The sequence below is a fragment of the Ochotona princeps genome, chromosome 16 (assembly GCF_030435755.1).
Source record: "Ochotona princeps isolate mOchPri1 chromosome 16, mOchPri1.hap1, whole genome shotgun sequence".
NCBI classification, from domain to species: Eukaryota; Metazoa; Chordata; class Mammalia; order Lagomorpha; family Ochotonidae; genus Ochotona; species Ochotona princeps.
Genome location: NC_080847.1, coordinates 19,330,517 through 19,402,605, shown reverse-complemented (window position 1 = coordinate 19,402,605; position 72,089 = coordinate 19,330,517). Strand labels below are relative to the sequence as shown.

At 38.1% G+C, this 72,089-nt stretch overlaps 2 pseudogenes; both read left to right on the top strand.

Moving 5' to 3' along the window:
- The first annotated feature begins 16,856 nt into the window (after window positions 1–16,856).
- Window positions 16,857–16,975, top strand: LOC118757751 (U6 spliceosomal RNA; annotated as a pseudogene).
- A 16,248-nt stretch (window positions 16,976–33,223) lies between these two features.
- On the top strand, window positions 33,224–59,991 carry LOC101527459 (glyceraldehyde-3-phosphate dehydrogenase-like; annotated as a pseudogene).
- The last annotated feature ends 12,098 nt before the right edge of the window (window positions 59,992–72,089 follow it).

Below are 72,089 nucleotides of genomic sequence, written 5' to 3'. Positions count from 1 at the left end.
AAAGTTTACTGATTTTGCAAGTTATCTACATAATTCAAAATGCAAAATGTAAAATTTTAAAGGGTCAGTTTAGTCTTTTTCAGTCAACAAATTACATGAAGCATCTCCTCTGTGTGACCAAAGAGGTAATTAGGCTCTGGTTACACAGTGATGAAAACCATTTAATTCCAAAGGAGTGCTGAAAATTAGAAGCCCCATCAGAGTTGGGACCAGAGCGTGAAGTCCTCTGTATTGCCTAGATTCAGGCTGCTCAGGGAATGATACAGAAACACACACAATACACTTCCTGCGGATGGTTTATAGCTAAAGATTGCTTACCAGGAGCAGTGCCTGTAGCTAAGCAAATAATCCCTTCATCCCGAAGGGGGATCTGGGTGATGCATCCTAGCATTAACTCCATTCCACTTAATCTTTGTATATTTTTCAAATAAGATGGGCATTCAAATTCTGTCTCCGGCATACTTAATTTTCCATGTGCTAGATAGAATAAAAAGCCATCAAAGATGTTAATTTACATTTCAAAGGAATTTTTAAATGTGATTAAAATAAGGGTTTTTGAGATGTAGAAATTATCCTGGATAATAAGCAGAAAGATTTTTTAAGACTTATTTATATGAAATGTGGAGTGGCAGAGAGGGATATATCTATATGTGTGCATGTGTTCATGTATGTGTTTTTACTCTAAGTATATACAGGTATATATATGTATATACGGAGAGAGAGAGAGATAAGGAGGAAGATAGAAAGAGAAATTTCCTATCTTGTGGTTCACTCCCCAAATGCCTGCAGTGACCACTAGGGATGGGCCAGGCTGAAAGCAGGAACCTGGAACTTCATCAAATCCTCACATTTGGGTAGTAAGAGCGCAGGTGTTTGTGCTTTTGCTGTCTTCCCAGGCGCATTGGCAGAGAGCTGGATCAGAAGTGGAGCAGCCAGGAATGGAACTCACATGGAATGCTAACGTCAATGGGACAGCCTAGCATGCTTTGCCAAAGCACTGGCGGAAAGACACTTAGAAGAGTGAGACTGAATATTTGGAATGAGAGATGTAGCCTCAGTAACTGAGATCACAAGGACATGGTCTCTTGCTTGGAAGAAGAACAAGGCTCATGGTGACGATGTGCAGTCACTATGCAGAAGCAAAAAGATGCAAGGCAGGTAGTCATTTCCCAGACACTTCAGAAAAGAGGAAAGCCAAATTCACACCTTGACGCTAGCTCAGGGCCACCTACTTTGAACTTTAGAACTATATGACTATATATATAGATGCTATAAATACATATTAATATATTTATGTTACACATAAGTATAATATATATATAAAGCCACTAAGTAAGTAAATATTGTGATATTAAATATTGTGATTATTTGCTACAGAAATACTGGAAATTTGCTCTGTTGCCTGAACACAACTTTCCTCCTGTGGGAGCTCTTTCTGTCTGTCATCCCATTGCCAATGCTGTCATGATCAATTCTTTCAAGTCCAATCCAACTCAAAAACTATGCATGCATTTAAAATGTTTGTACTAAGATTGATTTGTATTTTAATTCCATTTTCCACAAAGTTCTGGGAGTATCGCCATATACCTCAAGGAGACACGAGTTTTCCCTTGATTCTGAAAATATTGAGAAGTGATGTGAACATCCTAAACTTACATCTACTTTTGAGAAACAGTGATTTTCCTACATACCACTTGCTGAATTCATTATGTAGTAGATGGTTAAGTTTGTGATTACACCAATAGAAAGCAAGCCATTGTAAAAAATAAAAAGAAAAACAATAAAAGGAGGAGAATGAGTACAGTGGAATGTATCACTATGTTCTTAAAGCTCTATGCTAAATACATGACATTTGTTAAATTAGATAGAAAAAAATGAACTTTGTTTTTTACAAAAACCATGAGAGCATAAAAATAATTGGTGATCAAGGGTGGATGTAGGTGATATAGCTTTGTGTACGTATTGGGGAAAATGACAACAATGACTGTAAGATGAATTCATTCTCTATCTACATTGTATGCTAGGACCTCTACTCGGTGCAAAGAATGTGATACAAGGCCACAGTAAGACACACTTGCAATGTTAGCATCTTTTGAAGAAAACAGGACTCCTTTAGGCATTTATTATATCATACACACATTCATTGTACAGGTCGAAGTGGATCATACTGATATTAATATGAATAACAAGCATATCTGTCAGAAAGAGCAGAAAACCTTAGAAGAATATTGAACAAAGCTTTGAACAAAAATAAATTAGATAGGCATAATGAGAAAATAGGAGTATTCCAAGGAAGGGGCCTATTAAGGATTCTGATATCTACTTTGATGCTAATAGGACACTATCAGTGTTGTTTTTTTTTTTTTTTAACCGAGGAAGGGACAAAATTATTCAATCTGTTTTTTTTTTTTTTTAACACTCATTCTAGTTTAGCTGGAGGGACTGGAATAATAAGAGGAATCTAATGAGGAAAGAACTTCAAAGATCAAAAATTGCATTATGATAGCTAGACCAGTGTGGTAGTAGTAGTGTTCGAGAAATTGGAGAAACTGTGAGATTGATTGTAGATGTTTAACTGTTTGGTGGCAGAGAGATGGTGTCCAAAGCTAATGATTTCTTTCTGGTTGGCTGCTGGTTAGGTAGCTCATCGTGGCTCCCTCTCTGAAGCATCACCCACAACAGCTGTATCTTAACTAAACAAGTGCTTCTCTCCAGCCAGTAGGGCTACAAGATTTTCCTTCTGGATTCCACAAAATCCTCTGGTGCTACTAATGGCGAAGAGCCCACAGACATTCCACCCCGATCCTCTTTCTCAGTCTACCATAATTAATGTTTTTAAACTTTTTAGGCATAGAGTCTATTTCCTACTGGTATCTCGAGTTAAAGTGTTTTTTTTTTTTTTGAAAAAAGATATTTACTTGGGGGGGGGGGCGGAGAACAGGAATGAGAGCCAGAGCACAAGAGTGAGAGATCTACTCGTTCTCTTCGAAACCAGAAGTCAGGAATTCTCTCTGGTTCTTCCATGTGTAAGGCAGGGGCTAAAGTGTTTGAGCCATCCTTTCCTGATTTTCTGGTATACTGGCTCTGAGTTGGCTGGGAGGTGAAGCGGCTGAGACCCGCTCTAGTACAAGATTCCAACATCCCCAGTGACATCTGAATCTACTCTGCCATATTAGTAGACCCTGGTGGATTAAGTATCAGGAATAACTCAAGGGTTCCAGCCATGTAAGAGAACTGAGAACGGTGTAACTCACTAACATTTGAAATCCAGGAGGGATTGTATTGTAGAAAAAATTCATGACTGAATGAATCAAACTTGGGCATGCTGTATTTTGGCTTCCTTCAACAATCTAAGTGGATGTGTCTGGTTGAACACTGTGTAAGGCCAGGGATAGGAAACAAAACACCTAAGACCTTTACAAACTCTAAAAAAGCAATGGAGGCAGAATTCTAGAAGGAACCTGAACCATGGAGCCTGGTAAGACAGCTTCTATTTTTAACATGGTGGTTTTTCCTTCTAAGTAATGTTGCAGTTTCCTGAGTGATAGAAATATCCTGCTTCAACTTTGTCTTTCAACAGTATGCATTTGTTGTATTTGTATTGCTTATGGCACAAATGCATTCCCCTAACACCATGTTTAACACAAAGTAGTTGCTGTTTAGTGTTGCCTGAGTGAGTTTTGTATTATATGGGGATTTTGATTGTGCACAATGCAAGCAAATGTAAAAAGCACAGAGAAAGCATTCCAAATAACACCCAGCAGACTAAGAAAGAAAACTCAAAAGGTTGACCCACGTCACCATTCCAGTTGTAATAATTTCATCAAGTCACAGAATTCTAATTGTGAGTTTCAAATGTTTAAATTCCTTGATTTCACATAAAAAACTTCAATGACCCAGCCTTGGAGAAACTTTATTCACAGAAATATGTGTTAGCAGAATAGACAGCCTTAATAAAGCTAATCCTTATAAACCCAATCTTGGCAATTTTTTTGCATTTAAATGTAATCTTAATTTTGTTATTATGTAATGTAAGTAAAATATTTTTTAAGAAAAATTTTGAAAAGCACATACATTTTAAATTGCCTTTGAACACACAAGTAAATCTGACACATTAGGGGAGGCAGAATAAAGGCTTCCCAAAACTGTTCAAGCTTGACTGTTAAGGTCCCTTTATGCTAGTTACCAAACATGCGCAAAGGAACTTTCAAGAGCTATTATGGTTTAAGGGTCTTGTTATGGAGAGATATTACTGAGTTACCTTGATGTGCTCAATGTAATGATGAGGACCGTTTAAAATGAAATTAAGACGAAGAAGAGAAGTCAAACTAGCAAGAGATGTGAAGGTGATATATTAGTAGCTTTCTAAATTCTCCTTCCTGTGCCAGTAAACACAGAGCACACATGATCTCTATCAACTAGAAAAGCTAAGGACATAGATTCTCCCTTAGACTCATTCATTGAACCCATCCCAGTGAGACTAATTTTAAATATCTGACTCCCACAACAGAGAAGAAACAATTTTGTCTTTGTCATAATTTCTCATTTTTCATAGCAGGGAAAGGGTCTCTACTTTGAAAGATTCTTGTGAATATGTTAAACTGTGGCAAACGCTATTAGATTTCTATCGCTACCATAACAAATGGATGCAGATTCAGTGCCATATAATTACACAGACTTATTTTATTAATTTTACTTAATTATAAAATTGCTTATGTATATTTGATAATTTAATTTTTATCTGTTTATTTAAAAGGCAGAGAAATAGTTTCCATCCACTAATTCATTCCCAAAATGTTAGTCATGACCAAGGCTGGGCTAGATCAAATCAAGAAACCTGATCTACATCAGAGCCAGGATCCTGGAACCCAATTCAGGTGTCTCCCAGGGTTTGTAGTAATTCAACCACTTGAGCCACCATTTGTTTCTCCTAGTATACACATTAGCAGAAAGCTGGGTTAGAAACAGAACAGTCAGGGCTCAAACCAAACACTCAGCTCTGCATGTCCCAAGTGGTAATTCTGCACAAAATGTGTAGCTGTTTGAACATGTCACCAAACTTTATATTTCCCAAAGGTTATTAGACTAGATCTTCTTTGGGGGAATGGTATTGCAGTATAGTGCATTAAGTTACTACCTGTGATATCAACTCCCATATGGGTTCCAGTCCCACTTGCTCTTGCTCTTCTTCTTTTTTTTTTTTACATTTGTTAAAGTTTGAATTTTATGTTATAATTCCAAAGGGTTGGGGGTTCCACCCTCCCCCTGCCACGCAAGTTCCCACTCCAGCTGATTTTCCCCATATTGTTACAATAGTATAGTCTTTAATAATCAGTCATAAGTCCATCAGTCTGTTATTTAAGAGTGCCCCGACATCACAGGTACAGGCAATGCCAGGCAGTTCAGCATCGCATTGTCTAAAAATGTCCAACAGTTTCCTTGGGAGTCCATCTTTGATTTAGTGGTAGGGGTGCATACTGCATTGTATCTTCACATCTGAATATGATAGTCTTGATTATGACATCACTATATATTTCTTTAAATGAGAAGCCACAAAACAAAGTCAAAAACTGGTATGAAGTCAAAACAAAAATTTTACAGCACCATGGGGTCAAAAAATGCTCCACTGAATAATCAATGCATGGGTAAAATAAAGAAAACACAAAAGCCTCTTGGATAAAATGATGCCACTGTGCAATCCGTGAGCCAACGGTGAATTCAACAACAGAAAAGAAACTATTTGGAAGAAATGAAAATGAAAACAAAAACATCAAAACACATGGATGCAGCAAAAACAGTAAAGGAAGGGTTATTGATCTTACAGTTTGCATGAAGGCTGCCTTATGTCAGAAAGAACATATGATATTTATCCTTTTGGAATTGACTTATTTCACTGAGCATAATGAACTGTAGTTGGGACCATCTAGTTGCAAAAAACATGATTTCATTCTTTTTAATGGCTGAATAATATTCCATGGAGTAGATGTACAACAGTTTCTTTAACTACTCCTCTGGATGGGCATCTGGATTGTTTTCATGACTTTGCTATTGTAGACTGTACTGCTGTAAATATAGGATTACAGATCCCTTTCTCTTATGTAGTTACCACTTCCTTTATAGCTGGGTCATATAATAGGCCTATTTGCAATTCTCCAAACACTCTCTATACTGATTTCCATAGTGGTTGTACAAGTCTACACTCCCAGCAGCAGTGAAGGAGGGTACCTTTCTCCCCACATCCTCGCCAGCAGGTGTTATTAGTAGAGTTCTAAAGGTAGGCCAACCTCACTGGAGTTCAGTAGTACCTCAACGTGGTTTTCATTTGTATCTCTCTGATGGCTAGGGAGCCTGAACATCTTTTCATATGTCTATTAGCAATTTGAATCTGTTCTTTTGAAAATTGTCTGTTCATTTCCTTCACCCATTTCTTCACAGGTATTTGTTTTTGTTGTTTGTTTGCTTGCTTGTTTATTTATTTTACTGTCTCTGGGTTTCTGAAGTTCTTTGTAGATCCTAGACATTGGTCCCGTATCAGTTGTGTAGTGTGCAAAGATTTTCTCCATTCTGTTGGTTGCTTCTTTACTGTTAGTTGTCTCCTCTGCTGTACAGAAGCTTTTTAGTTTGATGTAGTTCCATCTGTGCTTTTGGCATCTTTTCCAAGAAGTGCTTCCCTATTCCAATATCTTGAAGAGTGCTTCCTATGTTTTCCTTTATTATTTCCATGTTTTCCGCATGTAGATTTAGGTCCTTGATTCATTTAGATCTGATTTTTGTATAATGTGACAGGTGTTACTAGGCAGAGCATCGTAAGCAGGCTTTCATCACTATTCCAAATCTTTATAGAGATATGTTCACACCCACCACTGAATCTCAGACAATTATTCTTGCTAGAACTGTGAACCTCCACCCCCAGTGTAAATAGGACCAAAATACCCTGGACTATACTGTGTGGCACAGATCACTTGTGTCAATGGAACATAATTTGTCAGAGACAAATACATGTTTGTTGTTTCACTTTTTGCTAAGATATTTTCAAGGTTACATGTTTTGGGTAGTAGAAATCATTTATAAATAAAATCAAGAGTTATATTTTTTAATGCTAGGCTCAAAGTAAAGGAAAATGTTGATTCATACAACATGATTTTGATTCACAGCCACAGATTTTTTTCTATTGATTCATTTTTCAGTACTCTGAGTTGCAATCAAACTTCATGCTTATGGAAGTCATAGGGAACAGAAGTAAGCAACAATTTTATTTCCAAATCTGATAAATGGCGCTGCATCTTTTGTCACCCCAGCAATCCTAGCATTTTTTTTTTTATTATTGAAAATGATACCAGTTTCCTCTAGCTGACATATGTAATAGCATAATCTCAATAAGGGAATTTATATGAAAGGACATTTTGTAGGTATGGGATGCTAAGTTACTTATCTTTTAGTTTCAATTGTTACAGTAGCATCTCAAGTGTCACTTTGTAATAAAGCTCACATAGCCTCACAGACCTAGATTATTTCATTCTCACAAACGTTTTTCATAGTTTCTTGACATGAATTACATGTGTGATCTGTGTTTACTTCTCATGCTACTTTGGTGGATTTGGAATGTCATAGCACATGCCACCACAACCCAGACTGTAGTGTACTATTTAACCACAGGTCACATCTTTTGTTTGTTATCACATATTGTTATTGATCAGTAGGGGGTGGGCTTGGAAGCAACAAAATGGTCAAAGGAAGACACCACTCTTCCTTCAACAGGCTAAGTTGCTTTATTTAAAACGTCACATACTGGTGTCATTACTATTTGGAATAACAGGAAGAGGATTACAGATTTCACATAGGCTGAGTGTCTTTCCTATTTCAACTATAGATGACGTGATGTTTTATATTCATAGTATATTTAACATAAAATACATGTAAGAGATTTAAATTTTTTATGAACATAAATTGATTTTCAAACATGTGTATGATACTTTGACATACATTTGCCTTTAAAGTATCATGAAGTGAACATAATTTTTATATGTACTCAACTCCCTTTTTTTCTCCTGTAAGTTGTCAATTTCACCACTGTGGTAGCTCTGAAGAACAGAGACAGGAATTTTTAATTACAGCTGTCAGTCATGGTTCCTATCCCAACGGAAGGCCAAATTGTGTACCACTGGTACATTTCTATAAACCATTGGCTGAATCAATGGCATGGAAGGAACAAATTCCCTAAAATAGTAGAGAAGTTCTGTTTGAATTTAAGTGTGTATTCATACATTAAACTATTATCATTTACTCTTCTGACTTCATGAAATTTTCCAAGAAATAGTTATTCTAACAAAATGGATGATCTTTTTTTTTCTAAGATTTTTTTTTATTGTAAAGTACATGATACAGAGAGGAGGAGAGACAGAGAGGAAGATCTTCCATCTATGAATCCTGGCCTGTGCAAGGAGAGGATTTCAGCTGCTAGGCTACTGCACAGGGACCCCTCCTGGATAATCTTATGGTGCTTGCTATATCCACATTGAATGTGGGTTTTGGCGATCCTATCTTTGCAATTCCTAACTTTGGCTGCTCTGGGACAGAGAATATTTTCCTTGGTGATGATTTTCAAACTAGTTGGTTAGTGTTTAAATGTAATCATCTCCTATGATACTTTTATGGACATATGTCAAGAGCCAGATATTTGCTTTCTAAAGGAGAAAGTGGACACACGTTTTGATTTCATTGATCACTTTGTATTTATTTCCTTCTGCTCTGTGCTCTTGACCTTGTGAGAGTAACACCCTTGTGTCCAGTAATGTTCACTTATAAAAACAGATTTTATGATACCAATTTTTTTTTCCCATTTTACTGCAGAGAGACAGGCAGAGAAAAGTTGTTATCCACAGTTTGGTTTCCAAAATGTGCTCGACAGCCCAGGCAGATTCAAGGCAGGAGAGGGGAAGTGAATTTTACCTCCCACAGTGTGGCATACGCCAGTCTTTGAGACACCACCTGCTGCCTCCAGAGTGTAGACTAGCATGATGAAACCGAAAACAGGTCTGGGACTCGAAGAGATGGAATGCAGGCAACCCCAGCAGCATCCTAACTGCTTCTTCAAATATTTGCCTCTAAATGATACTTTTAAAATATGCTGAACTCAGGACTTCCTTCTCCCCATTTCTACTCATTTTATATTTAATGTCTCCTATTAATGCTCAAATACGTCAGAGAGAGGAATAAAGGGAGAAGCATCCAGAATTTTGGTACATACCATAGGCAAATTCTTCAACATCTTTTTGTATTTCTTCTTATGATCTCATTTCTCTAAGTAGGACTGGTTTTCATTTGCCATCCTTCACTGGTCTAGTCAGAGGCTTGCAAACTAAATCTCTTTTCCTTTTCTTCTCTCTCATAGCTAGCTTCTCTGATTGGCCTCCTACCAAAGACAGAAGTGAAAGAGGTGCCTGGCAGCTAAATCCTCACCTTGCATGATCCAGGATCCCACGTAGGTATGGCTGTTATAGCCACTGAACCAGCAGACAGATCTTTCTCTCTGTCTCTTCTTATCTCTGTAAATCTGTCTTTTCAATAAAATGAATAAAGAAAGAAAAAGAAGGAAGTGAAAGAGAAGGGACTGATGCAGTGGCATAAAAATAAACAAAATGCATTGTAACAGATGCCTTATTACGAATTTAAAAAGAAATACAGAGGAAACAAAGAAAAATTCAAAAGTATTCTGATGTGGAAGAATATTATTTAGAAAATAAAATACATGGGTAATAATCCTACATTACTACTTCAATAGCTTTACAAAATTATCACCAAAATTTATTGTAGACTCACCCAAGAATATGAAGTTTTCTTGCTAGTAAATACAGTATTGAGAAACAAATAGATTAGCTTTTGAGAAATATTACAATTACTCAACTGTACAGCAAATGTGCTGCTTATGCTAATGTAACATCAGAGCTATTTTAGAACCACAGCAAGATCAAAAATATAGAACATAAATCTGCTTATACTTTCTAGTGTATTTTCTATGCATTTGCTACAATGACACTAGCAGTATTACAAAGAATACTAACACATATCTATTACAAATCTTGTTAGAACCCCATCTCTGTCACAATTTAGAGTAAGAAAAGGAATATTAATCCATGTAAATATGTCATGAGCTAGAGTGCTGGGTCCCGTGCAACAGGTGTGGATGACAAGAAGGTGTGAAGAGAACACCATGGTACCAGCACAATGTTTCTTGGATTGAATGTAGTTTTGAAGAAAATGGCAGAATGAGAAAGGTGGGTTTTGCTTAACAGTTATACATTAGATTTTAATTCAGAAAAAACTCTGGGAGGATATTAGTTATTATGCCGGTTGTTTCATGTGGACAAGTAATATTTTAAGACATTTCTCGGAAACTTTACTAAATTAGAAATTGCTAGTTTACATCCCTTACCACAACCACAAAATGTTTAAAGAATGTTTTTGATTCTTGTGTTGGCTCCTTCTCTTCTTAGACTGATTATTTTGAATTTTTGGCATACATTCTATTTCAAAGGTCTGTATACACTAGGGGGTTCATAAAAAAAAAAAGAAGCTGAGCTATTTGCAATGAAATGAAATAATATCAACTAAATTATAACTGTTCTCTTGAAACTTTAATGGCAAATACAGATTCCATGAAAAAGATAGGTACACACTAAAAGAGTTGATAGATTAGTAAGTAAACAGGATGGATAGAAAGCACATATATTGATTTGTAACATATGATTTGGGATAAAACAGAATTCCCTCAGTCCTTTTTTTTCTTTTGGTATCTTAATATGACCACCTGAGTAGTGACATTCTGATAACTTACACATTAATATAAATTCCTGACTTAAGATTTTATAAATGGCATATGTGTTTTCATTTTTAATAAAGTGGAACAACTCTGGGTGACAAATCTGGGGACAACATAATAGAAAAGCGTGGTTGCTACTATAAGAAATGTTGAGTTCAAACTTTAGGTCCTTTGTTTACTTATTGCATTGTGCTTGGTGAGACTGAATAAATTGCTCTAAATTAATTTCTGTCAACATAGGTAATTTAATGCAAAGATGCAGCTGCTTGCTTCTGTGTGTGGAGAGAGCTGATGCTCACTCTATATTAGCACCTGATTCCAAGGAATCCTTTGATCTCAGATTCATAGTCTTAATTCATGAGTATATGCCAACACTCAACAATGCAATTCAGTAAGATTTCCTTTAATGCCATTTATACACTTGTCAAAATTTCAAGGATTTTATCCTTTTAAGAGCTGGTAGTAGAAACACCCACAGTGAATGACACATCGTGTCACAATCACTTTATTAGCCCAGATTTGGGGACTTCGTCTTTGCAAAGGGTGTCAGTTCACTGACTATGTAGGTCATATTTACACTTCTTAACATTAATTGATAAGATAAAATTGATACCTGTTAAAGCAATTGAAATTCTACTTGCAAATCCCCTTTGCTTTCTACAGTTGTTTAACAAGAAATGATCCATGCTTTAAAAAATCCACCTTCTTATTTAATATCTAAATCCAAAGTAAGTTTATTGAAATTTTTATTAGAATTTCTATCCATCTTTTATAATTTCTGATATATTTCCAAAGCATGAATTATAGGTGTATAGCATCCATCAATGTATGCAATGCTTTAATATTGATCAATAATTTAAAGGTATAATGCAGTTTTTAATTGTTTGAATATGAGTGTATTTCATTCTTAGGAAAAACAAAGATGTTCAAAATTTCAGAAACAAAATTAACTGACCTATGTATCAATTTGACGAAAAGCTAAGGTGACAGTTCTTAAAAGCCTGTTTCAATTTTAGCCGATCTGGCAGTACAGGCACTTTTGGATGATTTTTTCTTAAAATATGTATCCAGTTAGAAAGAGTTAAAATTCAAATGTATTTCTCCATTTTCTGTGCTATGACCAGTACTGATAATTCTTGTCAGTTCCCTGCTAAAGACTAATTAAACTTGCTCTGATGTGCCTAGAGTACATCCAGTGAATTGCCTAGAATAAACCACTATTTTTATTGAACAGTTCAATTACTCTTTAAACATAGTTAATACTATCATAAGCACTTCTAAGATTTTGTTTAATGGTATTGTTTGCATAACAAAAATGTTTACATTACAAAGCTAAAAAATATTGTCTCCTGTGCTTATTCCTTTATGTGGGTTTAACTGTGAAGTCATGTTAGAAATATTTTGTGATAAGTGTATGGAAAAATGTCTTTGAGTACTGATTTTTTTTTACCAAAATGTCAATGTGATAATGATAGCACTAATAAAAATATGAAAAAGAAGAAGAGAATTTGGAAATATGGTAACTGATTTTAGATGTGGAATGCACATGTTTGATTTAGGAAGCACAAAATGCTTATTTTTACTACTGTTTATGGTGTAGGCTTGAACTCTGATATAGGCAATGTCATTTCTCTATTCTACCTATTTTTAAGCACATTAAAATACACAATCAGTAGAGAACTCCAAAATTCTATGTTAGTGTTTTATGATTGAGCAGTAACTACATTCATTGTATGTGAAAGTACATTGTTTTCCATTGGTCTGCACCCATTTGCTAAACAACTCAGTTGCATTAGTGTGGTTAGATTGATACTAACTGGAGATTGGTACCAAATCTAGCATATGGTCCACTAGTTATTTTTTGCATGAAGCACCTTTGTAATATTATGATTATTTATGGTTAATACTATCCTTATAGTAGCAAATAGTCTAATAAGGGAAGGATTACCCACAACTTTAAAACTATCTGGAAACATTGAATGATTCTGTCTACATATAAAGGGGATTATGCAAGCAGGAAATGTTGGACATACATTGTTTTCCTATCTACTTTCCAATTGAAATAGAAAGTCTAGGTTCACAACTTTGATGAGTTTAATTAGAAGTTGCTGTGTGAAACTAAAACATTCAGTTCCTCTATAGTACTTGCGTTTGGTTAGTACTTCAACATCCATTCACTCATAGATAGAAACTGAGAGCTACTTCCCAGGTCCATTCTAGCCTTCATGAAAGTCAATTAAAACTCGGCTTTACCTAGGTGAGCTACTGAACAAGCATTCAGTTTTCGTTTGAGCTAAGATTGGGTGGTCCTATTGCAGAAAGAGGAAGGGACAGGGGTGGCCTGCAGTAGAGGAGAGCGAGAACTCTTACTCAGTTTGTATCAAGAGTTCTGCCTTGTTCATCCAACCTCTAAAGTAATGACGATCGCCATGTGGTCACAATTTGGTGGCTTCAGAATTTATTGTTGACGGGCCCGGCGGCATGGCCTAGCGGCTAAAGTCCTCGCCTTGAAAGCCCCGGGATCCCATATGGGCGCCGGTTCTAATCCCGGCAGCTCCACTTCCCATCCAGCTCCCTGCTTGTGGCCTGGGAGAGCAGTCGAGGACGGCCCAAAGCATTGGGACACTGCACCCACGTTGGAGACCCGGAAGAGGTTCCAGGTTCCCGGCATCGGATCGGCGCGCATCGGCCCGTTGCGGCTCACTTGGGGAGTGAAGCATCGGATGAAAGATCTTCCTCTCTGTCTCTCCTCCTCTGTGTATATCTGGCTGTAACAAAATGAATAAATCTTAAAAAAAAAAAAGAATTTATTGTTGACATTTTTCAGTCAGTGACTCAACAACTACTTCCCTACACAACACCTAATATCTGATATACACAAAATGTCTTCTTATTTAAGCCAATGATAAATTGTTCCTTATAGGCCATGCAGAACCTACAGAAATGCTTCCAACATTCGCAGATAATGGGCTTAAAAGATACATCTACTTTGTTCAGAATATTCTGAAATTGGTGTACAGAAAGGTTGTTCAAAAGCTCATGAAAATGTATGTTATGGAAAAAAACTACACAATGATTTAAAAACTTTTTCACAAAAAGAAGCACATTTTTTAGTTCTATTTCCTACTAACTTTTTAGAAGTATCCTCATATTCTTAAATGATAGTTACATGTATACTTGTTCTATGAATCTGATGAGGAAATAGAAAAGTACAATATCTAAATCACTTAGGAAAATACAGGAAGTTATATATTCCGGCCTTGATTTTGAATGTGTTACAAACACTTTACAGACACAGAACTCTCAAGTCCAGGACAAAGAATAAGACAGGAAATCATCAGATGCCATTCTGTAGCACAAAATTATGTGCTTCAAAAGTTTTATTCTGCCATCAAATGTAAGGTGTTTTGAAAGAATTACAATAGAGAGGAAATAAGAACAAATTATACTTCATTACAATTCTGTTTCCCTGGCCCTGCTTTGGACTAGCACACAAAGACTGTGATCAACAACACGAAGTTCTGCCTAATTGGACGATAAATTTCTAACGGAATTAACACTCAAGGAAAGCCACAGACATTCACAGTCTTGTTTTTAGATCTTTATAGCAGGGGCAATACAGGACAAAGCTTTTAATGTCTATTTATTCAACAAATATTTTTCAAATCCTTAGCAATATTTGAGGTCCTTAAAATTTTAACTCATGTGTATCTTTCCAACTTGTTTCAGTGTTACATGAGAAATCCTGTGTCAGGTGAGCATGGCCACTGCAGGGTCTCTTTTGGTAGATTTGGAAATGTACCAGGTCAATGACCTCAAACTCTAGAATAATCCTGACTATTGAAGAACTAAAAGTTCACTTAAACTGAGAGTAGTGGTGACCAATGCTTGGAAGAGTTTGGGCAGATTGGTAGAGGAATGGGACAATAGATCTCAAACACATTCAGATAGCAGTAGCAAGGTTTAATGCTCCATGGCAGTGCAGTTACTACAATTCACAGTGAATGTATCATATATTGTTGAAAGAACTTGAGGAGAGGAGCTAGAAAGCTCCAAACACACACATTAAGAATCTGAAAAAGCTGAGTTCGCTCGTTTACTCTGAATAGCGGTGTTCAGATACGGTGCTGTAGCTCATGAAATGTGCAAATGTTACACATTGTGCCAAGCTTTTAAGAATTTAAAATTTAAGACAAGATCCAAATGGCTGGTTTAGACCTAGTGACTTACACTATCTGAACTTCGACTTTTATATTTTAAACACAATGTTAATGCCAGTTTCACAATATTGCTTTATGATGCAAATGGTCTAACATATTTTTTTTGAGAATGAATCGATGAACAGAAGGAATAGTAAGAGAAAACCCAAACGTGTTAATTTCTATTGAACACAACTAAGAACACCAAATACATTAACACTATTCCAGTGACCTGATTAAAGCATATTTTATAGTGCCTCTATATTCTGCTCATAAAACTTAATCAGAAGTATGAAAAACAACAAACAAGGAAAAAGATTCTAATTCTATTTTGAAAAAAAAACTAAAGTATCATGATAAATAAATACCATATGTGACCTGAGATAGGACACTACATTAAAAGAAATAAATATTGAAAAAGATATTTTGGAGGTAGTTCTGGAAAGCAAAATGTAGGCTGCATATTAGGCTGTACTACAAAATTACCATTAATGTGTTTGGATATTATAGAGTTGTAGATGAGAATATTAGATTATAGGATATGCATGACAAAGTATTTTGAAATTTTTCCATTTGACAACCTCAACTCAAATGATATAGTAAAAAGGAAGCCCATGCATATTTAATCATTTGTACACAGAAATAGTGAGAATTTGGCAAGATATTCATATTTACAGAAGCTAGGCAAGGTATATGTGGGTGTGATCTTATGATATAATTATCTTTTAGTTTTATCTATGGTTACTAATTCATAATTCCTTTCCAAAGGCAAGAAAGTAGAATTTCTCTGCCCCAAAGCTGATTATGGAAATTCCAGTCTTTCCTGAGATTATCTGGACTATGCAGTCTGTAACTCTCAACACTGCAGAATGGATATGTCCTCAGACCATCAACCAGCAGGTACCATACAGGGGGGATTAGGAGTAATCTGAAACACACAAGTCCTACTAGGTTTTTCACCCATTCTATCTGCAAGTATGTATGCATTGAAGCCTTGATTAAACCACAGGATACGAGGGTGTGGAGAGCTACCAGCTGGCTGAATAAATGGAGGCTCCTTGGAGAATGGACCTCCCAGATGGAACGTGGAAACCTGCAGCCTTCCCCCAAACCCCCCCCCCAAAAAAAGCTGTTCCATGCATCTCTCTTCACATGCATTCTTTGTAATGTCCTTTAAAATAAGCCATCAAGTGCCTCCATGAGTTTTGTGAGTTGCTCAAGAAAACGGATGCATACTGAGGTGGTGCTTGTGGAAGCCCCACATACAGCTATGTTCTCAGAAACACAGAGTAAGTGGTCTAGGATTCATCACTGGCACCTAAAATGGTGGTGATGAATGGGAGAAACATCCTAAACTCTCAACTGATGGACTCTGATGCCGACTGCCGTTATACAGATTCTGAACTGAACCAGATTAGAGGACACTCTACTGGTATCCACTACAGTCACCTACTCTCTGGGAGAGCAGATGTCCCCAGACTATCAGGGGATATAGAAATCCTCTTTATTGACTGGCATGAGAGCAAAAGGGATATGGTTTGTTTTTTCATAGTATAATGGGTATTTACTTTCTGTTTGTATAATCAATATTTTTCTTTAGTTTTCCTTAAAGAAATTCAGGAAAAATGTTTAACATGATACATACTTTATAAACGTCAATTCTATAGAGGGGTGTTGTAGACATGAAAGCAGTAAAGATGAGTGAAACAGATTATATCCCATGAAAATAATAGTCTACCAGTATCTTTTTCAAAATGAAATATTAATTAAAATATTGCTCATTGGTACTCCTGGAGAATTACATTTTGTGGACTCTTGTTGAAAATGCTAAATGAACAGTGCTCACTTTGGCAGGGCAGCACGTATACTAAAATTGGGATGATACAGAGATTAGCATGGTTCCTGCGCGAGGATGACACGCAAGTTCATGAAAATGCCAAGTGAGCAAAATACTAATCCTTGTGAATACTCTGTAACTTTGTTGTCTCATCACCCAAAACAGTGTTTGCTAATGCATACCGTGTTTTAACCAGATACACGGATAGAACTTTCATAGGCTTGTGTATCAGGGAGACTAAATTGTCTTCCACTTGCCCCATCCTGTCCTTCTCTCTTTCTACCTGTTTCCCTTCCCAGGAAATTGACTTCAATCAAAATTTCACTTTGCCCTCTCTCTTTCAGTTAGAGTTGGATGAACTATTCTCGTTGCAGATCTGTCGGAGGACACACAGGGTATTGATTTCCTCAGGTGCTTCTAAGAGTTGCAGTAACCTAACGTCACATGTTTTATCCAAAGTCTCTCCCAGTTTATTGCTCTTTGCTGATCCCTTCTCTTCTTTTTCTTAAGACCAGGCACCACGAAGGTTATTCAGAGTTCAATAACACAACTTGTAGGTTTCTTAAATCTCATTCAGACTTTCATGAATAGTCCTTTCCTTAAATCACAGCACCATGACTAATACGGAGATCATACTTAAGACTGTAGAAAGCATTCTTCTAAAACAAATTAAAATACTGAGAATAAATTTCTTTTTATTTTTTTGATTGACACCTACATCTGTTTTCATGTTGAACTGAAATCTTTATTTGTTAAAATCAGAAATACCTGAAATGTATATAATGGTTATTGGCAATTAAATATTTTTCTATCACTGTTTTATTAACTTCTAAAAAATTGTCCTAAAGGATTTCTAACAACTTAAATATCTATCTAAGATAACAGGATCCAGAGAAGTTCCCTGTATCAAGAGAATAACAGAATTACACCTTATGTCAACATCATTAATATGGAAATAAGATTATGATAATAGCAAAGTGAAGGGAATACAGCACATTAGGTCTCTTTAAAAATCATATATTTACAAGAACACAAAATCTCAATGCTATAGATCAAAGTATTAAAAGTACATATTTCTACATGCTAAAACTGCAATTCATATTTAAACTCTATTTTTCAACAATTCTGTATTTATCCTGTAAGTCATGCTTGTCCTGAAATTCACACCAAGCGTGTTTATACTTCATCTATGACTTGCTCTGTCTTCTTAATTCCAATAACGTATTGGATTCTCAATGCCAAAAAAAGTTAATGTTTCTTCTAATCTATCACTATGTTTCTTTCCATATTCTTGGAAAATGAAAATGATGGCTATAGAATCTTTGTGGAATATTGTCATTTGATTGCTTTTTGTTTTCCCCATAAAGAAGACACGCGACGTTTAAGAGGGGTGGCTTAAATGATAAGTCCAAGCCCAGATAGAGTCTGGATTCTTAAAACTGCAACAACAAAGCAACTGTGAACTGTTTATCTTTGTTCCTGACCATGATTTGCTAATTAGCTAAGAAGCAGTAATTTCTGGGCATGTAAATAGCCACCATGATACTACACTTATTCACATAGTGAAGGATCACTATTGCATTTTCATAACCCCAACTATTCATGTTTTGACCTTTGGTGAAGTTACAACCTCAGCATGTGTTGCCACTAAAGACAGAGGATCCACTACCCTTTTGGAAGGCGAGTGGTCCAGATGCCTTCAGTGGAGATGGAGATGCTATGATGACTGATGCACATTTCCTCTGAGCAGTTTGGATCTCACCAGTACTATCTCAGTTTGACAGGAGCACATCTGCAGAAAGTTGCAAGGAAGTGGGAGTAGCATACATACCAACTGAGCTCTGTCCTGAGGAGCCGTCTCGTATTCCTTATGGATTAGAGTCCCTGTCTCCCCTGAAAAACATGTCCATTCCTATTCTCCAAGTACATTTCATAAACGGTTGGTCTTTCTTCCTCTAATAGTCAGAAATGCAAAGCAAACAGGATTTCGGGATACAGCCCATTCTTTCTCTTGCCCAAATAAGTTAGAACCACAGATTATCCCCCATTGATGTTATTCTCTTTTTTAATGATTTATTTATATATGTATATATGAAACATTTTATATAAGTACATAAAATATTTATATTTCTAAATATAGATTCATATGAATTTATAAATATAAAATATATAGTATATCGATGTACATATAAAATATGTTAATGATATGTAATATATTTATAAAATTATATATATGTATATATGTGTGTGTATGTGTGTGTGTGTATATATATATATATATATATATATATATATATATGCAGATACAGAAAGATCTTTTATCCTTTGGTTCACTCCCCAAATGATCCCAACAGCCAGAGCTTAGCCAATCTGAAGCCAAGAGCCAGCAGCTTCTTCCGGGTCTTCCATGTGGGTGCAGGGTCCCAAGGCTTTGGACCTTCCTTATTGCTCTCCCAGGCCACAAACAGGGATCTGAATGGGAAGTTGAACAGTTGGGACATGAACCATCACCCCTATGCGATACCAGAACTTGCAAGACAAGCATTTAGTCGCTAAGCCATGGCACTGGACCCACTGATAATGCTCTTGTTTAAATTCTGTCACCATTTCTATCCCAGGCATTTTATTAGCACTTGTGGATTCAACTATCAGGCCTGCAAAAAGGTCTCTGATATTTGTTTTTCTGTTCTTAGTCTGTTTTTTATCTTCCAGGCTTGCTTGCCTTGTTTATCACACTTCTAATTCATTCCATTCAAACAAAAAACTATCTTTTCCTGACCAATCACCTTCCTCTTTTGAGCTAATGATTTTCTCATTAATAAGTTAATGGTTTTCTCAACATCTCTTGTTAATGGCTTTGCAATTCATAGTACTTTCTAAGATGGTAGCACTTACAAATTTAGTCAAACATCCATCAGAATTATTTTCCTATAGCAGCAGAACTAGAGGCTTCCATTGGGATTAATCTTTCCACAGCATGAAACAGCTCAATGCTTTTTCCTCCATCTTCTTCCCCATGTACTCCCTCACAGCTGTTCCTTTAAACAAATTATCTAGTCCCAAGTCTTTCCATTTTTGCTTTCAGAGGAATTTAACTGAGAAATCACACTTATTGATTTACTGAAGTTAGTTTCAACATATGCCAATTATTACAAAATAGTAAAAACAGAACTCAGGGCAGGTATTCACTCTATCAGTTAGGGTGATGTTTAAGATCCCAGGATCCCCCAGAAGAGCTCTTGGGCTTGATGTCAGTGATTGGAGGCAGCAGGTGCTGCCTAAAGTGGTTGGGTTGCTGCAACTCATGGGAGAGACCTGGATTGAATTTGTAGCTGCTAATGTTGCCTTTGGCTTGGCTCAGCTTTGGCTCCTGTGTGTATATGCGTGAACCAGTGAATGCGAGCGCCAATTACCTGTCTCTGTCCTGTGTGTCTCTCTATCAAATAAAACCATGTAATTCTCATTGTTTACTACTTAAATATTCCTAGTATGGACCAAGAATGATTAACTAAGTTTACCTAGCTTAGAGGACTTACTGAGTCAGAATATATGGTGAAGCATCTCAGACTCTGGTTGAATAGCCATATATTGTTCTTGCAATGTCCAATAAAAAGCCATTTAAAGCCATTGTCCCAAAACATACCTGTAATAGAACTTCCCAATTCATACAAATAAAGCATAAGATCTCACTTACAAATTACATCTGAAATTGCATCTAAATTAAAACAAGCATCAGTCTCCAGGCAGCCCTAAAGTCCTGGTCTGTTTTTATGCTTTAGCCATTTTCCTGATGGATAGAAGACTCACCAACATCAGACTAAACATCAGTATCCTGTTAGCAGGGCTTATTTGATAAAATTCCATCAATTCCTATTGAAACCTCCTTATACATTTCGCATATAAAAATACAACTTATATCATTTCAAATTGAATTCCATCTATTTATGACATATACTTTACTTCTAGAAAGTCAGATTATTTCTTTTTATTAATTTTCTTTCATGTTATTTTGTTAGTCACTATCTGTTGGTGTAAAAATTATGAGTCATTCATAATGTTTTTGTTTATAATTTCTCAAAAAATGTCACTTTTGATTTATCTGAATGACTTTCATAATTTTTCCTCTAATACCATAGACATATGTTTGCTAAATATTTTTTTCTTCTTACCTAATGAATGAATGATAGTTATGTGAAATGACCTATTTAGGTTAATGGTGCAATTAAACATCACAATTATTCAAGGGTAGATCCGAGCATGACTTATCTAAGTGACCATGTGATATTACTAGGGAGAAATGTTAATTTTATGTTTTTGCTCCTCTGTGTGTATGTATTAATTCAAAGGAAGAAAAAAAAGTGTGTGTGTGTTCCTATCCATTTTACTGTCCAACCATTTGCAATGGCCAGTGCTTGGCTGAGGCCAATCCCAAAACACTTCATTCTATTCAAATCTCGTAAGTGGGTGGCTGGGGTCCAACTACATGAGCCTTCGTAGCTGCTCCTCAGGGTCCACAATAGCAGAAAACTGGAATGAGGAACCAGAGCTAAGAATGCAATGCAAATATCCACTGTGGATATGGGATACTGCTACCTTTACTCATATCTTCATTATTAAGCTAAACTCTCACCCCTCTGGCGTTGAAATCTTTGTTATTTTTAGAAGATTTATTTATTTTTATTGAGAAGGATGTTTACAGAGAGAAGGCGAGACAGAAGAGACAAAAAGATTTCATTCGCTGTTTCGTACTCCAAAGGGATACAATAGGCAAAAATGAGTCAATCTGAAATCTTTGGGTCTTCTACATGAGTGCCTGGACCCAAGTACTTGACATCCACCGCTGCTCTAGTAGGTCATAAGGAAGCAGCTGGATTGGAAATGAAGCAGCCAGGGTTTGGATTGCAGTGCCCACATGGAAGCTGGTGCCACAGACAGAGGATTAGCTTGTTACACTACCACTCCGACCCGTGCCCCTCTTTGTCAGTTTCTAGGAGATGATATCAAAAAAACTTAGGTTTTCTCTGTAGACTTTGATAGTTGTAACAAAAATACATGTCCTTCCTTCTTAATAATTCTTATGCTACTCTAACAATATTTTCTTATCTAACCCAATCACTGTGGTCAGGAAAATGAGATAACCTTTTTGAACAAAAATGAGTTACATTAACTTCAAACCATAGGTGGAGAATTGAAGAGAGAAGTAAGGGGAATTCAGAATAAATAAATGCTGTGGTATTTAGCCTAGTGGTTGAGATGACCTTGTCACAAGCAGAGTGTCTGAGTTTGACTTCCGGCAACAGCTCCTAATTCCAGCTCACTGCTAATGCAGTCTGTAGGATGCAATCGGGATGACTCAGTCAGTTGGAAAATCCGGATTAAGATCCTGAATGCTGGCTTGAATTTCCCCATCCTCCCCGCCCCCCATACCTATATGTCGGCATCTCGTCAGGGACCCAGTGGATGAGAGCATGCTTTCTCTCTCACATCCTCTCAAATAAACAACTTGATTACCATCAGTAAGCAGCGAATTCTTAACAGGATATACATATTTATTCCAATTGAACATTACTCAATATATACAAAGCATAAAACACCACATGTGATGTTATTATATCCCTTACCAATATGTAAATAAAATTTTGCATATGTAATGAGTTTTTAAAATAAGAAAAGAGAAAAAAGCAATTAAAGTCTCTTAAACACAGACCAAAATAATAGACGTCTACTAAATTTGAACGATGAAGTTTTAGCTTAATGGGAAGGAATATCCTGGAAGGGGATGGCACATTCTTGCCTAGGAAAGAGTGCAAATTCTTTTGTTATTAAATAGTGGGAAATTCAAATGGCGAATAGCATAGTAGGAGTAAATGGTATATTTCAGAGAACATAAAATAAATGAGCGAAGAGAGCAAGGGATGAAGGAGACTTCTCACTTTACCCATAAGATGTATTTGTATTTATGTTTCTCTTGAGGTGTTGCATGTTTCAAATTGTGTGCAATAGTTTTCTGGATTATAGTTCTTAAAATCTCAGTGACTTCATGCAAAACAGTTATCATGATGTTTTTCTTGATTCATGAGAGTAAACATTGCCCAGGAGCCTTCTCTATTAGGTCTGTCAAAATGGAAATCTAGGTGTACCCCTGGCTGCATTTCATCCTGCAACACAAAGCACTCACTGGAGCGCCTCGGGATGTTGCTGGCATTCTGGCCCATCCTTGGAGTTGCAGAACTAAGGTTCCCATGTTGTGGTTGTCATTTGCTAGAGGCTACCTGGATTTCTTCATTACTTGGCCTTGCCAAATGTCTGCTGTACAATGTTTGCTAATGCTGGAAAATGCCTCTTTCGTGTATTTATCTGATTGGGTCAGGCCCACCCAGCATTACCTGCATCTGATTAGCTTACCAGTGAATTATGTGCCAGCAGCCTTCCCTATACTTAACAGCACCCCACCACCTTTGCTATTTTCTCTCGCTTCTGGAAGCATAATGCCACCTGTACTGAAGGGCAGGAGGTTGTGCAAGTGTTCACCTCACTGAAATTCACCCTAGTTCCATTATACTCTCCACACAGTGGAGTATCATAATGATAATACATGTTACTGACATTTCTTAGCAAACATTTTGTTCCCTAAACAATAAAATGACAGATTTTTGTGGACACATGTGGTCTTTTCCACTATCGTCTCCACTCTAAATTTTCCAGAGAAACCTTCCATAAGGGATAGATAGTAGGCAATCTCTCTCCAATCTGCACTGAGCTAAAAGATTCATTTCATGCTAAGTTCTCAGCTGCAAGCAGACACCATTGCTTTGGAAAGTATGGCCACACTCTGTCATGGCTGAAAACATCCATTTTAAACAAATTTGTCCTATTTTTGAAAGAATAGGAGAGAATAAATCAAATTATTTTATGAAAACATCCAGTTATTTTTATTCCAGTTATTCCAATCAACACATGATGTGTTGAATGTTTGATCCCACATTAATCCCTGGAGACAGTGATGAAGTGAAATTTATGTCTCAAAGATTATTTTATAGGAAAGTTAAAATTTCCCCAATTTTCATCCTATCTCTGCTGTGTACTTATGGCTATTAAAGGTCTGTTAGTAAGGAGAAAGAGGGAAGCCTTGTCCTGTTTGTTGGCGGTAGTGCCTTCACTGTAGACAATGGCCATTTCATAAACCTTCTCTTAAATATTTTCACTAAGTGTCTTCACTGAAGTCTAAGGCTGTTATCGTGAACTGATGTTTATTGGAATATTTTGAAAATTAAAAATAGTGGGCCCTCAATTTATCTTAAAAACATTGTGAAGATATCTTGTGAATTTGCTAAGGTATGAAATATAGAAAAGCCCTGAATTTAATGCCTATATTAAACTTGATGCAGTTGTGATTAGGACCAATTACAATCCTTAAGTGCTATAGAATTTTTTTTAATCACTGAAATTGCTCTTCATACAGAATGTGTGGCCAAATCTATGAAATTCTGAATATACCATTTTGAAACTATAGAGTAGACACAGCATATTTAATTAAATGAGATTTAACTAACTAGAATAAAATTGTAACTAGTGATTTAAAGTGATGATCATAGCTCATACATGATCATGGACTAAGTATTGATAATTTTGATCCTCGAGTCTGTATCCAAGGCACAAAATCAATAGAAAAGGCAAACAATTGAGTGGGATTCCAGTTGTTTGTGTTCTAACACAGAACAGAGCAATGACTCATTGACTTCAACCTGGTAATATGTTATCTAGTTATTTAACATCTTGCTTCTTACATTTTTTTCCCCTTGGCAATAGCTTTTCCAGGAAAGCACTTATGGAAACTTGCAAAACTAGCATCCGTTTTTTTTTAAAGACATTTATTACAATGGGAAGGAAGTCAGAGTTGCAAGTATTGAGCTGCCTGGTTCAACGCCCCTTACTGCCCACTGCCTTCATAATCTGGCAAGTTCTATAACCTGTCAGAACTCTGCTGTCTCATGTGTAGAATATAGGACACCATTCATGGAGGACAGCATATGAGAATTAGCTGAGCTGTTGTGAGATGTTTAACACACAACACTTCAACTTACAGCAGCAAGATAAATAAATGTTATTTATTTATGCCGTTGCTATTAACATTGATAGTAATGATGTTTAATCAAAAGGAAGGTTAATTGAATCATATTCTCTCTATAGATATTTTTTCAGATCCTAAAGATAACCTTTTTTATTCCTCAAGTAGTCTAATAGTTTTATGGAGACATTACCTCAAACTTTGTTAGAAATGTATTGTTTCTTTTAGAAAAGCAAAAGTTTTCCTTCACATTTTTAAAAGACTTTTTAATTTTTATTACAAAGTCAGATATACAGAGAGGAGGAGAGACAGAGAGGAAGATCTTACACACGATGATTCACTCCCCAAGTGACCACAACGGCCGATGCTGTGCCGATCCGAAGCCAGAAGCCAGGTGCCCCACGCGGGTGCAGGATCCCAAGTCTTTGGGCTGTCCTCGACTGCTTTCCTAGGCTACAATCAGGAAGCTGGATGGGAAGTGGAGCTGCCGGGATTAGAACCGGTGCCCATATGGGATCCCTGCGAGTTAAAGCAAGGACTTTAGCCACTAGGCCATGGCGCCGGGCTCCTCCTGTCACTTTTGTCTCAAACTTTTCCCCCTTCAAATAATGCTTTTTGAGGCAGCAGATAGTGTCTATTTGCTAGTAACTTTCTATTAATTTCCAAGACAGATTTTCTAAAATTCATTCATATACCTGCTGGAAGAACAGCTCAAACATCAAATTTCAATTCAGTGAAAGTCATTCAGTTCAGTTAAAGGTGTGCATGTTCTGAAGAAGCAGTGTGCATTGTATGATGAAAAATATATCAGCCTGTAACAAGTTCTCAACCTTGAGGGTGTGTCAGAGTTGATGGAAATGCTTGTTAAACTTATTCAGACCCATGTCAAAGCCCTTTGTAATCTGATTCGGTATCTCTGAGTTAGCACATTAAAGTCTCAGACTGAATTAGAGCTGAAGGGATTCCAATGCCAGAAGACTAAGGAATACTCTTTTAACTCTGCCTGTGTGTGTGTGTGTGTGTGTGTGTGTGTGTGTGTGTGTGTGTGTGTGTCTGTGTGTGTGTCTGTGTGTGTGTCTGTGTGTGTCTATGTGACTGCTTCCCACACATTAGACAGACTAAAAAGGTTTCCTGAAGTCAAGTTTGGAAACCCCTGAGCTCTGAACACCAGTTGTAGATAGACCCTGTTGGTGATCCTCTCTCTCTCTGAGCCATGCTCCCTTCCCTGGCTTCTAGGAGTGTGAACTGCAAAGGCCCAGAGCTTTTCACTTGGAGAGGCATCCTTTTTCAGAAACTCCTAGCATACTGCCCTGGCAGCGCGCTGGCTCCTGCTGCACTTGGCGGCTCTGGCTTCAGCGATCTCACAAGGCAGTGACCGAAATCAGTCCTATGGGAGTGTGTAAGTGGTGAGAACTAGCAGGATGTACAAATCAGGGCTCAGGGATTACTTTTTGATCTTTTTTTTTTTCGTTTTTTTAGCGCAACATTTGCTAGAATGTCATTCCACTGGTTCCATCTACACCCAGCAAGTAACTGCTGAATGAGGTGCGAAGCACCCACTGTCTCTGCTTCATGTTGAACACATTTCGTGGGGTCCTTCATGTTCAAGAGCTTAATCTGACATCGGTCTGATGTGAGAAATGTTTTCTTTTCCAAAATGGAGCAGCTGCAGCAGCATTCCTGTTTGAATGCATTCGACTCAAATGTCTGGGACACGTATCCAATATGGCATGTCCTGCCCAGTGTGGTACATGGTACCCAAGTTCTTTACGCTTCCTAGGTACTTCTATGCTCTGTCTGATGTAGCTGACACATTCTAGATACTCGGAGTACTTAGGGAACAAATATGGTGGAATATTTAGATAATAACGTAAGTTTAATGTTTTCTCACACAGACAATAAGTCTTGTAGGATTATTTGCCTTTGCTCGAAATACTCCAAAGGCCCCCTCAAATCTTCCACTGACTAGAAATAAACTTCTTTGCAACACTGTGATTTAGTTGCTCTAGAGAGTAGCAAGACAGAATGCAACGTGAATGTAAACAAAGGCACAAATTCCTGAGCAAAATGTATCTTTCTGACAGGCAGTGTAGAAATTGTGAGGGTGGAAAGGTTTCCTCAACACGTGCCTGTGGGAACGCTGTGTGGACTGTGAGGAACGGCACGCCAAACATATACAGACACATCTTTCACTTCCTGCTCGCACATGTTGTGGAGGCTGGAAGCCAGGCTGGGTGTCAATGCAAGCTCAGAGACGGTGCTGTCCAAGAATGAGAGGCACAGCAGTTTGCCTGTGAGATCTGACAACTTCCTTTTCAGAAATACCTGTAAAACTAATTGAAAAGAGGGTAGAACTACTGGCTTTTGCTTTGCACAGAATTTGTTTGTTTATTTGTTTGAAGTGACTGATAATTGATACTGGGCAGGGCTGGAGAGGGCATAAGAATTTGACCCTGTTGGATGATTTCACATTGACGGTCAGTGGAGAACTCACCTGGGCAGCCATTGTTTCTGGTGAGTGATTTTTTGCCCTTGGTGAGAAGCAGCTGTCTTTCTCAGTTTCTTCCTGCAGCTGCGCCGAGAGACTGCCTCGAGTCAAGCATACTTTTTTTTATTTTTTTGTCTTTGCATAAGAAGTGCATTCAGATTCTAGTCCCTGTACTTAGGATACACTGCGTGCACATTGAGTGGGACTTCAGGACAATTGCACAAAGACTATTACCTATACCAGTTATGGGATATCTCTCTCTTTGCATGTGCTCGCTCTTTCTCCCCTCCCTAACTCTCATCCCTTTATCCCCATATCTGCCTGTTATAACTAATGTTGCTGCAGTAATCATGCCCACATTTCTGCTTCTTCAACTAGAGGATAGAAATGGAGTATCTGTTGGGGCTAGCGTGCTGGCATGGTACAATGATCCTCCACTGCTGGCATCGGCATGCTGTACGGGTGCTGGTTTGTGTCCTAGATGCTCCTCTTTGGATACAGCTCCCTGCTTCGTCCTGGGAAAGTAGCATAAGTTGGTCCAAAGCCTTGGGACCTTGCAGCAGGACGGAGCCCAAGAGCAAACATCCCAGCCCCAGGTTCCTCAATTTCTTACCCATCGCTTTGAAATTGTCGTTGAGAAATACATGGAAAATATTGGAAAGATGCAGATATCAATTAAATCACTCAAATTGTGCTATTTTTTCATAAACTGTTTTAGAAGGAAATTTTAGCTCTGATTTTCTTTTCATATGAAGAAACAAATACACAACGTTTCAAGTATCATTAGTAATATAATGCTGATCCATGCAAGGCAAACAGCTTGATTCATCCCCGTTCTGATGATCTTTGCATTATAGAAAATTGCTCTGAATTATGCTGTAGTATTTTTCTGGGAACTCTAGTAGTCAGTGATCATGTCACCCTGATGGATTATATAGGCAGAGTTATGCAGATGCTTAAAGCCTCATATGGCAAGAGCATAGTCTCCTTTAAAGAAAAAAAAAGTCACTGAGTTACTAATATAAAATTTTACGATCTGGTTTCAGAGCTGTAATAACACCAGAATTTTTAGGCTAAAGAAGTCATGAGGGCAATAACTGTGGCATTTTCAAATTATAAGATATTTCAAAATCACCACACCACATGTACTTCACTTTGAGACCATAAACTGTGCAGAATTTTCCCCTGCACTGGGACAACTTTTCTTTCTCTTGAACTTCACTGCAGTCTCTCTTCTTGTTTTAGAAGTGTCATTCAACATTTCCCTTAACAGGCTGTATGTGTTTGCTTCAGGTACCTTCTGCCAAGGATGTCAGCTCCCCCTCTCCCAAACTGCATTCTTTGCTCATTGCATAGACACATTTATTTTAAGTGGAATTTTTCTTTTCAGATGTAATGCAACTAGAGTTTAACTCTAAATTTTTTAAAGCAACAACATAATATTTTTCATAGAATACATCTAGGGATAGACAGGACCTAGAATTGGTTACAGTATAACATTTCAAGAAGGGAAAGAGGGTTGTGGGGCACATTGTGGTGCAGCCAGTTAAGCTCCCCTGCTTGGAATTCTCACATCCTGTATTTGAGGGTCAGCTGGAGTCCCAGCTCCTCTGCTTACAATTCAGCCTTCTGATGATGAGCAGTAGGAAGCAGCACACAACAGTTCAAGTTCTCAGAATACTGTCACCCACGTGGGAGATGGGCTTGGAGTTTCTGGCTCCTATATTTGCCGGGCCGTGCCCTATCAGGGAACTTATTAAGGGAGCACAAGGAGTGAATTAGCAGATGGAAGTTTTCTCTCTCTCTCTCTCCCTTTCCTTCCCTCCTTTCCTCTCTACACATCTTTCAAGTGAGTGAAAATTGGGTAAATGAAATATATATATATATATATAATTTCTCAATGGATTTCCCTAAGGACTTAAGAGTTTTACTTTCTTTATACTTTGCCTTACTAGAATATACCAAAGACAGCAATGTCTTTTCTGGCACCCAAAAAAGGTGGTTCCAGTTGCAAATGTTACAGCCACAAGTTAGGGACTATCACTTTGTGAATGTTATTCTTAAGGATCAAAGGAAATCTTCCCACAGAAGACATTTGCCCTAGGCAATAGGACACTGCTGTTTCGAGTGTTTGTTTCCCATTTTGGATGCTAAGGTTCTTTCCTTATCCCAGCTCCTAACTCCAACTTCCTGTGATACCTCCAATGACTGGGTTCCTGCCATGTAGGTGGGAGACCTGAATCTGATGTGTGGCTCCCAGTTTTGAGCTAACCTACACTTGGCTGTTGTCAGCATTTGAAATGAGCCAGTGAATGGGAGTTTTGGCTATCTTCTTCTTTGTCTCTGCTTCTCTCTGTCCCCTTGCTAGTGCAATTTTCAAAGAAATTAAAGGAAAATCTTTCTCAGAAGCTACCTTGCAATATCTTAGTCCATTTGCTTATCCAGTCTTGGGAGTTTTCCTGCCAGTAGGCTCCCGGAATTACCGAGGGGGTGAGGTGATGGTGTTCTTCAGGAGCTGGAATCATCAGAGACAGTCTGTTAGAGTCTGTCCATTTATTGTAATGCAAGCACAAGCTAATATAGACTAAGAAAGGAGAAGGCAGGGAGACATCTCTTGATAGTCCTCCCATTCAACAATGGCACTGTAATTAGCTAGACCCTCAAGTCATGTCACAGATCACATACAACACCCACGGCTGGCAGGTAGTGGGGCACACCGACCTGGTAGCAGGCAGAGATCTATGGTCAAAATTCCACAATCCAGAGTCATGTCAGAACTTAAACATGTTGTTTGATCATGTAAAAGCTTCCCTCACTGGTTTAGAAATATTCTGATCTAATAAATTGAGAGGTGGCTGTGCTGGAATTGAATCAGCTGATCATTTGGAAAACAGGATAGGAAGGGTCATCATTGTAGCCCAGAGGGCTAAGCTGCCATCTTTGAATAGAATCCCATTTGAGCACCTGTTCAAGACCCAGCTGTTTCAGTTCCAATTCAGCTCCCTGCTAATGTCCCTGAAAAAATGGCAGAAGATGGCCCAAGTGCTTGGGCTCCTGCCATCATGTGGAGGTCCTGGATCGAGTTCCAGGTTTCTGGATTCCGCCAGGCCAAGCTCCAGCTGTTGTAGCCATTTGGAAAATAAACCAGTTTTTCTGTGCCACTCCCTTTCTCTTTATATATAAAATATTTCTTTTTAAAATAAATAAGTAAGGGTTTAAAAAGCAATAAAACAAAAAAAAGGGGCTAAGGAGGAATAGGGTTGGATAGTTATTGTGTAGGGAACCAAAGTATGCTGTTACTATTTTCTGCACAGTGAAGTGAAGATGTTATATTTTCCTCAAGGATTTTTCTGACCAGGCCTGCAAGGTTAATGACTTTTTTTTTCTGCCCATCATATGAACATTGTTCATACCTTTATGGTTGTAAGTATTCTATTACATTGCGAAGAGTGAAATTAAATAGTGTCTCCCCTGCCATTAGGAAATTTCTTAAAAACAAGAGAAGTGCTTTATTTGCCTTCATTACAATAGTGACTAACAATGATTGGCACATAATTGGTTCTCAATGAATGTTTATTAACTATAATTAGAAAGCAAATTCTAATCATCAGCGTAATAATTTCTAAATTCAATATATCATTTATGATAGCATTATAAAAGTTAAATTCACTTTACTTGTGAAACAAGTCACTACTATGCACACATTATAAATGGTAGTTAAGGAATTTCAGCTACATGGAGAAACTGCAGTATGAGAAGAGAAAAATAATTGCTTTGGTAAGAAATATGTGATGGGTAGAAATGTTATAAAACAGGTATATTAAAGTATTTGCAGAATTCAAACAGTAGGCACATGTTTTCACATATATTCTTCAACTTTTTAATGCTCTAAAAGGAAAATAATCTTCATTCGTTAGAACTGTATAACTTCATAGAACAAGAAGGAATCTAAGTATTCGAAGAGCCATCTTGATAAGATTGTGAGGTTTCATCCTTTCTGTTTTTAAATCACGTTACCTTCCAGCTTGTGTGGAGAATATTACACAGTACAAAAGAGAAGTCTCATTAAGATACTGCCATAATGGAGTCTTGAACTTGATGTCTCCTTTTTCTGTAAAATATTTATTTACTCATATATCTTAAATGAAGGATGACAAATAAAAAATGAGAGAGAGGAGAGAAAGAATTTTCCAACCAGTGACTGACTCACTGCCTAAATATCTGAAACAGGTAATATTGGACTCCATGCAGGTCTCCCTAAAGTGTGGCAGCACCCAGAGCTGCTGGGCATCTTAGGCTGCCACGTGGGCACATCAGCAGGAAACCAGAGGCATGGAGTTGCTGGTATGAGCACTGCACTCCAACCTGGGATGTGGGCTTTTTGAACAGTAGCTTAAGCCAATGAACCATAACTATCTAGCTCCAGTAAAGACTACATTTCACACAAAAATATTTAACAACAAGTAATAATAATCATATATAGAAACAACGTAGTAATCATATATATATGTAAATCATGTTATAAGATCTGATTTGATTCATTTGTATGAGAAAACAAAACATCACAGATAAAAAAAAATCCAGGAAAAAAATGGAAGTGGGAAGTACTCCAAATTTTCCAATGTACTCCTCCTTTCTCTGTCAGCTATTATATAAAAGATGTAATAAATATTCATAGCATAAACACCATTCAGTATATTCCAGCCACTGTACCCTTCAGACGTTGACTAGTTTCTAAACTTCCCCATCTGTTAGCAACCAAGATAAGGATGAAATCATCCAATAAGGCCAAGTGTAAGTCTCTTTGTCTATTATTACATTTTGTCTCTTCTAATGGGAGACTGACATGCAGCCAGTACCAGCTCTATTTAATTCTCTCTGCTCTATTTATTCACTGATGGCATGAATAACTGTTCACCTAAGAGCCAAGTGTAGAATTGAAAGACACCTGCAAAACAGATGTGTCCAACTAATGGAGTCTCCCTTCTGATGACCATGAACCCTCCCTGATGAAGGGCACATTGCAGCAGCTGAGACGCACCTCTCAGGTGAAAGGAAGGCCCTTCTGGTACAGAAAATGAGATTGATAATGGGAAAGGGAGCCCACTGTATCATTAGTGCCATGATTAGCAGATTAACGAAAGTGATGCAGGATCTGGCTTATGGAGCAAACCCAGGGTACAGAGAAAAAGAAGCTCTCTCTGAATAAAGCATGTTTCAAACACCAAAGAAAATATTTTTCATTGTGTTTTGCAAGTCAAATGCTTCTTTTCTTGGCACATACATTTTATTAAAAGATTAGTTATTGGTTTATTTGAAAGGCAGAGACCAAGAGAGAGAGTTATTCCACCTGCTGGTTCACTCTCCGCATGACTGCAATGACTGGGGCTGGGAAGGTAGATATTTCAGTTGAGGCAAAAAGATGAATAAAAAATACATGGCCAGTGAGGGAACGTTCTTGATAGAGAAAACTGTGGCTGGAGTATATGGAGAGGGAAAGTGTGAAGAACAACAAACAAGAGGCAACAGGAAGAGGGAGGCATGAGATCACAGGCTGCACCAGCATTCCCTGACTTGAAGACAAATGGAGCACTAATCAGGCAGTTTGTATTTAGCAAACGCTGTAGAAAATCAGGAGGGGGAAGCTGGGTCACCTCAATGCAAGAGGATGGCATTTTCTAAGACAAAATGAGGAAAGTCTATGTCATTCTCTGTGCCTTTCACTGGTAGCCCTCTGGCATGTTAGATTCAGGCTGTCATCCTTTCAGAGCGTTTTATTGTTAGATCTTGAAAACAGGTGCTTCATCCCATGATGCTGAGCTCTGGGTTTGACACTGTTACTCCCGGGGGAGAGTGGGCCTCCAGGGGCCTGAGAAGAGGCCGTATTAATCACTTAGGTAATTTACAGCTGTTGTAACATAATGGAACCCCAGAGCCTTACAGAGGTAGCTTTCACTGCATTTAAATAGGGAAATGATGGTAATTAAAAATGGCATTTCTAATTAGTAAGAGGTTAATTAGTGACAGGCTGGAAGGAGTGAGGAGCGGAGGTCTTCCTAGTTCCCAATCTACTGCTCCTACACCGCTGCTCAGGGGGCTCTCTACTTCTGTCAGGGGTAGCTGTGGACCTCAAGACAAGCTTCTGCAATAGGTTGGACTTCCATGTAATGGCTTATCAGGTAAGCAACCTTGAGAGCCTCAGACTCTGTCCCACTGTTCGATATGAGATAGATCAGTCTGGCTCAACTCATTTGCAAGATCCAAGACAGTGAGAAAGACAGGCATCTCGGGGGTCAAGCTTCACAACAATGGACTCTCTTTTCCAGCCTTTCTCTGAGTTTATTCATTCCCATTTTAAAAACTATCAACACTGCTGCGATTACTTTGCAGAACGTGAGTATATCCCCCAGCCAATGGCAGTAAATAGTTCTACAAAGCCCTTGACATTGAGCTTATTGTAATAATCTGTTCCCATGTTTTGCTATTTCAAGATGACTTAGAATCATTATTGCATCTCTTTATTTAACTAATTATGTTGAGAGTTTTAATAATGTTTCACTGCTTGACTATCTTCTTAATCATCAAAAGTTTAACAAAACAAAACACTGGATTTGGGGGGATATGATTGTGCTTTGTTTCCATCATTGTGACATATCACTATTTGTCCTCTTACAGAATAAAATTTGTTCCAAAAATGATCCTACTCAATCCTCCTCTTTCTTCGGAGTCAAGTCATGACAGTCTGAACTGTTTATTCTCTGTAGGATACCCTACATTCTGTAAAATATATACTTGGTAAATTCAAGAAATAACAATTTAAATAAATGTGCATGTCACAGCGGAGTGTTGTGTTCTTTGTGTTTGTTTTTAACCATTGCCTAGAGCTCTTGTGAGAGCAACTCAAAGGTTAATAGCAGAGTCTGGTAAGACTTTTGAACCACAGTAGGTCTGTTGGCAACTGTTAACATAATGGACTTTTGCGTAATGTCTAACTGGAGGAAAACATCTAGAAGATGCCTTGACAAAAAGCATTTATGCATTGCTTAGTAAGTGGAAACTGCATCCAAAACTTAAAGATGTATTACATATCAGGTACCCTGTATGCATTATCTAAGGTAACAATTGGTACAGCCATGCCAATAAAGAAAATAAAGTATTGGATTATTTTGTTGCAGGTCATGTTGCTCTATCAAGTAGAACCATAATAGAAACCCATGCTCCATATATTGTGAACCCCAAACCATTCTGAGGATTGGTTTTACTGATGCACTTCATGTATGCATTATAAAGAGAAACCATAAAAGAAAAGCCAAATGCAATTTCCTGCAGTGGTACCATGTGGTTACCAAAGATCTGGAACCTTCTGTGGCATTCATGTGCCCTGCTCATATGTAACTGTCATGCTGCAGCTCATTGCTTTGAATTCATCATCAAATGCCACTTCCTCAAAAAAGAAAGAAGAAAGGAGAAGATGCCTCTTTAGTGGTCTTTACTTGCATATATGATTTTTGACAGGAAGAGAAATTTTCATAAGAACCCTATCTAATATTCCATTATCTTAACCCCAACTGTGTATTATTAAGCCATATTTCCCTGCAAGAAAGAGTAGTGAAGGAGGTTTAGCTTTTCAAGTTATACCTCTCCCAATTTGTAATGAATTTATGACTATTTTTTTTCAAAATAGTGCCTGATTCACATCATATTCTATTGGCAAGAAATAAAGGGGAATACAGCTATTAAGGGAACAGTCCATAGAATCTGCCATAAGGACATATTCTGCATTAGGCCCATATTTTTCAAGTTTACTAAGGCAGCAAAGTGACTATCTCTAAGTTACTAAGTATCAGTTATTGTGTAAGATGCAAATGCTCAGTGAACGATTAATGCTATTCTAATTTGCAAGCTAATACAGTGTCCTGTTATTCTGGAAGCGCTAGCCACGATAACATAAAACATCTCAATATAACATTCTATCATATGATTTAATATAATGCCATGTGTTACAATAATGGTTATTATAAAACTTATTAAACCTTTTAATCATGAAGACACACATACGCCTGCATATATATGATACACTGTTATATACTGTTCACCTTGTCCTCAGTAGTCCGATAAATATCTTTATTTCTTATATAATAACCGCTCATAGAGTGAAACTGAAGCTTGAAATAAAATTGATATATTCACCACATCTTAATAGACTCTTAAATTTTCTAAGGTGTGATAGAAGAGCTAGTGCAGCTACTGTTCTAAATTAGTGGATTCTTGGCCTTCTGGGGAGGAGCCGTGTAGAGCAGTTATTTGATGCAATGGCTGTAAACTTAGAATGTCAGACTCAAAGCTAGGGATTTAACCCCATTCGTCTGGACACACTGTCACAGCTCTCTGAGCCTTAGCTTTTCAGCTGTTAATTGAGAATTTTATCAGTGATATTTATTGTCTTTTTTAGTGACTCATCAAGATAAACACATGGTGCTCTTGGAGAATATCTGCAAAACAGATAAGGTATCAGTTGTAGTTTCTGGAATATGAAATAATTTCAGTTGCAAGATGACTACCATGGGCAGCTGTAGTGCAGTGAATAGGAGCATGAACATTGATGCTGGATGGCTATTGAGTACATCATTCTCTCCGCTACTTTACACAGTAGCCTTCATGATTCTATTCAGATTTGCAAGAGCTTGATTCTCATATTTGTTGAAGAGGCATAATGACCATACCTAGTTCAATATAATGATCATGAGAATTGGATGAATCCTTTTATGTAGTGTTTAATTAAAGCATTCCTAATATAGACATATCAGTAATATTTGCCATTATTTATGTTGATAAAGAAAAACATTGAGATTAGAAAAACTGATTAATTAATTTTAAAAATCTGTAACAGTTATCTCCCTCCAGGACAACTGGGAGTATCTTCCAAAAAGAAACCAAGGGAATCTGAATTTGGGAAACAAGTTATGGTAAGTCAAACATTTGTAAGAAGGAAAGAAAGCAAGGAAGGAGGAATAAAAAAGGGAAGGAAAGAAAGAAAAAAGATGGAAGAAAAGAGATAGGAAGGAAGAGAGAGAAAGAAAGATAGATAAAGAAGGAGAGAGAGAGAGAAAGGAAAGAGAAAGAAAAACAGAAAAAAAGATAAAACACTAAATGATTACAGAGTAGAAAAAGATGTTCACTGAGAGTAAGTTACTCTATCAAGGTTCGTTTTTGTTTGTTTGTTTTTTCAAAATAAATGGTTTTGCATGAATCAAAATCCACCTCACTTTGCGCAGGAAAAATGAGCGAGCTCAGACCTACACACTGATGTAAATGTGTGGAACCAATAATTAACAGTCTGGTGAACTGCAACTAGGATTCATCATATGGTTTGCAAAATTACCCTACTGAAAAAAAAAAAATCACAGTTCAGGGCCAGTGTTGTGGCCTTGTGGGTAAAGCTACTCTCTACAAACGTAGCATCCCATATAGGTGCTGGTTTGCATCATGGCTGCTCCACTTCTAATCTGGCTCTGTGTTAATAACCAGAAAGAAAATAGAAAATGGCCCTAGTGCTTGGATGCCTGCCACCCTGGTGGGAGACCTGGATGAGGCTCCTGGCTCCTGATTTCATCCTAACCCAGCTCTGGCCATTGCAATTACCTGGCAAGTAAACCAGAAGTTTAGAGATTTCTCTCATTCTTCCAGTCTCTCCTTCTGTCTCTGTTACTCTGCTTTCAAAAAAAATTTTTTTAAAAAATCTACCTTAGAGAGAAGCATTGTTTGGGAATGTTTAAAACCTGGAAGGTTCCCATAAAAATGATCATTGCTAATGCAAGGCTGTGTTGGCATTGCCTCCATCTCTCAGTGGTAGCCTAGCAGTCACTAGCTGACAAAACTAAGGATTGGAGAAGAAAGCAAGAGACAAAGTGACAAAGTATAATGAGAATCTACATAAACAAACAAACAAAATCAATAGAAAGACCAACTGTATTTTTCTAGGCGTCTTAGTGTCAGACTGCGAATAGGGCTGACACTGAAAATGAAGACATATTTGCAATGCAATTCAAATCTGGAAATCTTAATTTATAAAATTTATTAGTTAAAAAACCTCATTTTCAAGACTTCATTTTTTTTTATATATAAAAGGTAGAGTGACAGAAGAAGAGAGAAGCAAAGATCTTATAGGATGTCTCCCTCCTCAAATCTGGGCAATAACCAGAGTTGGGCCAAGCCTAAACCAAGAGCCTAGAATTCAAAAAGCTTGAATTCAACACAAGTGGGCAGGCACTCAAACACTGAGCCGCCCACCTCCTTCCTGCTCTTTCCCAGGTACTCATCAGCAGGAAACTGCAGAAGACTTGGGACTTGAACCGGGCACCCTGACATGGCAAGTGAACATGCTAAACAGAGTCTTACCTGCTGCACCTAACACAACTGTAATACTGTTTAAATGTTGAATACATTAACACTGAATGAATCAACAAAGAATACCAAAAAAACATATCTCTGAGGGCCTGTGACCTGCCAAGCTGTAACTTCTGAAAGTTCCTGATGGGTGTTGGTGACATTCAGTACAATTTTACAAAAAGGACTTTCTTTGCAAGCTCAATTGAACCAATGCCTTTCTGATTGCAGGAGACTGTAACACTGATAAGTGGAACAGAAGGGCATGGGGGTTATGTTCTCTGCTCTGCTATATTCTGTTTGATATCCTGAATTATCCTCCAATTTGAAAACCAGTCCTAAAATTTAATAGGTAGTGGGACTATTTGCTTGATTTATCTTTTACAAATTGCAGTGGCATTTTTACTCTTTTACAGAATCATTTTACTTTGCCCTTGGGTGCCAACACAATGTGTCCTTTAGATATATAAATTTGATGAACCGGTTGAATAGAACATTTCTTCCTCCATAAAATAATGACTTCTATATTAGCCATTTAAACCTGCAGGCAAGTAGCCTATCTTTATTTCTTTATTAACATGGGCTTCCCTGTGGCAGATGGATGTCAACTAGCACACGTTTATTGATGTCAAGTATCACACCTTTATTGTCAACAGTCCTCTTTGTAGTGGGAAAGTCAGATGCCCCATCCTTAACTTTGTTTCTTTGGGCAATTTTGAAACCAGAGAAGTTTAACTTTGTGAGGAGTGAGTCATACAAACACATTTGCAATAGAATATTTCCTGAATTTATTACAACACAAACAGGAACATTTAAAAATATTGTCTTACAAGTTACTCAATTGTGAGTTTGAATATTGCAATCAGCATTAAAAACTGTATGATTATTGGCAAGTAGCTTAACTTCTCTGAGTTTGATATTGTTTCTTATAAAATGGTCATGTCCTCCCTCACTCCACCCTAACACACACACACACACACACACACACACACACACACTTACACACACACATACTTACACATCTACCCTACACACATACATATAAATGGTATTCCAGGTTTTAGTTACTGGTGACTAATAAGCTTATAGTCAATTTTGGTGTTTCCATTCTTATCTTTAAAGATTAATTAGTTTATCTTAAAGGCAGAGTGACAAGTGGAGAGATATCTTCCATGTATTGGTTCACTCCCCAAATTGCCACCATAGTTAAAGCTGAACCAGGCTGGGGTCAGAGCCCCATCTGAGTCTCTCAGGTAGTTGGCAGGGGCCCGGTTATCTGGGATAGGTGTGTTACAGGGAATCTGATCACAAACTGAGCAGTTGGGACTGACGGTGCCTCATAAGCTTCAGGTGAACCCAGTAGGTCACAATCTCAGTCCCTATTCTTTTGAATTCACCTTTCATTCTCACAAACTTATTGACATCATACAACATAATCTTTTTTTAAACAAGTCTTTGAAAGACTTGGTTTCTTTCAGGTTCATGTTTAGTTTCCTCATTGTCATGGTCCCCTCATTCCTGAAGAGTCTAAGAATTTTTGATTGAGCTAGTTCTCAGAAGGTATCACAGAATATCTTAATGAAAATAGGCTTTATATTTATATCCAACTTGTAGGCATGAGCACATAACTTCTTTTTAAAATGCATAGTGTCTTGATTTAAATAGTATAATAATATACCAAATAATAGTTTATAAGAATGAAATAGTATCACAGGTACAAACTGGGTGTAACGCCCATTGATTCAGTGAGTACCGTGCCAAACACTGTGGCCATTGGGGATGGCTACTATTTTAAAGTAAGAGGATAATAAAAGTTGAGGATAGCAACACAAAGACTGAGTAGTAATTATACTGTAACTTGCCACACTGTCTCTATGAACACTGGCTTTTCTAAATCACTATTTCCTCATCTGTCAAATGATAGCAGAGCAAATTAGGCATGGATATTAAATAGAATACAGTCATGAACATTCATTAAGTACTTTTAATACAATTGTTGGTAATAGTATGCATGAATTAGTCCATATATTCATAAGAAAAGTCATGACTTATTTCTCCAAACCCTTGAAGCTCTGATGCGTGATTACCATGAAATCAATCTCCTTCCCTCAAAGCTCCTTTCCTTTAAACTGTCCCCAAACTTAAGATGTAGTTTATTCAGAGTTGGAATCCATTCTCCTCCAACAGTTGGTTATAGGGAAAACAATCCTGTTTGGCTAATTACTGCATGTTCTGTTTGTTATTACACAAGGTCACAGTAGTGTGATGTTCTGTGCATGCTGATAGATGATGCTTGTCTACTCCTTGGCCCTAATCCCTCTGTATGCTGCGATGAAATTTCTAGAGAAAGGATAATGTATCGTCAGTATTGGGTTGGATCAAATGTGTCTCAAGGCACATGTCATGTCACAGTCATTTCTCTTAGCAATCATCCTCTTTTTGATTTGTATCAACAGCAAACCCAGCACCCATAGAGTCAAAGTGAGATGGAATACCTCACCAAAATTTTCACTTTCCAGGAAATAAGAAAGACGTTCAAAACACAACAAAATTTAGTATGCTTGTCTCCTAAGCAATGATAACTTATTTCTTTTACCTTTGTCTAGACAAAGCTAAAAAAAATGTCTCTTTAAACAACCTACAAATGGATAACTTGATATCTGTATAAGAAAACAAGCAAATGGGAAAATACTAAAAGCATACTCACATCAAAGCAGAAGAGGACTGTATGTTCCTCATTTCCAAAGGCGATGCTGCATAGTGGTTAAAACTATGGGCTTTGCAGACACTCTTGTTAATTTGTTTAGATATACTTTGATTATTTGAAAGGCAGAGTAACTGGAAGAGAAACAGAGAAACAGAGAGACCATGTGTCAGTTTCTTCTCCAAGGGCCACAAAGGCTAGGCCAGTGTCAGCAGTCTGGAAGTGCACACAGACCTCCCAGATGTGTGACCATCTTCCATCGCTTACCCATGCACATGAGCAGGAAGCCGGGCAGGAAGCAGAACAGTCAGGACACAAAATGACACTCCAATATGCGATGCTGTAACCCAGATAGCTACACCTACTGCATCACACAACTGCATTTTATGTAATTACTGAACGGTGAGTGAGAAATTTAACATAAAATACAGAAATTTGAAGTACTTTAAAAAATACACTGTACCTAAAATATTTTAATGGAAATCACAAATGAAATTCAAAATATTCTAACTTAAACCTAGAAGCAGGAAATATACTATTCTGCAGGAACATGTCATCAGGAATTCACACTTAAATATAACTATTGTATGGTAAATAGTTTGGTGTTGGCAAAGGGAGAGAGAAACGGACTAATGAAAAATAACCAAATATGAAATATGACATAGTGGTTTCATTTCAAACCCTTAAGAAGGGATCATTTCAATACATGGTCTTGGAAAACTGGCTGATTATTTGAAATAAGAGTAAAAATGAATTATTGTTTCATACAACATACACCAAAAAGTTAATAAATATTCAATATTTTAAAAAAACAAGCCTGTTATCATTAGAAATACAATTATTATACAGAAAGAGCTTTAGTGTAAAACACCAGATTCAAAAAGCACATTGGAAAACTTATTTGCCTCAAAATGTTTGTATAAATGTGTACATACTTACGTACAAAATAAATGTTTCAATAGGAAAATGGATAAATAACTCACAAAGGAGCAAATGTTAATTAATGTCAAGGCAAGTTGAATTTCTGTAGTACATCTGGAAATATCTGAGGTAGGGGTGCAGTTGTTAAATAGTCTCTTTAAAATTTAAATGAGACTTTGAAGGTTTTCAAAGTGCAATTAAGAGCAGGAAAAATTTTTGTAAAATTTCTTAGTAGCATAAGTGGCACTCAAGATATTTTGATGTTATGTGTAAACATATCTAGAAACACTCATTAAATTCTAAATTTGGAGAGGAGAGATAGAGAGAAAGGAAGCAAGACAGTAGATGAATGAACGCGGGGGAGAATCCAAAGGGATTGTCCTAAAATAATGATCTATGAAATTAAAGCAAATGGCAGAATGTCTTCCAACTGGAAATTTCCTTTTACTTCTATTTTCATTCTTAAAGTATTCCAGAATCTTCCAGGATTGATAATTTTATTTCACTTTCCCCATACTTCATTTCTCCATTTCCATTTTATCCACGACAATGTAGTAGCTTAGCTTGCATGTGAGTAAATTCATTTATTTATCACCACAGGAAAAAAATTTTTCCATGAAGAATATAATCCAAAATGGATTATAAAATGCTTCATTAAATAATAAAATGATGGTTCATTCATGTTAATCCACTAAGTATGGCGCGATCTACTTTTTTTTCAGAATTTTTCTTTTTCTTTTTGTTTCTTGTCTTTCTTTTCTTTTCTTTTTTTTTTTTTTAATTGCAAAGGCAGGTTTTCAGAGAGATGGAAAGACAGAGAGCAAGATCTTCCATCTCTGGCTTACCTCACTACAGGCCTTAATTAACGGCGCTTGCCTAGCAGCGCCAAAGCCAGGAGCCATGGGTCTCTTCTGGATTTCCCAAACGGATACAGAGTTCCAAAGCTTTTATTTGTCCTTAACTGTTTTCCAAGGCTACAAGCACGGAGCTGGATGGGAATGTGGAAGACCTGGGACAGGGACTGGCTCCCGATCCTGGTGCTTGCCAGGCAAGGACTTATCCACTAAGCATTTGTGTCGCTCCCTCCTCCCGTCGCCTGCCTTAATTTTTTTTAAATTTTATGATTTAGAGACCTACTTTTAATGAAGATAATACTTTTGTCCATTTGGTTATTAATTTATTGCAAGAAAATAACCCAGAATATGCCTCAGTATTCCTCTAAAAAACTCCCCAGTTGTTTTAAATTTTTTTCATTCCTAGTTGAAATGAAATGTATCCTGGTGTCCAGAGTAAAATATTAAACATGTAAATTACAGAAAAATCATATCCTAAAATAATATGCTGTCATTACACATAATAGGCTAGAAAATTATATATAGGTGTCAAGAAAACCAAGGTTATTGCAGAAATTTTTAGTCTTTGCTATTATTTTTATGTCATCCATTAATGAACATGTCAAGGTCAATTTTAGTTATCTTTGTATGATACAATTGGAAGTAGATGACTTATCTGCTCAAATCAGAGCCTAGGAAATAATCAGTTGCATTTGAATCAGTCACTGGAGGGACTTTGGCTTCGTATATTTACAGTTGTGTATTGCAAATGTATTGTTCCTGTCACTGGCAAATTTCCTTGGATAGTCAATTGCAAAACTGCCCAGAGAGATCAATACTACATTAACATTTTGGTAATTTTTTTTTCAATATGAATTATACTACCATGTTCTTTCCAATGATACTTCACTGGCTTTTAGAAGGGGAACTTAGCTACTAATGCATAATAAATACTGTTTCATGCTTTGATTTTGCAACAACTTTGAAATACAGTTCAAATAGATACTTATGCTAAAACTAAATAAATGCAAGGGTCAGCGTCATTTTTTTCTGACTTACAATTAAATTCACTTAAAGGGGCAAATGGCATCAGTCTAGGGAACTGTAAACACCCCCTTCCTTGCTTTGACGTACTGTGCCCTAGTTTGGATTAAAACAGTGAAGGCAGAAGGAGTGGAGGTGCCTAGACATGAACTCAAGGAGTCTGGCTCCAGCCCAGTGTGCTTTGTTGCATACTTCCCAAGACTTTCTTGAATTTTGTACACTTTTACTGAAACTACATCATAAGGGTGAACCACATCGATTTCCTTAGGCAGTAGTTTTGCAGTTAAATTTACACGCTTTTGCTCTATGAATGTCATAGTTTTAAAAAGATTTTTATTTTTATTTGAAAGGCAAAGAGAAAAGGAAAAGGAGTGTGAGAGAAATCTTTCACACACCAGTTTACTCCCCAAATGAGCTATAAGGGCCAGAGCTGAACCCATCCAGATCCAGCTGCCAGGAGCCTCCTCCCAGTCTCCCAGGTGGGGGCAGGGATCCAAGGAGGTAAAACATCCTCGCTTTCCCAGGTCCTTTCACAAGGAGCCGGACTGAAAATGAAACAGCCCAGACTTAAATAAATGCCCATATGGGATGCCATAGACGAAAGCCCTGCCTGCTAAGTCACAATGCCAAGCTAATAAGGTTTTTTTTTCTCTTTTTTGTTTTTTGTTTAATCTGCTTTTTGGTATGCATGGTTCTAAGAGCATTCGATATTTATGCAATATACATGTATATATATATATATGTATATAAAGGAAAATAGTGAAGATAATAAAGGAATAGATGAAATGTGTATTTTTTAAAAAATAGGAGTGGAAAAAAGTGAAATAAAAAGGGGGGAAGGGGAGTGAGCATTTAGCCTTGTGGCTAAGATACTTTGTATCCTGGAGTGAGCACTTAGCCTTAGGCTAAGATACTTTGTATCCAGAGCGCTTCAGTTCCACTTCCGCTGAGTCCAGCTCCTTGTTAGCAAGGACAGTAAGAGGCAACAGCGATGGACCGAATAGCTGGATTCCTCCCACTCACCTGGGAAACCTGGATTACACTCCTTCCACACAGCTTTCCCCCCCTCCCCGAGCTGAGCCCCAAGAACAGCGGTGCATTCAGTGTGTTGAGGACCAGGCCGGTTGAACCAGCAGATGTGTTCTCTTGCTCTGTATCTCACTTCCTGTCTCTCTATCCCTCTGTAATGAATGAATAAACTTTAATCAAATATTTCTAACTCCTTAACACCAGGTACATAAAAGAGAGTTAACTCTGTGTATCCACACATTCCATTATCCATGTATTATACCAACCGCAAATCAAACATATTTCTAGAAAAAATGTTTCTGTACTGAACTTGATAAAAAAAAACATAATAATAGTAGAGTATGTTAATTTTTGAGGCAGCTGGGATTGGAACATACAGGGAATCTCTTACTAGTTAACAATTTTTGATTTGTAAATTTAAGATTACCCTGAAATCACAAATCAGGAAATACTCCAGGATATAAATATAAATGCTAACATCACAAATGTTAGAATGGGACTTTGATTAGGCAAAGCCTTCTTAAAAATGACAACCAAACAAATGAAAACAAGAAACAAGGTTGGTGATTTGGACTTCATCACAAATGAAAGCTTTTGTGATTCAAAGACACCATCAGCCCTGCATGATAGCCCAGTGGCTAAATGTTTGCCAGGCATGCACCAGAGTCCCATACGGGTGCCAGTTCATGTCCCGACTGCTCCACTTCCCTTTCAGCTTCCAGTTTGAGGCCTGGGAAAGCAGTCAAGTTTAGCCTAAGTCCTTGGAACCCTGTACCATGTGGGAAACCCAGAAGAAATTCCTGGCTCCTGGCATTGGATGGGCTCAGCTACAGCCATTGTAGGCACTTAGGGAGTAAACCAGTGGATGAAAGATCTTTCATTCTGTATCTCCTTCTCTCTGTAAATTTGACTTTCCAATCAAAGCAAATAAACCTTTAAAAAAAAAACACACGTTATGAAAAAAGTGAAAAAACCCAAACGTGAAAGAATATTTACAAATCATATATCTAATAAGTGTAACATCTAAATTATTTAGAACGTAGATAGACAACCCATATATATTTTTTTCTTTTTATTGATTACATTGCAATATGTGACAGTTTTATAGGCACTGGGATTCCTCCCGCCTGCTCCCCAAACCCTCCCCCCATGGTGGATTCCTCCACCTTGTTGCATTACCACAGTTCAGGTTCAGTTGAGATTCGTTCATTGCAAGCATTTACCAAGCATAAAGTCCAGCATCTTATTGTCCAGATAAGTTCAGCGGTTTCTTGGGGAAACCATCTCTGGTCTGAAGGTAGAGCAGGCAGAGTATCATCCCGATCAATTAAAAGCCCCGACATAACATCAGTAACAATTTATAACGTTATGGAATTAGTTGACGTGGTATTGAGTAACCAACATGTTAAAAGAGAAAAAAAAAAAGAAGAATGCAAGTTCTTTCCCACATCCTGTGACTCCTTCGTTGACATTTCAATTATTAGTTTATATACAACCGGGTTCTATACACCTTAAAATGGCTATAGAGTACTATTCAGCTGTCTCGTGTCTATTTTAATTTTAGTATTTAGCAGTTTATAGCATTGAAGCATGATTTTGCTGAACCTGGCTGTTTTTCGGGTAGTCTAACTCTATAACTCTAGCAAGACATATGTCAAGAGTTTAGGTGAACAGTTTTAGGAGGGGTGTGCAGAGAAATCTTCAATACCCTAGTGAGGAGTAACTAATCTTTGTGTCCCACCCAATGAGGTATAAGTGCATCCCCGCTGACCATTTCCTGTCTGTTTCTAAGCTTTCCGTGTTGTTCTCTATCTATTCTAGATTTTTTGTTTGTTTGTTTGTTTTGAGGGGTTTCTGGAGCGATCCTGATGGTTATTGCGAGAGAGGGTGGGGGCCCAAAGTCGGAACCAGGCAAGGACCACAGAAAGCTCCCCTCCCTAGTCCTGAAGGAAGTTTACTGTTCTTCTGTTTCTACGGACCGCTCAGGGATCCTGTTTGTCGTTCCGATGACCTTGTATCCTGCAACGCAGGATTTGGACTTCTTCCATCCCATGTGGTAGATCCAAATGGGGGTGGGTGACCTCAGAGTTCTCGGCCTCTGAAGGCACTCCAATTCCCCATGGTCTCCTTGGCAGTTGGGATATAGTTCTTGGTGCTCATACTGGTAGTCCTTGGTGAGGACCTGGGAGTCTTCAGGGGACAATCCATATTTTTAAAAAAGCAGCAAAAAATATAATCAGACATTTCTCCAAAGAGACACAAATGTAACTAGATGTGATAATTGCTCAATATTATTAGTCCCTAGGAAAGTGAAACTCAAAACTTTCATATATCATTTCATATCCACTAAAATGGCTATAATAAAAATGAAAGAAATTAGCAGACAAATCAAAGCCTCTCTGTATGGCTGATGGCCCATAAACTGAAGTTTAACAACTCGGTCATTTCAAAACAAAAAATCTTCATGATGCCGAAATTTCATTCCCAGATAAGTCCCCAAAAGACTGCAAACAAAACTTATTTACAACTAGTCATAATGGAACTGTTCACAACAGCCAAAAGTGTGAACAAACCAACAGCTGCTGAGTGGATGAATAGATGAGGAGAACGGATCTCTTCATAGAAGAGAATATTATTAAGCCATAGCAAGGGAAGTTGAAACTGAAAGAGCATGTCCAAAATCCCCCAGCTTGCATCAGCTTGACAGGTGTCCCATGTCCCCCGTGCTCCAAGTGTAGATTCCATTTCTACACACAGAAAACTGAATTGTCAACTCATTTTCCTAAACTTTCCTTCATGTAAGGACCGAGAGAGATTTTTTTTTTTAACAAGCGTTCATAGAAAAGAAAATGTGTATTGCTTTTTTCCCCCCCTTATCTTACAAAATCATCCAAAGGTGATCTTGAATGGTGGCATGACGCACAGCAAGTCTTTTGGAGGTGGGCAACTTCAAGCACTTTGCAAAGGATTTTGTCTGTGAGCCCCAAACTGAAAGAAGAATCCAAACTTCCAGTTCAGTCCCACAGCAGTGGCTATTAAATCAAACAATACAACTGTCTTGTTAGGATTACATGCAGTGTAAAGGAGTGTCCTTCAGAGCAGGTTGTCTGACTTCAGTTCTCTGAAACTAGAAGTAGACACACAGGCTTCCAAATGAAAAGTCTCCTTCTTGCAGCTTGTACACACATAACAACAACAGAAGCTGGAAATACAAGAGGAATGATTGTCCAGGAATGATGGGAGATGACGTCTGACTGCCCACAGCGGAGGACAGAAACTCCAGGCCTATTCTGAAAGGAATTCAGTTTTTATACCAAACTAACTCCAGAGTGACTACTAATCATGTTACTTTGTGTAAGACTCAGAGAAAATCATGGGGACATTTCTTTAGTCTTCATTTTAATAATTGAGAATAGAAACTACTGAAAGTACATGTCTTAAGTTATGTGTGGGGATAAGATGAAGCAAGCTAATATATTGAATGCATGAATCTCTTCATGGACGCAGTATATACACAGAATCAATGTTCATACTTGCTGTTGTCAGCAACAAACTAGCTCTTACAATGATGTTAGCACTCCGTCTCATCAGAAGTATAGTAAGTATAAAATTTGGTGAATCATTTGACAGTATGAAAAAAAATAGTCCTATTTATAAAACTTGGTAAAATGTAATGTTTTTCTAGCCTGATACCTTCAAAATCAAACAGGAATAGAGATACAGATAATAATTGTTTTTCTATTTCAAATGACATTTATAAACATGAAGAAGGGGGAAAAGGCAAAAAAGAAGAAAACTCTTGTAATTCTGTGAATGATTCAGCAAAGAAACAATTAAAAAATAAAATAATTCTGCAAAACAGAATTTGGAATCAGTACATGCTAAATTAAGTCACTGTGACATTTAATAAATAACAAAAGGCAATCAGGCCAGACATGTTTAGAGATGTTTTTGTAAGTTTGACTGTTGGATAATTCATTATAACGTAGACTGGTGAATGAGGTTTTAATTATCTTCAAAAGAAAATTTTAATCAAGATAAAAGCTTGATAAAATGTACTAATCTGACAGCTGATGGCATAAACAATTAACTATTCAGAACAACATCTAGTGTTTTAGGTGAAATACTTGTATTAAAAAACAAAAGGTGATGTTGCAGTCTATTCACTGTAACTAAACAATACACTAGAGAGGAAAAGAACTAAAAATCGGTCAATGTTGTTACTGATTTTTGTGGCATCACATTTTAAAATATTTCAGAATTGTTTAAAATGAAAACTTGAAAAGGTTGATAAGGCATTTAAATATTGTGAATGCATCAATTAAATCACTAAATGTCAAAAATAAATTCCTTCTAGATTATGTAAAAATGCCAATGGTAGTGCTATAAAATTATTTTGCAATTCAAGCAAAATGACTAAATGCCTGCGTGTCAGAATTCAAGAAGGGCTCATAGAAAGCTAATTAGAATTATATGCTGCTGGAATTCATTTCTGATTTCCTGATTTGTTCCTAAACAGCTTGGACCAAGTGCTACGAATAAATTAAAGATGGTGAGATTGTATGTCATAAGGCATTTTATGAAACCAACAGAATTTCCCTTTGTAATTAAGTCCCTTTTGGAAACAGAAACAAAAAGCAAAACAAAACAAAAAAAAAAATGAGGAAAAGGAGGAAAGGAGAAAAAGGAAAGGAAAGGAAAAAGATGGTAGAAGGAATCAACCATGTTACCCATCCCCCCCACCACTGAGAAATCCTCATATAACTCCATTATTCTTGAAAGACCCTTGCAGCCAAGCAAGTTATAGTGGAATAATGAAATACAAATTTAATTTTTTTGATTAGTTGGTTTGCTTTGCTTTTTTAAGAATTTCCCAAAGCAAACATATATATACATACATATACATATTATTACTCCTTCAGAATATATATATAAACATATATAATATTCTTCAATATTCCATTATATTTTTACTAAAACAGAGGCAGCATGCTCTAATGATTCCAACCACACGCACACACACACACACACACATACACACACGTACACACACATGCACACACACACAAAGGCGGGAGCGGGATACCTGTCAGAACCATTGTCAACATCCTCATTCAATCCACTCCTTACCACACAAAGATTAAGAGAAATGCAGATGGTGACAAGGTGCGTGACTTTTCCCCTGACTTCCGTCTCTCGTTCTTTTTGGCAGCCTGCTCCAGCGGCACTGGTGGAAGAACCTGTCACACATCAGGAGCTGAAGAGCTTTCTGAACCCTTCTATTAGTAACCAATGAACCAACAATCGATATGAGTCAGATTGCTTATGATCTACATCAAGAATTGTAAAACCTAACAAACTTGTAAAGCCCTATGACACGTGGAAATGGGGAGGGAGGGCAGAGAAATCTTACATCACCCCAGTAGGTGTGAGGAAGACGGGGGAAATATAACCCATCAGGATCATAACTGGTAACTCATAGAAAGCAGTCTCGAGTCAGCATTAGACAATAGCAAAACTACAAAGACATGTGGAGGAAATCAGGAGCAATCCTAACAACCTCTTAACAGGAGGTCATACGCATAGAGTCGGTGGCGGACCCTAGAGCGGAGCAGGGGGACAGGAGGAGGCTTGTGTCCCAACCCTGAAGACTCCCGGAGCCTCACCAAGGACTATCAGTACGACCACCGAGGACTACATCCCTACTGCCAAGGAGACCACGGGAGAAAAGGAGTGCCTTCGGAGGCCAGGAACTCTGAGGTCGCCCACCCCCATTTGGACCTACAATATGGGATGGAAGAAGCCCAATTCCTGCCTTGCAGGATTCAGGGACATCGGTGCGACAGCCAGGATCCCTGGACGGTCCGCGGAAACAGAAGAACAGTAAGCTTCCTTCGGAACTAGGGAGGGGAGCTTCCTCTGGCCCTTGCCTGCTTCCAACTTTGGGTCCCCACTCTCTTTTATAAGGACCATCAGGATTGCTCCAGAAACCTCTCATAACAAACACGAACAAACAAGTTAGAATAGACAGACAGAGAACAGATGGGAAGGCTTGGAAGCAGACAGGAAGTGGCCAGCCGGGATGCACTTGTGACTCACTGGGTGGGACACAAAGATCAGATACTCCTCTCTGGGGTGTTGAGGATTTCTCTGCACACCCCTCCCAAAAATATTCACCTGAACTGTTGACATTTGTCCTGTTAAAGTTATAGAGTTGGACTACCCGAAAAACAGCCAGGTTCAGCAAAATCACGCTTCAATGCTATAAAATGCTAAATACTAACATTGAAAAAGACAAGAGACAGCTGAATAGCAATCTATAGCCATTTTAAGGTATATAGACCATGGTTGAATGTAAACCAAAGTTGAAATGTCTATGGGGAAGTCACAGGTTGTGGTCGAGAACATGCATTTTCCTAGTAACATATTGGTTAATCAATACCATGTCAATTAATGCCATAATGCTGTAAATGGTTGTAAATATTGGGTTGAGTTTTTTACTTGATTGGGATGATACTCTGCTGGTTCTGCCTTTGGACCAGAGATGGTCTCACCAGGAAGCCGTTGAATCTGCCAGGACAATTAGATGCTGGACTTTACGATTGGTCAAAACCTCCAATGAAAGAATCTCAACTGAGTTTGAACTATGGAAATACAGCGGGGTGGAGCAATCCACTGTGGGAGGGGGAGGGTTTGGGGAGGGGCGGGGGGAATTCCAGTGCAAAAAAAAAAAAATGTGTGTCACATAATGCAATGAAATTAATAATAATAATAATAAAAAAAAAAAAAAGAAAGCTATGGTTCATCTACTCCATAGAATACTACTCAGCTATTAAAAAAAAACAAAATGCAGTTCTTTGTGGCCAAATGGGCCAAACTGGAAACCATAATGCTAAGGGAAATGAGCCAATCCCAAAAGGTTAAATACCACATGTTTGCCTTAATTTAAGATGATATGATGTTATGTATAACAGGTTATGTTATGAATGTTATATGTTGTGTATAAACTAAAATTGAAATGTAAGTGAGGTGGTCACAGAAGGTGGCTAGGAACTTGCATTTACTTTTACCATATTGGTTACTCATTACTATGTCAATTAATTCCATAATGATGTAAATTTTTGCTGATGGTATGTTGGAGCTTTCATTTGACTGGGATGATACTCTGCTGGCTCTGTCTTCAGACCAGAAAGGGTATACCTAAGAAGCTGTTGAACTTGACTGGACAATAAGATGCTGGACTCTATGTTTGGTATACGCTTGCAATGGGGGAATCTCAACTGAACTTGAGCTGTGGTTACGCAACAAGGTGGAGGAATCCACCATGGTGGGAGGGTTTGGGGAGGGGTGGGGAGAATCCAAGTATCTATGAAACTGTGTCACATAATACAATGTAATTAATGAATTAAAAATAATAAATAATTTTTAAAAAAGAAAAAAAAAAGTATTAGAATTTATTTTCTTAATATCTACTTCAAATGCAGAAGAATAACCTTTCATCAGCCGGTTAACTCCTCAAACGCCAGGGTGAAACAGCTGATTGAAGATCTCCCTTTCTGTCACTCTTTTAAATAAATAAATACATTTATTGAAAAAAAAAAAAACAGAGAAAGAAGTGAGACATTTCTCTGAGACTGGTGCTAGCTGTGGTGGATATATTCTTTCTTGCTGTAAACTGGAGGGCAGAAAAACAAACAAACAAAAGACTATCACAAACTGCAGCCAATGTGATAAAACATTACATAATTGATGATATCACACAAGACACATTCTCATTCAACTGGTACACACAGAGTAAGACAAGCTTTTCCAAATACCTGGTAAGTACTTCATGAGCAGGCATCATAAGCTCTGGAGATTCATTTTGAAATGGAGATTTCTACTCAACAGAAAAAGTGTGTAGCCCAGGCACTGTTTTGAGGAGACACTATTTCTTTCCCTTTTTTCTTTTTTAAAGTCTTCTCTAACTTCAGCACATTTTGCATTGCCCATATCTGAGCAGTGCCAACATCCTTCACACAATTACACATCCCTGTGCTTCAAAAGTGATTGAAAACGTTTACCAAGTATCTGCAAGAAAGCACACATGTGATTTACACACTCTTATTTTAATTAATGTGAGATTAGCAGCCTTGAGAGAATGAAGTATTCATCCACAGGTATGTTGTTCTACATATGGGTCTAGAACCACCCCAATAAAGACAAAATATTGAAGACGCATTTTGATGCAATTGAATGTAAATGCCATTCTTGTGGAAGGTACAGCTGGAATGCCAAATAGTACTACTTATAGACAGAAAGAAAAAAAAAAAAGAGGCCAGTTTAGCAGAGTTTGATTACAGGCCAGAAGCAGAATGCCAGGTGGGGACTGAGCAGTTTGGGCATTTTTCCAAGGAAGCTTACACCTGGATTACCATATGTTTCCATGTAAGTTTCTGGGCTATACAACAAATGTACACAGACAACAGGAGAATCATCCTCAAAAGCTGGAGTTTACAGGATATAGAAACATTGTGATAAAAATTCATCTATGTTTCATAGGAGCAGCACTTTCTAAACAAGTTTCAGCTGTTACTATACACATGTGAACCATCAGAATACTTAAATATGTTATTTTTAAAGTTATTTAAAGTAATATGGAAACAAAGTATTGACTTGTTCTAGGGCAGACAGCAAAAGACAATCTAGGAACGGTGAACAGGGATTCTGAAGTCTGGACTGAATTCTGCTTTTGTATCACCTTACCCTAATGCTACATGTGTACAAATGCATACGCCGAATACCTCCATTCGAGACACTATTTACGTTTTAAACATTACATGGTGCACAAAACTACTTTCGACAGGCTAGGTAGAAATTTTTTAACAAAAAGCAAGTTTTGACATGTATGTTAAAAAGTCACCAGAAGTCCAGAGAGTGAAAACAGATGTCAAAGTTAATTTAAGTTTTGCCGGAGAAAAGATTTGCCATAGTGATGAAGACACCTCTTGGGAGACCTACGTCCTTTATTTTGCGTCCAGGACTTGAGTTCTAGCTCCACTTGCAACGCCAGCCTCCTGTTAGTGTGTGCACCTTGGGAGGCAGGAGTGAACCAAGGACTTGGTTTCCTGTCACTTTAGGCAGACCCTGAATGAATCCAGCATCCTGGCTTGGTTGGCCCTGTTTGGCTGTGTCAGGCATTTAAAGAGTAAACCAGCAGATGAAAGAGCTTTGGTTCATGACTTTTAGATAAAATGCAAAGAACATTTTTTTTATCTTTTATTTACTTTTTTAAAGGGGGAGATTTAGCTAAGTCAGAAAATTGGAATGGAAGATGACTATATATAATACTAGCTGCTTCAGGATCTCTGGACATATTCCAGATTGAGGGTAGATAAAGTTTTAAGCTTGTTTTACTTGAATCTTAGTTTGGGTCTAAAAAACTGGGTGAATAGAGCATTGCACAGAGTTGCAAACTGTTTTTAATACACATTTACCTGTAATTTCTGTCTTGAGATAATCCTGGCCACACTTTACAATCAATCAATTAATCAATAAACAAACACAAACCACTGAGTCTTTCCTTTTAAGTTTACGAAATCTGCAAAAACAGTTTTTCTGAAGACCTCTTGTTCAGAAGAATAATGCATTTCTGCTAAATATTTTGAAACTCTTATCCACTTTGGACGAACTAAGCTGTGGAACTTCAGTATCTTCATTTATAAAATGCAGACATGTAAACATGTACAAATGAAGAAAAATGAAGTATATTATTATGGGTATTTGCTCTAGCAGTGAAAACTCCATGGGTAAAGCCACATCCCATATCAGAGGGCCTGAGTTCGATACCTGTCTTTAATTCCTGAGTCCATTCCAGAAGAATGATCCTGGGGCCGTGGGGAGGATGGGAGGCAGCAATGTTTCAAGTGATCCAGTTCTTGCCATCTGATTGTACACCTGTGTTGTGTACCTGTTTTTTTCGTCACTCCACCTCTCAAATACGTAATACTTTCTTCTTTTTTACAAAATGACATTATACTCTACAAAAATAATTAAGCACATTGCGCAGCACACAAGTTCTTATTCAAATTTGTTAACTGACTTGGGCCATATAGGTATTTATTCAGACATAATCATTTTTTTTCAAAAAATAACAATGTATCTGTCTACGTGTGTGCATAGATAAATCAATAAATAAATATATAGATATTCTTTGCTGGCATTTGAGAATAAGAATTCTCCCTCTCCCTCCTTCATCTCTCTGCCTTACCCCTCTCCTCTTTCTTGCTCAAAAAAATCCACATTGTTATTGGCAAACTTAATGTACAATTCTGGATTTTTTCAGACTCGTTTATCATCAATATCTGTTTTCTTCAATAATTTCCTAGATTTTTAGGGGATTTATTGATTTGCAAATTATTATCATTGCTTTCAAGTCCATGAAACTGAAAGAATACATGGTGCTCAAAAAGACTATAAGAGAGATCTGACATGCGGATCTCTTAGGATGACTCTAAGGGAAAGCTAAACAATTTTTAAAGATGAAGGAACTTGAAGTGACTCAGAAGCCTCCACCTGTTTGATGAAGAAATTACTTGAGACATGGGATTAACTTCAGACCTGTCTGTTAGGAGGGAGCAGACAGGAGGAGATATGAGAATTCTAGTGAGATAAAGTAGGGACAGAGACCCAGGCTGGGCAAAGGCTGCTCTCCCATGAACATCCTGAGGTCTTTGGCATTTCTCAGTGCTCATTCCTTTCAGCTGTACTAGCGATTATGCCAGTCATGGCACCGCAGCGCTAAAAAGGCACTTCTAAAATGATTGATACCATGTTTTACGGAATGTCTATCTTCCGCAACAAAAACAACTAATTTACATTTCATTCAGCTGTTAGAAATCTAATTTAGACGTTAAGTCAAAATAAACACACTTTTCTGAAACTTTCATAAAAACATATGCCTCCTTTGATATTTTCATCCTTTCACTGAGTTTTCCAAAATAGTAACATATGGTGGGATTATCACAAAAATCACTGGAACAGAAGATTCCCTTGAAGAGCCTTTCACGTACTTCCTGGTCTAACAAATAAGACAGTCCTTGAAGACAGTGTCAGAGGTTTTGATTGCATGGACAAGTATGTTCAGTCATCCTAATCATTATCAGTCTGACAGTGATTCCTTGCATACTGATAAGGCTGCCAGTGCTTTAGAAAATTCATATTTATGTCATTAAAATACATTTCCCAAGCTGTACTGCTAACACCTAATTTTAAAAGAAAATATCATATTATCATTATGTTACTTCATTTAAGAAAAAAAATAGATATGAAAAGCAACGTAAGGTGTAACACACACACAGACAGTTCCACCTTGACTCTTGTACCTGCCCAACTCCACCTTGCTGTTTTCATAATTCCCTCCTTTCCTTCTTCTTCCTTCTTCTCATTCCTCATCCCCCCTTTTCTACTCTTCCTCCAAAACAAGAGAAATTGGCAAGCAAGTTAATACTGCATGAGCTTAAACAGACTTTGCTTGGGATATAATTCACAATCATGAAGATTAACAAAAAGGAAATGACCCTCATGCTGTTTTAAAACATGTTATTTGATTTTTATTTTGGGTTTTACCCATATAATCCCATAAACCACCATGGGAGGGTAGCACCTTCCTGAAGTGTAGAACACACACACATAGATTTTTCTAATGTGTAAGATTTAGTGAACAACTTTTCAAGAAGTAATGGGCCATGAAAGGGATGCAATATTTGTCAAGGAGTGCTAGCATGAGAAGCTGTAGATGCAGACTTATTCTGTGATTTTTCCATCCATCCTCACTGGTAATTAATATCACCATTGGTTTTGACATTTTTTTTACATTTCCCAGGTGCTAAAGAATTAAAAATTACTCATCTGTCTCATCTGTACATGCTTAGAATGTACTTGCTCATATTTTGAAAGGCACACAGAGTAAGAGATGTCTTCTCTCCATCATTTCCCTCATTAGACATCTATGGCAGCCAGTGCTGAGCTAAGAACACAGTACCAGTGTTCTCTGTGAGTTCAGGAGTCCAAGTGCTTGGCCATCATTTGTTGCATTCTCAGGTGCATTGCCAGGAACTTGGACACTTCATGGAGCCACCAAGACTTGAACTGGGACTGATACGGGATACTAGCATCACAAGCAGTGATAATAATAAGCTCTTATTATCTTCAATGTATGTAGCCAAATGAAGTACACACACCTTCTTAGTCTCGGTGTTCTCAATTTTCAAAAGAAGGATGTTACTTAAGATTAGAATCTGAAATGTGAATATTTGAACTACATGAAAGTGTTTAAAAATGAGAAATTTCAAAAACTTTAAAGAATGTATTTCATAATACATACCCAGATTTATGGGAGCCTGACTTCAGTATAACATATGGCAGATACCAGCACATGTGTGTAGCCGACTCAGTTAACCTATTGCTTATTGAAATTCGGGGAATAAGTGGTTGAAAGTAAATTGCCTGCGTTGAGTGATGTAACCACTCTTTAATAGTATATACCTGTAACAGATGAAAATTCTATCTCCCTGATGTGGCAGTCATTGAATACTGGATCATTATATGAAAATTTTCTGTATTCTAATATGTTTTATATTCAACAATGTTTATTGTCAATAATTTGTTCATTTGGAAAATTCCTTCATTTTACTGCATTTTCATTTACGAATGATAACCAAAGGACAGACGACAAGGCTTGAAACAATCTTATTTTTTGTGGCTACAAGAAATACCAGAGACTAGGTCATTACAAGCTGTGGGAGCTTATTTGACTCTTGGTTCTGGGGGCAGAGATGTCCAAGATGGAAAGGCCATCTCATCTGATGAAGGTTTTCTTGCAACTTCTCACTATTATTCTTACTTTCTTTCATCATATGATGAAAAGAGAGAGAGAGGAGAGAGGAGAGAGAGAGAGGTGAGAAAGGCAACATGCACCTCAGAAGCCTGGCTTTATTGCAAAATCTTTTCTGTGATAAATAACCCACTTCAGTGATAATAGCATTATTCCATTCATGAAAGTAACATCCTCAAAACCTACTCGATTCATAAAGGTCCTGTATTCCAGTGCTGTCACAAAGGCCTATTCAATTTTAAACTGAATCTTAGATGGGGAAATCAAATTATAGTGGGAACAATCAATTAGAGCATTGGATACATTTAAATCAGCACCAGAGACATGTATTTGTAATTAACGTGCATCTTTCGCCAAAGGAGTTTCTTAAATCATATGAAATCAAGGTATCAGAAGTGCACTACACTTAACAAACACGTGCTGAGAAATCTCAGATTCAAAACAAGAATGAGTCAAAGAGATACAGAAGGGCACAACTAAACATTTCTTGTAGACCAGCACAATAAAAAGAAAATGGCAACTCTGCCGTGATAGAGGGAGGGCTGATTCTAGAGCTTCTTTAGACTGCCTTACTGGTTGTTAATCTCATCCACGGTGGTATACACTCACTAATAAAACATGGACTCTGTGCTTGCATTCACCTGTTGACTGATGCTATGCTTTGTGTGTGTGTTAATTAATTTTTTATCTGAAAGGCAGATTTTACATAGAGAGCAGGATAGACAAAGAGAGAGCTCTTCCATTCACTAGTTTACTTCTCTAATGGCCACAACAGCCAGAGTTGAGTAAAGCTTGATCCAAAGCTGGGAGTCAGGAGCTTCTTCCCAACCTGCCACATGAATGCAGGGGCCCAAGCCCCTCTGCAATCCCCCACTGCTTTCCCAAGCCGTAAGTAGAGAGCTGAGTAATAAGTGGAGCAGCTGAGGCATACAGGATGCTAGTGCTTGCAAGCTGAGTATTAGCCTATGATGCTGTGTACATGTGTGTGTTTCTTATGATCTAAACACAGAGATGTATCTGAAATACTATGAGATTAGACAACAAAACACCAGATCTGTTGGGAAAAGGAATCTCAGTAAAACTTATGGGAGAAGTTACCTTTCAGCTGTTTTCAAAGATATGCCTGTGTTCCAATATTCAAGTTTGTATGTAACACTCAGTCACCATGAATAAGAAACCCTTACACATATTTCAGATGGGTACAGCAAGAATTACATTATATTTTGAATATTGCAGTGTTTTTGAAACAAATATTTTATAATGGAAAATTAAGGTTACAAAGTTCAACTTTAACATCAGCATTCTGAACCGTTTGTAGTTCATATTTATAAGATGGCATGGGTAGAATTAATTGAACAAATTGGATAAAAAAGTTTCATGTCAGTTTGTACTCTGGTCACTGAAAAATCTCTGAAGATGAACAAATATACAGTTTATTTCAGGGAGCTTCCAGTTGGTGCCTAATTCTAATATCTATAACATTTATAATTCATATGTAAAGTTATTAACAGTTGAATTGAAACACTATAAAATTAGGTGAGATTAATAGTGGTGAATTACCAGAATACAGCTATTTCCATTATTTCATGTAAGGTATATAGAAGGGTACCTGGTTGTCCACAAGCAAGGTCAGCTCCTTGGACAAAAGCATGAGCTACTGATAAATGACTGTGACGGGGCCTGAGGGCAGGTGGAGACGGTGGTGACAAGCTCGGTGTTGGGCTGTTTATTGTCTTTTCTTTCTTTATTAATGATCTGATAGATTTAACTAAATGTGTGGCAGTCACATTCGCAGATGGTGCAACATGGGGATCAATCTGAAAGCATCTGAACCAATACAACCAGAAATTAGAGGTTCTGTGGAAATGAGATAATTAGAAAACAAGTGTATAGACAGCCTTCAGGCTTTTAAGATGTGATATACAATTTGCAGCAGGCTAGCAAAACGTCCAGAAGTCACTTGAGTTGAAAGGAAAAGCCTTGGGGCTCTCTGTTCCTCCCTGTGCTGTGGACAGCCACTGCATCTCGCACAGTGTGAATGCATCCCTGAGGCAGGTGACAAAGGGGAAGGCCATCACCATCTTCCAGGAGCGAGATCCCACCAATATCAAATGCCCAGTATGTGGTGAAGTCGACTGGTGTCTTCATCACCACAGAGAAGCCTGGGGCTCACTTGAAGATTGGGGCCAAATGATGCCCCCATGTTTGTAAGGGGAGTGAATCATGAGAAGGCTGTCAGCAATGCCTCCTGCACTAACAACTGTTAGGTTCCCCTGGCCAGGCTCATCCATGACACCTTTGGCATTGTGGAGGGCCTCGTGACCACAGTGCACGCCATCACCATCACCTAGAAGATGGGGGATAGCCCCTCTGGGAAGCTGTTCTTTTTTGGCCATGCAGCCGTCCGGAACATCATCCCAGCTTCACTGGTGCTGTCAAGGCTGTGGGCAAGGTCATCCCTGAGCTGAATGGGCATGGCCTTCTGTGTGCCCACTCCCAACATGTCTGTGTTGAACCTGACTTGCCGTGTGGACAATGCTAATAAGTAAGATGACATCAGGAAGGTGGTGAAGCAGGCATGCGAGGGCCCCCCTGAAATGTATCCTGGGCTACTCTGAGGACCAGATGATCTCCTGCGACTTCAACAGTAACATCCACTCCTCCACCTTTGATGCTGGGGTGACATTGTCCTCAATGGCCACTTTGTCAACCTCATCTGGTATGACAATGAATTTGGCTACCGCAACACAGTGGTGGACCTCATGGTGCACTTGGCTTCCAAGGTGTAAGAGCCCCCGGGACCACTGACCCCAACGGGAGCACCAGAGGAAGAGTGAGGCTGCTGGGGAGTCCCTGCCCCACTCAGTCCCCATCACACTGAGAATCTGCCCTTGCACAGTCTCCACCCCAGGCCTCTGGAAAAGGGAGGAGCCCTGAGAGCCCTATCTTGTCATACTACCATCAATGAAGTCCACTGTACCACACCCTCACAGAAAAAAGGAAAAGCTTTGGAACCCATTGTCTGTGAGCTTGAAATTCAGTGCTGAATCCTTCTTCAAGAGGGTCCTTTAACTGTTATTTGTCATACATAGAAATATCTATGTTAACTGCAAAAGGAAAGTAAACCTAAATTCTTTGGAAGGAATAATAAACAGCCAATGTGGTGATTATGTGTAGGGTATTAATAGAAGAATCTTTGATGATAAAAAGTTGGGAATTACTGGCTACATCTCTCAAAAACAGGTGCTCTATTATTGTAGTTCTATTAACAAGAAAAAAGGTACGCTCAACAATGAGGGCTAATTAGCTCCAGTTATCCGTGTTAGGCTCAGAGGTGATATTATTCTAGCCCAGAGCAAAAACACTGATGTGCTTGTTAATTTGTGGGGCTAAATTAATGTGAATATTTAAGTTTTAGTAGGATGCTGAAAATAGTTAATTATCGAATCTCCCTCCAAGCATGTCTAGGCATTTGAAAAGTGGTCAAGAAGAATCTAGATTTGGATAGCCTTAGTCTTGAACTGAGATAGTGTCACGAACCAATGTGTCTATGTGGGACAATTTGAGGTTGCTATCTGGGTTGGGACTATCCTAAGTTCTCACTCTATTCAGAAGTGTAGCTTATTCTGTCCCTTGTGCCTCTAGCTTTCCAGTTTTGTTTTTTATTTTTACGATCAAGTTTGTGGGTGTTCTTATTGTTGCTCTTTTCCTTTGTTTTTCTTGTTTTCTCAGTTTCTCGTATGGAGCAAGACTTACAGAACAAGTTTTAAGGTAAATGAGGTTTCCATGTATTCCAAAAAAATTCAAAGCATATTTACCAATATCTATGAGGATGGACCCAAACGACTTCCCACAGTGCAATCAACCAATAAGAGGGAAGGCTGAACGGGCAGCATCTGAGATTACTGTGTATTCAGGGAAACCCTGTAGATGGGAAATGAATTACTGTGCAATACATTATTGAAACTTGGCATTGTAGAAACACTCAAACAGAGAAGTTACTACCTTTTAGAGATTGATTTTACTTTTTAATTGAAAGGCATAGTTACAGAGATAAGGGGAGACAGAATGACAGAGAGAGATCTTTCAGCTATTGGTTCACTCCCCAAAGTGCTGCAGTGACTGAGGTTGAGTTGTTCCAAACGCAGGATCCAAAAGGACCAACTACTTAGTTCATCCTTCATTGCTTTGCTAGGCCACAAGCAGCAAGCTGGATGAGAGGTGAAGCAGCCAGGACTCAGAATGGCCCCCTATTGGGCACCTATGCCAAAGGCAGAAGCATAACCTACTACACCATGGTACCAGCTCCCCAAGGATCTATGTCTTATAGACAGAATATGCTTGCAATATCTTTATTACTCACTTTTTTCTAAAAGATTCTACAGTACATATCAGTTTCCCATAATGCAGGGAGCTCATTTCTTCCCTGTGATATTTAATGTAACTCCAGATGTTCTTAGATTCATGTATTTGTCCTTTTATTTTCTTTTATCTATTATAACAAAACAAATTGTTTTAATACTACAGCTATGGAAAGTCTTGGTGACTGTTAAGACAATCTTCATTCTTGTTATTTTAAAGTGTCTCGGCTTTTGTTATACAAACATCCGGAGCCATCTGTCAGCTTCCACATAAAGATCTGTTCTATGATATGGATTAGCATTGCCAACAAATGTACATACTATTTTGATGAGCTTTATCACGCTTATGGTTCGAAGTCTTTCCATCTATAAACATGGTAATAATTTTCAGTGTTTTGTTCTTTATGCTTTTCATTAAAATGTTTAATCCTCTGCTTAAAGATACCTTCATCTTTTGTAGTATTGTTACAACACTGTTATTTCCTTTCTTGACATTTCATTTTATTGAATTTGGTCTGTGTTTCCCCAAAGAGGACTGGGAAGGATCGCTGCGTTGTGTCTCAATGTGGTGCCTGCCACATCCTGCCGCATGCCCCACAGGGAGTGTACGTGGACAAAGGAAGGGGCCTAGAACAACAGAGGCAGAAGGGAGGAAGAGAACGGGTTAACATCTAGGCTTCAGAAGCCTTAAAACAGAATGATTATAAAGTCCAGTTTGGCATACACCAATGGCCTAAATAACTCCCATTGCACTGAGATTGGGATTTGTAACTGGCTTACGGCCATGTGGCTCCAAGGAGCTCAGAATGGGAGACAGCTCCAGACAGATTCTCAAGATTCATGGACATTCTAAATGCTATCTTTTGACTTGTATTTTCCCTGTCGTAGGTGTTAGGTACAACAGTTAAGAAGCTCTTCGAAATGCCTACATCCACATGGTTGAGCCTGGGTTTATATCTTGACTCTATTTCTGATTCTGGCCTTTGTCTTAACACCTCAGAGAGAGAGCAGGCAAACTTGGGTCGCTACCATTCACATTGGAGATTATTTGGTCTTAATAAGATGATGATAAAGTGCCCGGTGTGGTAGCCTAGTGGCTAAAGTCCTCATCTTGCCAGCACCAGTATCCCATATGGGTGCCAGTTCTAATCCTAGCAGCCCCGCTTTCCATCCAGCTCCCTGCTTGTGACTTGGGAAAGCAGTTGAGGACGACCCAAGGCCTTGGGACCCTGCAAGACTCAGAGGAGGCTCCTGGCTTCTGGCTTCGGATCGGTCAGCTCAGCTCCAGCTGTTGCAGCTACTTGGGGGGGTGAACCAGCAGGTGGAAGATTTTCCTCACTGTCTCTCCTCCTCCCTGTATATCTGACTTTCCAATAAAAATAAATAAAACTTTTTTTTTAAGACGATAGGGTCATGTGTCGGACACAGTTGTTAAGATGTTGCCTGGGATTCCCACTTCCTGCATCAGTGCCTGGATTGCGTGCTCCTTTGTGATTCAGCCTCCTGCTAATGCACACGCTGGGAAGGTTGCTTGAGTATTCAGACACATGCCACCCTTGTGGACTGTCTAGTCTGGGTTTCTGAGCCCAGGATTTGACGTCTGCCTGTTATTGCAGACATTTGGAGCTTGAATCAATAGATAAAAGATCTTTCTCTCTTTTTCTGTGTCTTTCAAATGAAATGAAAATTAATTAGTTAAAAGATAATGGTATATTTAGAGTATATTGATTTAAAATATTAAATATTGATAGTCTTTTTAGTGTTTGTTACTTATTAGGCAGTAAATAAATTATCCTATGTTTTATTAAATAGGTAGTTTCTCTTTCCTTAAAAAAAAGAATGGGTTAGCAAAATCTACTCCTCAGGGAATTAATAGAATTAAGTGAAATAGTACATTAACAGTGCCTAAGGCAATGGTTGACGTGTTAGAGGGTCTTTAACTCCCAGTAACTTGCCCTTTCCACGTGGCTGTGTTTTTGAAAAGGTAAAAAACAAAAGGCAGGCACGGTGGAATTTTTTTTTTCAATGCCAGCTTAAAATAGTCATCAGCATTGAAGTCAGCCGAACCTATTTGGTTTCCATTCAAAATGTTACTTTCAGAAATACACACAGAGTTCATTTGCATAATCACTCTCCCGGCGAGGAACCTGTCCCTGAGGGGTTATCATTATTTAAATCTAAGTCAGGCTATTATCCTTCCTCCTGCTGAGCCCTTGGCTTTGTTCCCTTTCTTTTCCCCAGAGCTGCAGCTCCATCTCTCTGAACTGGAGCCTGACCAGTGGCTCCAACGCAGGGAGATTTAGGGAAAAGGCAGCGTGTTTCTAAGTGCAGAAAGCCAGGAGCTCAGGAGCAACATATGGAGTTCAAATCTTTGTTTCAAGCCCCAGGAAGGCAGTACCGTGGGGAACCGGCGCACCACTTCTCCAACCCCACGTTTCCATGTTTTGAATGAGATTGACGGTGTGGAGCAGTTTAACAGGTGTTTCACAGATAATCAGACAATTCTAACCCACGATATTCACTTCAATTTCCTTTAGTCCCTTTCCCTTTTCTCACCTCTTGGCTGTCCTTCTGGAGTAGAAAACACATCTCAGAAACAGGCAAAGGACCACTGCTGGTGGGGAAAAACAAATCAGAGGATGTAATTTAACTGGAAAATAACCTCTTGTGAATCATTTTTGGGAGGCGCGTAAAGATTTTCTAAAGTCAAAGCAGTTAGCTGCAGAAAGCATGGAACTGTTCCCCAGAAGTTGCATCAGCATAGGTAGCAAAGGCGTCCTTAGGAAAGACGGGAAGAGAGAACAATATAATTGGCCGTGGAAAAAGTTGAATTGGAGACCTCACTTAGGGGAAAGAAATATAAAACCTGGAATAATTTGGCATCCACCGAGTGGGAGTTTTATGATAAAAAAAAAAAAAAGAGCAAAACGCAGAGGAAACACATCGGCTTTCTTCTCTGCTGTCACTCAAGACGGAAGACTTGTCCCGGGTTGCCTGCAGAGGGTGAAGGCATTGGGTCCATGTCACGGCTGGAGCTGCACGTATGAAGCCAACGATGCATCATGACTTTGTCAGACAAGGCGTTCTGCAGTCGGATTTCAATCTGAGTCCATCTAAGTTGCAAAGATACAATCTGCCTCTCTCTAGAAAGACTGATCTGGGTAAGTCTCGTTTTTGAAAACTGTACGTTGTGCCAGTAGGATTTGCAAAATCTGCGTGTAAACTAGTGAAGAGTTTTGTAAAGATACAGCACCCAAAACAAACAAAAAAAAACATTAATTGCAGCGTAAACAAATCACAGATTGATGGCCACTGAAGGAAATCATTATAACAATGATAAAAATTCCTCACTTTGCTTATTTCTACATTCTGTACAGAATTCTGGAGTCTCTTGTATTAAAGAACTGACCACCAGGAATAAATAAAATATGTTTCAGTATGCAAAATAATAGAGCACAGGCCAAAGTTGCCAAATGTTTGAGGATGTGGATATACCAGTCATTCTGGTTTAATTATCGTGTTTTTGCTGTTGTATCAAATCATTATGTTCTATGTATATTAATATTGAATGTTAGCAAAATATACATTTAGAGATGCATGTTTGGTCCTCCAGCAGTTCAAGTGCTTCTTAGGATTCCTGAAACTCATTTTGGAGTGTCTGAGTTTGAGTCCTAGCTCTGGCACCAGAATTGAGTTTTTTGTTATTGTAAACCCTGGGAGGCAGCATGTGGTGGGTCAAGTCATTGGACCACTGCGACCTATGTAAGAGATCTGGAATGAGTTTCTGTCTCCCAGTTTCTTCATTGGCACGCCTGACTTCTTGACATTTGTGGGCCACTGGGGAGAGAACTAACATTCTAGCATCTCCCACCTTGTTCTCCCTTTTCTTTGTATATGTGTATATCTGTCTCTATGCCCCTCAAATAATCAAAATTAAAATCCAAGAACATAAAAAACAAATTCCCATGACTGACTGTATGTGTACTTAGATTTTTAAATGTAAGTAAATTATCTGTGAGTGGAAATATTGATAACATTTTTGGAAAAGACAAAATGTTTTTTTTTAATGTTTTCAGTAGCTACTGAAAACAACTTTTGACAAAACAAATTAAACTCATATAACGCTCCAAAATATCTCCAGAACAAATAAGTTAAGAAATATATCCACTGATGCTCACTTAATCAGTTTGCCTTCCCGTGGAATTTTTCCCAAGTTGAGTTCATTGCTAATTTAGAATTTTTCAGAGTGTTCATTAAGTTTATAGCTCGCTAAAATTATGTGTTTGCTTTGCGGGAATTTGTGCAAGAATAGAAACCTAAGTAAAAATTGCCAAAATCATGAAATTTTCATGAAAGTGAATTAAAAAGTCCAATTTTGCTTGCTTAGTATTTTACCTCTTAGTCTCATGGTTCTATGATATGAAAACCACGGGTCCAATTGCTCATAGATGTTTCCCTTTAGTTCAGATAAATTTTGGAGTGTTTTAGACAATAAAATTGAAACAATCATTTCCCACTAAATTAGATATTTCTTAAGGAGGTCCGTATGCATATTTTAATTTGAGAATCCAAAATTAGGCATTCGTATTCCTAGTTAAATCCATGGAGTATCAGAACCTGCGCTTCTTTTTCCCAAGTATCAGCCCAGTCAATCACATTACACATAAACTATTTTATAGGCGCAAGAAATGAAATGAGAACATGTGTCTACACGTTTATTTAAAACATATACCGGATTGTTACAAGACCCAGATTATTCTGAGGGTTAATGAAAAGACATTCAAATGCAGAACTCTTTAATATCCAGCAAGAACTCACATCAGGAAGCAAATGAAAAAGACAAGCAAGAAGTTGAAGCATGTAGCACAGAACCCTTCTGACAAAGCAAGTGCTTGAAGTCAGGATCTATTTTTATTTTGCAATCATTTTTACCCCACTCATTAATGATTTTCCAGTGTAGCATTGATATTTTCTGTAAGAACACCAGTTGAAAAAGCCTTTGTTACATGCCCCTTATCAACTGAGTAGAATGCTCCTCCTCTGTACTTTCATGGGTTGTTTGCTAGTCCTTACTTTTTTAAAAACATTGTTTTTAATTGGAAAATCAGATGTTACCCCAAATGGTTTTAATGGTCAGAGTTGAGCTGATCCAAAACCAGGAGCCAGAAGCTTCTTCCAAGTCTCCTACATAGGGGTGCAGGGTCCCAATGACTTGAGCCATCCACCACTGCTTTCCTACATGGTAAGCATGGAGTGGGATTGGAAGTGGGACAACTGGGACATGAACCAGCACATACGGGTTCCTGGAGCTTGCACAGCAAAGATTTAGCCATTGAGTCATCACTCCAGGCCTTGTTAGTACTTCTAACATTTTATTTATTTATTTATTTATTTATTTATTTATTTATTATTTTTCTTTATTGGAGAAGCAGAAGTATGGGGGTAAGAGGAAAGAGAGAGAGAGAGAGAGAGAGAGAGAGAGAGAGAGAGAGAGAGAGAGAGAGAGAGCTTTCTTATGAACTGATTCACTCCCAAACTACCCACAATGATGGAAGCTGGCCAAGGCTTATTTAAGTAGTTGAAGCCAGAAGCAAAGATCTCACACGGTAGGTCAATGGCCTGAGCCCTCTCTGCTGCCTCCCGGGAACATCATTAGCAGTAACTGAGACTGAGACATGGGCAACCTGATGTGGGCTACACCTGCCTTACCCAGTGTCCTGGTAGCTAGCTCATCTTTGAAGTACTGCTCATTATTTTATATTAAGGCCTTTGGTGAACTCCTTGGATATTTCTCTCTGTATTTAATCTTCATGGAGACAATCAAATTTCACCTTCTTGGATTATAACCACACTTTCCTCCTAGTTTTCCATATGGCAACTCTGGACCACTATCATCATTTTATCTATTTCAAATAGACACAAGGAAAACCAATCAAATGTGTGAAAAGAAATTGTGCTGCTAAGGTGGTTTAATCATATATACATTTGAAATTTGAGGAACAATGTTTGCTTATGTGAAATCATTCTTTGTTTTCCTTTTTAGAATTATCTGCTTATTTGGTGAAACATATCATGCTTTATTAACAGTTTCCCAAAAACTGCAAACTATTAACAACAACAACAGCAACAGTGTAAGTAGTACTCACAGGTGGTCTACTATTTGTGAAACAAGTCTAAATAAATGAACTTGACTTTCACAACACTTCCACAAGATAGTAATCGTTGATTTAGTGCAGAATAAAGATTAAAAAATAGTCTAAGTAATAGAATTCTCTAGAAATGGAATTAATATTTCTGTATTTTGAAGTTCATACCACATATTTCACTTGTATAAGCTCAGCACTGGATTCACTTCTCCTGTGTATTAATAAAAGTCTCCTAATCATTTTATTAGTGAAACACAAAGCCTAATTTTTTTTAATATCAGACGCAATTTTTGTCAGACTGTGCACCAAGAACACACTGTGGATTGTTGATTAATGTATCATGGTGCTGAATTAAAAACAAGAAACAAAAATAAATTCCTGAAGGTTTGAAACAAGTTGCAAAAGAGTTCCTGCTTTGAAAATCTCTTTGTGCTCCAAATGCCCACTAGTAACAATTAAAAATGGGAAAATGGCAAGCAGGAATGTCTGGCTCCCATGAAAGCAACCTCTAAGTCCCTCAGGTTCAGAGACGTACAGAAATGGAAAAGAGTGGGGACGTAAGAGCCAGGCCTCTGGGCACTGAGTTCAGAAGGAGGCGGTGGCAGCTGGGAGTTGAGATTTGGAAACGAAAAGAGAAAACGATGCCTTCTTAATGAGAATGCACACATCAGGCTCACTCGCTATGGAAAGGTGACCTAGACAAAAACTAGTTTTGCAAAGGAACTGAAACGGAGTTTATGTGAGACAAACTGGAAAAGTCTGAAATCCTAGAGACAGATGGGTGCATTTGTGAATTATCCAGAGAATTGACGGTGTGCAGCTAGAGGAATCTGTTTCTAGACAAGGGACATGGTATGGAGTGAAGGCACCTAGAGGATGCACCCTCGAGATCTGAATGACTCTATCAAGGTGATCCTATCAAGGGAAATTATTTATGTATTTGAAAGGCAGAGCTACAGAGCGAGCCCAAGTGAGCCACAAACAGACAAATAGTGAGAGAGAGAGAGAGAGAGAGAGAGAGAGAGAGAGAGAGAGAGCAATCTTCCATCAACTGTTTCATTCAGCAATGTGCAATTCCCTCTGGATTTCCAACATGGATTCCAGGGGGCCAAGTTCTCAAGCCATCTGTCTCTGCTTTTCCAGATGCTTTAGCAGGGAGCTAGATTAAAAGAGGTGCCACTGGGACTTGAATTGTCGCTCATATAAGACACTGGCAGCTTATTCCACTGTGCCATACAATGCTGGTCCCGAAGAAAACAAGTTTAAAAGAATGATGTGCTGAGACAGTCAATGGAATCAGTCGTCTGAATGTGCACACAGAACAGTTGAAGCTATTTTTTATGGAACCGGATGATCAATATTTTAAAAAAATATATATATATATATATTAAAATACTGATATATATATCAATATTTTGAAATATTGAAGTTATTACTTCTAAACTTCCATTGAGAAATAGAATGACATTGTGAAATAGAGCCTGGCAGAATTGAAGCTGAAAATGGGAAGCATGAAAATTAAGCAGGGTGGACAATGGACGCAGTGGTTAAGATCCTGCTTGGGTCACTCATACCCCTCGTCAGATGGCCAGTTCCACCTTCAGCTTCGTGCCACTGCGCACAGTGGGAGGCAGCACCTGACGGCTGTGCTGCCTGGCTCTCATCTACTCACCTGGCCTGCCCAGATGGAGTTCTGGGCTCCTGGCTCCAGGGTGGTCTAACCCTGACTGGTGCAAGGTGCATTTGGCAAGCCGGCAGCTGCAAGTACTGTCTCTATGCCTTCTTTCTTTCTTCTATATCGTACAGTTTGTGCATTTTCACTTCAAATGTTTTAATCACAAAAACAAGTAAAAAGAAACAGGATTTACTATCTCTTTACTATCCTTGAAATAAGAAGGCTCTTCAAAAAATTGATGAAAATAGAATTAAAAGATAAGTTATTTTGGTGCAAAAGGTTGAAATCTGCACATTTTTATAGATGCTCTTTTTATGAACTTTTGAACACTCCTTACACATATATTGAAATAATAATATTATCAGTGCTATTGCTAAGCATAGCAGTAAAGATGGTGTCTGTCACAGAACAAAGTATTCAACAGAGACAGAAGAAGAAGCAGGGCATATGGAACAGAATACTGATGTAGCACAAAGCATTAGAGTGACAGAGAATACGTAAACAACAAAATGAGGAATGATTAAAAATCTAGTGAAAGATAAAAATGCCTATTTGTAATAAGACAGATGACTCTAAGGCATAAAATTACATAAAATATTTGCATGTAAAGGGGAGAGAAAAAAAAGTATGGAGACACAAACGAAAACAAGTTAGTGTGGAGACGTTACTGTGATACGAAATAAAACAAGACCAAACTCTAATGATAAATGTGAACACCATATTAAAGCAAAGAACAGAAGAAATGATTATCTCTAATGAGCATGCACATTACAGCACAACAAAATGCTGTGGAAATTCAAGGGAAAACCCACATAATATGGTATTTTAATCTTCTTTTGTCTTAAACTGATAGGAAATGTTGCAAAACATAAGAAGCATGAGAACATAGCCTTTAAAAGTCTGTTAATATAATAAGCAAATCTCAAAAGACTGAGCAAAATTATTTTAAAAAGGAAACAAACATAATAGAAAGTGTAAAAGCCAGGGTGGTTGTGAAGAGCCTTTGTTGTAGTGGTTAGGATATAGACGGGAATCTCTCTGTGTCTCTCCTTCTCTATAAATCTACCTTTACAATAAACATTACATGTAAATAAACAATAAAAAAAGGACCAGTGCATTGCCTCAATGGCTAAATCCTTGCTTGGCATAAGCCAGGATCCCATATGGTCGCTTGTTCACGTCTGGGCTGCTCCACTTCCCATCCAGCTCCCTGTTTATGGCCTGGGAAACCAGTGAAGGATGGTCCAAAGCCTTGGCATGCTGTACATGCTTGTGAGACCCAGAAGAGGCTCCTGGCTTCGTACAAGCTCAGGTCTGTTGATTGCGGCCTTTTGGAGACCAGCAGATGGAAGATCTTTCTCTGTCTCTTCTCTCTGTAAATCTGCGATTCCAATAAAAATAAAATGACAGGGCCTGGCGCCATAGCCTAGCAGCTAAAGTCCTTGCCTTCAAGGTGCAGGGATCTCATATAGGCACCAGTTCTAATCCTGACAGCCCCGCTTTCCATCCAGTTCCTTGCCTGTGGCCTGGGAAAGTAGTCGAGGACCGCCCAAAGCCTTGGGACCCTGCACCTGTGTGGGAGACCCAGAAGAGGATCTGGTCTCCTGGCTTTGGATTGGCTCAGCTCCAGCTGTTGAGGCCACTTGGGGAGTGAATCAATGGATGGAAGATCTTCCTCTCTCTCCTCCTCTCTGTGTATCTGCCTTTCCAATAAAAATAAACAAATAGGTAAATCTTCAAAAAAAAAAAAAAAAGGCGTGGCTCACTTTCCGTATTGGAGTGTTTGACTTTCCTTCTCAAGGGCTCTGCTGCTGTGATCAGCTTGGTCCCAGTGTGAATCCTAGGGGACGACAGGTGTTGGCTCCAGGGTGAGGAAGCTTCCATCCAGTGGGAGACCTGCTTGGTGCTCTGGGCTCCTGACTCTGTCCTAGTCTCACCGCAATTGTTGCAGGCTGGGAAGGAGACCTCACCCGCTCGCTCTTTTTCCTCTCGTGTTTTGCACCTTCTGCCCACTACCTCTCAAACAAAGAATTTTTTAATTAATGAAATTCTTGAAAAGCTTCCTCCCTCGCCAATTTTATTCAACAAGAAATCAGGTTCTACACATTGAAATATGAGAACAATATGAGCTAACTAAAGGGCAATCCAAAAAATGGAAGAAAAATGATGGGAAAAAAATCACAAGTTGTTTTCTTCCAAGAAGATTTATGACATTATGCAAATTAATTATTAGTCCTAAGAAAATTCAGGACATGTCTAAACCCTTAGTTAACTTAAAAAAATCAGCAAAGTTTTAAAAATTTATCCTTTTTTTTTTTTTTACCGGAAAGGCAGATTTAGAAAGAGAGATGCAGAGAAAGACCTTTCATTTTTTGTTTCATTCCCCAAATGGACACACTATCTGGAGCGAAGTGGATCTGAAACCAGGAGCCAGGAGCTTCTTCCACGTCTCCCTTGTGGGTGCAGCATCCCAAGGCTATGTCCCATCATTTACAGCTTTCCCAGGCCTGAGGCAGAGAGCTGGCTGGGAAATGGAGGAGTCGGAACACAAGCTTGTGCCCATATGGGATGCCTGTGCTTGAAGGGGGCGAATTTGCCAATTGAGCCATTATACAGGGTCCTCTTATTCTTAACTTTACTCATATAACATGATGATGTTGCAATAGAAGATCCTAATTTAAATAAACCCAGTTTCATTTAGCTAC